The following is a 72,089-nucleotide window of genomic DNA, read 5'->3' as shown; positions in this document are numbered from 1 at the left end:
GTCGGTTTGGGACTTAAGTTGAGGACCGTGGAGTGTGGTTCGTTTGATTAAGTGACAAGGATCACGAGGACGTGATCGATTCTAAGTGGGGGAGAGTTGTAACACCCGAATATTTTTATACGCGAAAAATGGATATATATATATATATATATATATATATATATATATATATATATATATATATATATATATATATATATATATATATATATATATATATATACATATATATATGTATATACATGGGCATGGAGATTAAGTATAGATATATGTATTGGAATCGGGTTACGTGTGAGTTTATATTTATAGTAGAACAAGAAATACGCGGAGTACTTAGTGTACATTGCATGTATGTATAAGTGTATATATGTGTAAAAGGTGATGGGTGCGCATGCATGCAAGGGTTGTTGGTTTAGGTTCATTCTAGGGTTCCTAGAGGGGTTTATCTTGCGTAAACAAGTCGGTAATGGTACGTACGAGTGAGATTATGAGACGAGGATTGTTTAGACGAAAATTTGGAGCAGAACTGGTTAAACGTCACGCCGCGGGGAATTGGGTCGCGCCGCGACCATGCAAACAGAAAACTGGACAGAAAGCAGGAAAATCGAGGTACCAGCTGCCGTTATTTGTCGCGCCGCGGAGGGGCAGGTCGCGCCGCGACCTGTCTGGGTTCAGACTCGATTTTCAGCTTTTAAAGGGGTGTGTTCAAGGGCAAATTCGTCTTTTCACGTTTGGATCAGTTTGTGAGGATAAATCTTAGCCACTTATCACTTTTATTTCATTTCCTTTTTCCATTTTCTTTCCATTTATCCTCTCAAACATAAAACCCTCAAAGATTAAAGTGGAGATTTGGAGCTCAAGAGTTGTGATTCGATCTTTGGCGTAGTTGGAAAGTGTGTTCTCCTCGTTCTTGGCTACGTGGTGATACTAGTGGTAAGCTCTAACTCCGAAATTCGTTTTCGTGTTCATCATTCAATTTTAGGGCTTTTGATTGTATGATTCTTGATGAAACCCATTTAGTTGTTAATTGGAGATTAACACCAATACTCGGGTTTATTGTGATTATTTATCGGGTTTTGGGTTTGGTGTGCAAGTTTGAGTTTGAATGACTTGTTAATAGTGATTAATCACTAGTGTTAGTGATTATTGAGGTTTTGGTAATAATTAGGGTTCTTGGAGTTGACTAAATTTGACTAGAGTCGAATTTAGGGTTTGGTGATGATTTTGACCCGATTATGGATTAAACGAGGTTTGTAAACTTAAAATGGATTAAGTTGAAGCATTAAACCGATTTAAATTGTGTTTTAGTGTTAGACTAGTAAATGGCGAGATTTTGACTTAATGGGTCAAAACTAGGGTTTTGGTGTCAAAATGGGTGAGACGCGTGTTTAACACTTATGTTCGAGTTTAATTGGCGAGTTAGGACCGTTATCACTTGTGTTCGTGATTAATTGGTTAAGTTTGGGTGCGGTTTGTACTTGGAAGTGCATTTGGGTCGAGTTTGCACTGAGTGTCGAATTGGGTTGGTTTGTAAATCCAATCTAATTGTGTTGTGGTATTTATGTTAATAGAATAGGTACTTTCCATTGGCGCATTGCGGATTACTTGGAAGCTTTTCTCAAGACTTCAAGGTGAGTGTTAATATCCTATGTACATATGTATGTATAGGATGGGTGCGGGTCGGGTGAAGTGATTCTCGGTTATAGAGCTCACTTCACATATAGGTGGATTTGATGGACTTGTGTATAGGTCCAAATGGCACGGTTGTGCGTTTTGGTTGGCCACCTTTGGCGAGGTACACGTTTGTGTGCATGTTGTCACATGTGATTGTGATGTGGATGTTATAACCCAATGGCGAAGGGTTGATGTGGTTGTGATGAGTATGGCCCCGACGTGGTGGATTTCATAATCCCGTGATCGTGGGTTTTGGTATTGAGGAGTGAATCTCGGGTAGTGCGGATTCATGATGACTCGGGTTGTTCGGTCATCTTATGGTTGTGAAGTGAATTTCATTTTGTGCGAATTCACTAAGGCTCGGGTTGTCCGGCCAATGTGCGTATGATTGAGGTTAAGGGGTTAACCTTGTGTTATTATTATTGTGTTATTATTGTATTATTTTAATGTGTTGTTGTGTTGTAGCTAACCCTCCGGGTGTAGCTATTTGGCGTGGTTCACTTCGTTGTGGTGAACTTGTATATCGTTGTTGTATCTTAGCTTGTGCTTAGTGTTGTATGGTACGCCTAGTCTAGCTTGCTTTATTGCTTGGATGTACGGTATGCGGTATTTGTTATTTGTTGACGTGTCCATTTTATACATATATATGTATGTAGTATGTTAGCACTCACTAAGCGTTAGCTTACCCTCTCGTTGTTGACTCTTTTTACAGATTGCATGCTTGGCGGTTCGGGTGAGCTTGGGATTAGAGATCCTTGCTAGGTTGCTTAGAAGACCTTGCTTTTGTACTTGATTAGGATTTGGGTAGCGTTGTCCCAAATCACCATGCTCGGTTTATGACTTCATTAACGTATCGTTGTTCTGAAGAGTTTAAAATATTAATGTTGTTTTAAGTTATTAAACTTATTATTGTGTTAAAGACGTTTTGGAATTATTAATGGGACCTAAAGTATGAATTATAACGTATTAAAAGGAAAAAAATTTATGGGGCGGAACTTAATACGGGTTGGGTTGTTACAAGACTCCTACTCTAACCCATCTTTTAACAATATTAACATTGTTGTTCTTTTTAATAAGTGTTTTAGTTTCGACCTTATTTCTTCCAAAGTTTTGATTAATCATTCTTCTTGAAGGATTTTTTCACAAGTGACTTGATTTCTTTTCTACTTGTTTTAACTTGATTAGTTATGGAAGCCTTTGGTTTTGGTGTTTCCACTACTTTGGGTTTAACAAACACTATCGGCTTATGTTTGGATGATTTTACCTCAAGAGTATTTTCCTTGTATCATAGCCCTTGTTTGTTATTTGTTGGTTTTTGAACACTCAAAATATTTTCTAACACTTTACTACTTCCATCATATTTTGAAAACTTAATTTTATTTTCAAGTAGTTTGTTAGTTTTGTTCAAAGCAAGATTTTCATGATTTAAGTCATCACATGTAAGACATTCTTGTGAGTTAGATAATCTTTCTTTAAGTTGTAAGATTTCTAACCTAAGCAAGTTATTTTCTTCCTTTAGACTTACGTTTTTGTTACTTACTTTACTACTTAAGACACACAATTTAGCAAAGTTGTCAATACTAAACTGAAAAGAATTTGAAAGTACCTCATTGTCGGTTTATCTTACTTGCGATGCCTTGTCGTCATCACTTGGAATATCAATGGCCATAAGACATGTTTCCTTTCCTTCTTCTTGTGTGTCGTTTTCTTCATCATCACATGCACCTCCAAGAAAAGCCTTTTCATTCGTTCTCTTAGGACATTCACTTATCAAGTGGTTTGGGTCACCGCACCCGACACATTTTCGTACAAACTTTTTCTTGGAATCGAATGGCGTTTTCTTTTGTTCCATTGGAGGACGAACATGGTTTTCCGGCCTTTGATAAAATTTCTTAAATGAGCGAACAATAAATGCAAGTTGTTCATCATCATTTAGAATATCATCATCGTCATCATCGATGTCATATTCATCATGAATCTTGGCCTTTAGAGCGATTGACTTGTTCTTTTCTCTCTTGGACTTTTCTACTTCATCATCTTTATCTAGTATGACCTCATGTACTTTGAGATTTCCAATGTGTTCATCTAGAGTTAACTTCTCTACATTCTTTGATTTGTCAATTGCCGTCACATTTGGTCTCCATCTTAATGGTAGAGCCCTTAAGAATTTTCGAACATATTGCTTATCCGTGTAGATTGTACCTAGAGCTTTCAAACTTGAACATATATTGTTAAATCTAGTGTAGGCACTATCTATTTTTTCATAATCTTCAATGGCAATTTGTTCATATTTAGTTATAAGCAATTCTACTTTATTTTCTATGACTTGTGGGTTTCCATGATGGGTAACCATGATACTATCCCAAATTTCTTTAGCACTACCCATCATAAAAACTCTCTCATATTCTTTCCTAGGCAAAGCATTAAAAATGGTCATTTTAGCTTCATAGTTTTTACCTACTTCTACTTTGTGTTCCTTAGTCCATTCTTCCTCGGGTATGTATATTTTAGTTTTCTTATCATCACCAAACTTAAATGGAACATAATCACCTTTAGTAATAATGTTCCAATAGTCTATATCTTTGGAGCGGACATACTTTCAAATCGATGCTTCCAATAGTAAAATCCTTCACTTTCAAGAAGTGGAGGCCTTTGCATGAAGCATCCTTCACTATAGTTCAAGTCCTCAAATTTTTGGTCAATGATCTTAAACTCTAAGATTTGAAAAAATTAGTCTTAATTTCAAATTAGTAATTTTTGAAAAAACGTTTAAAGCAACCGCTCTGATACCAATTGTAAGTAACTAGAGGGGGGTGAATAGTTACTTAGTAGATTTTTAAAATTTTCTTTGCGTTTTCTTGAACTTGAACTTGATATAGTGTGACTTGAAATGTTTGTTCTCAACTAATACTAACAAGATATATGTATGTAAAGATGTAATCAAAAAGATAAGGGAAGAGAGAACAAACACAACGATTTATAGTGGCTCAGGAATATGTTAACTAATCTTCCTTAATCCACTCCTCAATTCTACGAATTGAGATTTTTCTTCACTATGATACTCCAAACTCGGTGGAGTGTCCGGAGACAACACTAGTACTTCGATATACCGCAACTTGTGAACCCTTATGTCCCTTTGAAGACTTCACAAACACCTATAGCTCTTACCATAAGATCCTAATAAACTATCCTAGTGAAAACACAACTACCTTCTAGATCCCTTTAAGAAGATAGTTTACAAGTAAACTTACAACTTAAGCTTACAAGTACTCTTGCTAGAATCACCCTAAAAATATTACAATTTAATTATAAGAATGATATAAGTAAGTATGAGAAAATATGAGTGCAAGAGGTGAGTCTTCAAATGCTTCAAGGCTTGGATTTTATAGGAAAGAGAAATCTGCCTGGAAGCTACACGGCTCGCTGCACGGTCGACCGTGGTTCGACCGTGTACCTCTGACATCTGATTCTTATGGCCATTTTTGACCTTTGAAAATTGTCATTTTCCTTTGTTGAATAGCTGCAACTAAAGACCAAGTATCTCTGAAATCATCCCTATTACCCCTTTTGTTTTGGACATAAGTATGGAGATTGACATGTCCATAAAAGAAGAAAGCCTTCAAGCTTTGACCATTTGTCATTGATTACTTAATGAGGTAATTGCAGAATTTTGTCTCTTGACAAACCATTATCTTCCAAAAACTTCATCAACCTTTCTTAATTACTTGTCATTTTGCTAATGGAGGTATATTGCCCTTTGGAACATTGTTACAACTCAAATGAACTAGTTTGAGTATAGTTTGAACATAATGATCCTTGTTACAATTTTGACTAGCTTGAACTAATCACATTTTCATACATGCAATGGTATATAGAATTAATGGGAGAGCAACTCTTTAATTGGGACTTCAATGACCATTATTAGTATGTTTAAATGACATTATGAGGTAGGATAAAAAGATATAATACTTGTGTATTTAATCTAAATTTGGCTTAAAATGTCATTAAGATGTCATTAGGTGTGATTAGTAAAAATTAACATCTTTTGGTTCAAAACTCCTTTGAGATCAAAGAGGGCAACTATCATAAGTATGCTTAAAAAGGTTTTATAAATTATAGATGCCTCAAAGTGGTCTAACTTAAAGTGGATGAATTTGGTAACAGAGAAAACTACAGTCGAGCTGCGATCGACCGTGAGGTTAGCCGTAGATTGACAGTTTTAGAAAAACTTGAATTCGTTGGTACAGGACACACACGGTCAGTTACACGGTTGACTATGGTGCAGTCACGTACCATTTTTACCAAGATGATTACTTATGCATTGGTCTTTTGCTAGAGATAGTTTAGGCTTATGAACTCATGTCGTCTTACATATGATTAACCACTTATCTCTTTTGTGCCATCATCAAAACAAAGTGATTAACTTTTGAATATTATGATTGAAATCTTAACCAACATGGGATATATGCAATGTTATTCAGTTATTCTTTAATATGCAATTTCTATTTATATTGACATTTTGATACATCCAACACTTACTAAGTGAAATTTTCAAGTATGTCAAGCTCGTAACTTAGGTTTATCAAGTGCTTACCTGTTGAAATCATTGCCATCGCTGCTAAACCAATTCATCATAATTAACCAATCAAATTAGGTCTGTAATTTTTTAGAAAAATGAATTCCAATTTTCAAGTTTATAGCATCTAATTGGTGTGTTTTCTTTGAAACTATACTATTTTCGAAAAGGTAATATCATCGAATATTAATCAATCTTAATGAAATATTCTCATATGAACAGATCATCTTTAATTAACTCGGAAAATTTACGGTACAAATAGAAGCTCACCTCGACTGATATCAAGATAAAGATATACAAAGGTAACAAATGAAATGCCTATTAGTTGTGCACGTATCCACAATGATTGACCTCAAGCACTTTAAATCTTTCACTACCGCCACCGGTGTTGAATAGCAGCTGCAAAAGAATTTTAATCACTCGCACTGCCAACAAATATCGCCTCTATCATTTTAATTTAATTATATACCTTTGTGGAGTCACATAGGTCTAACATTTGTGGTTGACCTTAAGTTAATGGCACAAATTTGAATTAGAATAAAGCAACTAATTAGTCAAATGAGAACTTAAAGTAAAGAAGAACAAAATGTTTGCTTCTAGTTGTAATCTATTTATAGTATTCTTCTAAGTTTGGTTATTATTCCAGTATAAGTAGAACACATGCATTCCATGTCTTTTAAAATTTATTTGTAGTATTAATTTTGTTATAACAAACATGCATATCTTTTATTTTGGTTTAACAGTAGATAGCATTAGGAAACAGAATATGGTGAAACATCTAACTTGCAAATAAGATGCATTAGGAAACAGAATATGTTGAAACATGTAACTTGCAAATAAGATGTTTAATTCATGTCTAGAGTAGCTATTTAGTATTTTTAGATGAGAGGTGTTTAGATAGAAGTAGTTTGGTTTGGGTCATTTATCAATGGCCTATTTCTCCCAATCAAATTTTGAGGGTAACATGTTGTTTCTTAAAGAAATGGGGAGTCAATTTTTAGATCTCGAAATGAACTCAGTTCCGTAGACAAACACTGAGACAATGGTAGATAACATAAAAGTGAAAATTAACTTACATTTAAAGGTTGCAATGTAAGTATTTGATTTGAAACAATTTGTAGCGTACTTTTTTGGACAAAACTTGTTTCGTTAAACGCAACCCGTCTGTTATGACCCTTGATAAAAAGATTTACCTGTTAAGATCCGAAATTTTTTTGACATCCCAAACTCAAACAGTGCACGGGGAGCTACCAATATTTACAAAGAAATTCCTACTTTAAGAATGTTATAAACCAATATGTATTAGAGCATAAAATTGGCCAATTTCAATGTACATACTTTTAGATTCTTGTTGGGTAACATCTGATTAATTAATAGGAACACCATAGTTAAAAAGAAGATGAAGTAAGGTCTGCTGCAATAAAAACAATACTTATAGTAAGTAATTTATTGTGGTTATAATATTATTAAAAAAGCATATCAAATAATCTGAAAAGATCTATATAACACAATAATTTCTAACCACTTCGATTCATTGAATTGTGATATGATAAATTAGCATTGTAGTTGGACAAACCAGGCGTTTGAAAAATAATTGAAGCCAGAAAATTTGAACAACCAAGAGTTAGATACTCAAAGTGACTAACCCATCTCGTGCCATAGTAATAGTCATCGTTGTTGTTGTTGTTGCTTCCATTACATAAGACAATGGCGTCCACATATGGCTCAAACTTGACTGACGACCTTTTCATTCATTCTTCACCTCTACAGGAAGGTTACCCAACCTTAACCAACCAATTTTTTTAATTCCAATTCTAATGATCCAAATAACTACTTTTAATCTGCATATCAGCACGAATTTAAGCACAAAATCTCAATATATGTCATAACGCCTTTTCTCCCATAAGTTAAGCAATACAGCATTAGCTTTACTAACATTATCAACATGAGAATCGAAAGATGTTATTTATTTTAGTCAATTATTATCATTTCAACAAAAAAAATTACATCAAGTCGTTGAAACATGTGTAAACAAAATTTAGTTTTACACATCATCAGTAACCATCATTATTATCAATTTATCATCATTACTACACATCAATATACAGTAGAAACTCGATAAATTAATACTCGATTATTTAATAAACTCTCTAAGATAATATTTTTTGCCGGTTCTAACTCGGGGATAGGGTGCTAAATTAATAATTCGCTAAAATTATAAGATAATAAAATTTTGATAATTTCTTTAGACCCCATATAAAATATAAATTAATAATTCCTTATACAGTATATAGCATATTACATGAATGATTTATGAAGGTTTCTTGAAAAATGACTCAATTGTCTTTTGTTTTTTGTTGAAATCAATTTCCCCTTGAATCTCGTCTCTAATTTTCCTGAGCATGGTAAGAACTTCTGGTGTTATTTTCTCATAGCTCAACAAGAAATTTTTCAATGTGATTGCCGCTTTAATAACTTCATTTCTCGAAGGGGGCTCCATTGTAGAACTTTCATCATCTTCTTTATCGATATCATCTTTATTAATTCCAATAACGCTTTCAATAATTCATTCATCAGTCAACAACTGTGCAACTACATTTTCTTCTGGGTGAGTCAGAACATCTTCGACATCAACTGCATTACGATAACCCAACTCTTTGATCAAATTCTGGAGTTCTTGAGTGCTTTCACCACCTTCATCTGAGTTCTCAAAAGTCATGTTATCTGTTGATCGAAGTTTACAATGACAAAAGCAGTTCGCAATTGTATTTGCACGAACATCCATAGTCCATGCTGAAATTGCAAGATTTATTGCATCTAATACATTTATTTTTGCTGGATTTGGAACCCCTAATTTATAGCCCTCCAAAAGGCTTCTATAAAATTGACGTAATGCATCTTAAGAGCTCGTATGATCCCCGCGTCACAAGGATGAATTTTTGATGTTGTGTTTGGTGGCAAAAAAAATAATTCAACATTTTGTAATCCTTCAATAATTTTTGGATGAGCAGGGCAATTATCCACAATCAAGAGAATTATTCTTCCAACCATTTTTTTTGTATCAAGTTGGCGAACATATTCTTCAAATAACACACCAGTCATCCAAGCTCATTTTTTAGCACGGTACTCATAGTTCAGACTGTTCAAGTTTACATTCTTGAAGAACCTTGGTTTAGCATATTTCCCAATAATCCATAAAGGAAGTTTTTCAGAGCCGTCCTCATTACATCAAATAGCAACAATTAGTTTTTCCTTGTCTTGTTTTTTCCCTTCAAGCTGCATTGTTGCAAGGGAAAGATCCGACCGAAGTCTAAAAAACAAACCTGTTTAAGATTAAAACATGTAAATAATTACATCACTAAAGTACAAATTATAAAATAAAATAATAAAAAATAAACCTGTTTCATCCATATTAAAGATGTCTTTCATTTCAAACTGATCAACTTTGTCTCTTATGGATTTTAATTTGTCCTTCATGCCCTCCATTTCAACAGATCCACTCTGTCCAAAACGCCAGAAATTTTTAATTCCATATCTTGCTTTGAACTTTCCAAGCCAACTAATAGAAAAAGTAAAGTCTGGAGTATCCACTGGATACATAGAGAGATTTTTCATAGAGATTTTTCATAGAGTAAAGTCTGGAGTTCACCTGTCATATTCACATGTTCTTGATATTGAAGAATCCATTCATAGAGAGATTATTCTAGGTCAGGAATTTTTGCCGGTTTGTGTCGCTTAACATCGTCTCTTTCGGGAGCAAGTGAAAGATACTCTAAAGACCGCTTAACTGTATTCGATATTGTCGCTTGACTCACCTGCAAACCATAGTTACTATGAACCCATTCTTGCAATTACTTTTGAGTGAGTCTTGGATTATCCTTGTTGTGCTTGCATAATGCTCTTCGAATCTCGTCTGTCATTGTTGTTTTTTTCACAACTTTAAGATGGGAAGCCATGTTGTGTGTATGATTTGTTTGTGTTAACCTATTTTGATCTTGTATTTATATAGAAATTTTTTTTAATGTCCATAAAGTGATACATTGAACACAAGAAGCATAATAAGGTGGGAGATTGAAGGTTTCTTTCAAATTGAGCCATTCATTTGATATACATGCATTGTATACAATAATTAAGTGAAAGGTTGAAAGGTGTTTGTAAACTAAGTATTCTACTATAAATTAATAAAATATTATTTAGTATATAAATTAATAATTATTAATTTATCGATTAATTAATAACTCTTTTAATTAATAAATTTGGTGGTCCCAAGTGTGACGACCCGTCCTTATCCTCCTGGACGAAGTCATCAACATTTGATCCCATTGCAATAATCGACTCCAAGTAATGTCCTTAAAATGAGCAATTGCACAGCGGAAGACTTAATTTTAACCTGAGAATAAACATGCTTGAAAGTGTCAACCAAAAGGTTGGTGAGTTCATAGGTTTATCATAATAATCATTTCAATATTTTAATAGACCACAAGATTTCATAATCATAAACATAATACACTCGCAAGTGTATGTAAAGCATTCTAAGTGGTTGAGCACTTGGTAACAATACTTAACATTTAATCAACGTCGCATATTCCCTTTATTATGAAATCTCACTACACCGTACCAAGTGTAGTCACCAAAACGAAGTACTGTGCAACCGTTGAATACTGGTCGTCCAGTCCGGTTGGGGTTGTCAGGCCCGATAGATCTATCAACAGGATTCGCGTTTACAATACCCATGTAAATAGTAGTTACCAAGCTATAGGGAAATATGCCAGTGGTACAACTCAACGTAGAATATATTTTTAAGTACTTGTGTCTATTTTGTAAACATTTATAAAAGCAGCGCATGTATTCTCAGCCCAAAAATATATATTGCAAAAGCAATTAAAAAGGGAGCAAATGAAACTCACCATAATGTATTTTGTAGTAAAAATACATATGACGACATTGAACAAGTATAGGCTTGAACTCGGAACTCACGAACCTAAATCATTTATATATATATTAACACACATAATTGTAATCAAACGAATTTATATAGTATTTGTTATTTTAGTAGATTATATGTTTCATTAATAAATTAATTAACTATTTTTATTCTATATACTTTAGATACATAATTGGTACTTATTATAAAAATATTAATATAGTTATGTCATATGTATTTAAATATATTTTTATATAACAAATATTTATTTGGTAAAATAATATTAATAATAATATATAAAAGGTGTATTTGATTAATAATAATAATACTAATCATGATAATAATAATAATAATAATAATAATAATAATAATAATAATAATAATAATAATAATAATAATAATAATAATAATAATAATAATAATAATAATAATATTTCATTTGAATCTTAATTATAATTTTAATTATTTTCATAATAATATATGTATTTATATTCCTTAATCTAAATTTAAGCTTTATATGTTATCATAATCTTAATTATCTCATCTTAACTATAATATATGATCCTTAAATTACAAGATCATAATCATAAGCATTATATTAAGTAAAAGCTTGGATCGAAAATTATACCCTCGATGTAGACGATCAAGAGAACAATAGAGACGAGCAATAGAATTGTAAATCGAATAACAACTAGATGGCGTGTGGTGGTGTTTGTCAACCCGAGACAGAAACAGGAGACGCGTAAATAGAAGCAATCTTGTTCGATTAAAACAAGGATAGCAGCACTAGTGACCCGAGTTGCAAGAAATGGCCCGACTACTTGGTTAGCTCGATAACCAATTTCAACAACTTAGTAATCGTTGTTGAGTTAATACCCATCAATTAGAAACCCACGATTTCTTTAGTTCACCAAAGACCTCATCTAATACATCATCATAACTCAATCGTGAATCACAATCATCATTCGTTATTATTATCAAGTCCTCCTCATCATCAATTCATTTATCATCATCATCATTAATTCATAACACCTTACATCATAATCCTTATCATTATCTAAATTTTGTAACAAGTGCTCGTGATGGTTTCGGTCCAATAGCACAAGCCATACATGGCCCAACGAAAATGGCAGTCCATCCGACACTCTTGTTTCACGGCCCAACAAACAAGAATTGGCCAACTAAAATTAATTGATTTCGGCCCAATCTAATTACGGGTCAGTATCATAATTTAATTAGGGTGAGTAGGTCTTCGGTTTTCAAACGAAATAGACAGGTATTAGGAAAACAAAAAAAAATATCGTGACTAAATAAAACAGCTGGAGAGTCACCATTCTTTGTGGGGTTTAACTTTTTAACAATTTGTCTGCCATAATAGGGGAAAGAAAACACGCACAGGAGTCTTGATTTGATAATATCATTCATCATTCAATTCGTGATTACATCATACGATCATCAACATCTCTGTTTTCCTTCATCACGTTTATGATTATTTCGATTATTATCAACGTCATTAATTTTATCGTGTATCATCATTTATCGTTGCTATTCAGGAACCGAAACAGAAGAAAACGGGAAAAATAGTTACAGTAGCAGTAGCGAAAAGGATTTGATGGTGATAAAAGTGGTGGGTTTAATGTTGATGGTTATGGGTGGCATGGTGGGTTTGTGGGTGACGGTTTAGGGTAACCAACAGCAATAGCATTTTAGTTTGACAGTAGCGTAGTAGTCGAGCTTATTAGCAGCAAAATAGGTGTGTCTGACTTCGGTTTAGTAACAGAAATAAAAACAAAAATCGTAGCAGCAGCCCTGTAGGTTGTTTTAAGCAATATGGGTTGGGTTTATATCGAGCAAAAAAGGGTAGCTGGGTTGATTTTGATTGCCAACTGCTTAGAAACAGAAGCAAGTACTAGTAGTAGTAGCAGTCATGATCTAAGGTGTTGTAAGATGGTTGAGTGGTGTGTGACGGTGTAAATAAAAAAAATGAGAGAGAAAGGAAAGTGAGAGAGAGAAACGTGAGATAGGGAGGTGGTGGATATTCTTGGTGATAGGGTGGTGTGTGATTGTTTATGATGATTCTATGGTGATTTAAGAAGTGATTCGTGGTGGTTATCATCGGTTGCAGAAACGACTAGATGGCGGATGGTGATGAGATTATAATCAAAGGTAATGGTAGCTTTGTTGTGGTGGTGGTTAAATGAATGGTCGTTTGAATGGGTCTTGAAGGATTAATTAGTAGGAGCAAGTTTTAGTCAGAAACAGAAAATGGTAACCGGTTAGTAGTGGTGGTGATTGATAGTTCACGGTGGTTCTTGATTGTTTAAGAAGGTGAGGTGGTGGTTGATCATTCAAATGGAGAATGAATTCCTATCTCTCTATCTATGGTGCAGATGGATGTATATATACATAATTCTAAACTTAAGATTAATATTAATAATAATATAATAATAATAATAATATATATTAACAATCCTAATATAAATCAACTTGAAAAGTTGAAAGGAACGTACAGCCTATCACACAGTAATATTAATAATATCACATGAATTATAGTGTCATGAATCCACAAATATCAAGAACAGGGTACAACCGGGTATTTGGCATTTTATTAAATTACGGAGTATTATATCGCGGTCCGTTGTTTACACAGTGGCGAACAAAAGTATTCAGAAAAATCCCCAGTTTTTATTTTAGTTATTTTTATTTATTCTAATCATTTAATATTTATTTTTAATATTCTTTATAGAGATATATTTTAAATAATAATTATTATAATATCCTATATTTATTTTATTTTACATAATTAATTTTAATAGCAACAACATATAATATTTCAAATTATATTTTCAATTATATATATATATATATATATATATATATATACACACACACACACACATATCTATTTATAATTAATTGTTCGTGAATCGTTGGAAGAAATTGAAAGTCAATTGAATATATGAAACAGTTCAAAAATTTTGAGATCCTACTTAACAGACATTTCTTATCGTGTCAAAAATATTACATCGTATCGAGAGTTTGGTTTAAAATTAGTCGAAATTTTCCGGGTCGTGACAGTACCTACCCGTTAAAGAAATTTCATCCCGAAATTTGAGTGAGGTCGTCATGGCTAACAATAAAAATATTTTCATGACGATGATGAGTTGATAAATAGAGTTCTATCATTTTTTTTTAATATAGATAAAACGATTCTATTACTCGAAGCGTACGAATGAAGCTATCACAAAAGATTGAGAAGTTTCGTCTTAACTTTTGACGTAGTCATGGTGGATTTCCGGAATTCAAGGAATTTAAAGAAAATCTTCTAAACATAAAGGGAACGTAATAGCATGATTAAATTAGCAAATTTCTAGAATCAAGAAAAGATAGGAATATCAAAAAAAATATTTCATTAATACGTTTAGAGATTATGTAGAATGAAAGAGTTATGTAACATAGCACATGATGAGGGCATGATATGTTAACCATCATCACGTTCCATTAGAAACTCAGCATGACTTACTGTAATATAATCACGTTGGCCAAGAGTCATTATATTATACTAACTCATGCTTCAATTCCCAACACTTCTCCACAAATCATTCATAATTCATACTTAGATTTTACAGAAGTTTCCAATATAATGGAATACTTAAAACACGAAGAGGTTGATAATTTCGGACAAGAATATTTATGAAAATATCCTCAGAAATATCGAAGATATTTTATGATGATATTTTGGAATTTCTAAGTTCAAAGGTTGGTAAAGAAAAATTTTCCGCAAGATTTTAACATGACTTTGGAGCAAGATATTCTCTAAAGATTTCATCGGATCCAGAATTACCTGGATTCTTTGAATATAGGGTTTAGTCCTTGTATTTATCCTTGGTCTCCTTCATGGTGTGCTCAATCCGATTTTTAGTACCAATTTTCTATCGAGCGTTTCTAACACTTCCTTCTTTATCATCAACTTTCGGCCATTAAGACCATCTACAACATGTGCTTCGTCAGCATTTTCAAAGTTAACGGATCTGGGTCATCGATTATCAAACCGAGGTGGTTTCAGGAGAATTGTATTTTTAGATGATTAAACGCTTATGGTAATATGGTGGAATATAAAAGATTCTCAAGTGACAATAAAGAGTACGCATATATATCGAGGTTATAATAAGGTTATTTCGAATGAAAAGTCGGAGTTGACTTGCTGGAGCTGTGACAAAATTTGCTACTTTGAAAGGGATTACCAAATCATTTTGGGTAATAATAACACTAAAGGAATTAGTACAGCTATGTTAAACGTTTACTCAGTTTCCGAGGGTTTTTCAGGTGTATAACTATATGCATCAATCTTTTCTTCCGTAGATGAAGTGCGGCTGGTTCATCCTCTCAATCGAGGTGTTTTCAAGAATCGTGAAAGGTTTGAACGCAGATTGTAATTGTCAAGATACGAATGAGGTTTAAGATGAAATCAAGTGGCAAACTTGAAGAAATGTTTAGTTTCATATGTTATAATCAATATTTTAGTTCATTTTAATTGTCCAATATTATTAGTCCACAGTCGATAGTCCACAGTTAACAGTCCAATAATTCATATATAGCTTAATATATAATGTTCGAATTAATTAATACATATCGTGACCCGTGTACCGGTCTCAGTATTGATCACAACTCAAACTATATATATATTTTGGAATCAACCTCAACCCTGTATAGCTAACTCCGTCATTTGCATATAGAGTGTCTATGGTTGTTCCAAGATAAATATATAGATGGGTCAATATGATATGTCGAAACCTTGTATACGTGTCCCGTTATTTAAAGTGCGTAAAATAAATACAGAAATTAAATGACGATAAATAAAATTGCGAGAATGTAAATTGCGATAATTAAATTGCGATGAATAAAATGTAACCAGTTAGCTAGGAACAGTTAGCTAGGAACAGTTAGCGTGGATTCTTAACAATATTTCAATTAGTTAATTCGTTTGTTTCTAACAAATTTTACTTTGCCCGATGTTTTCTTCATTATGCCACTTGTTTGATTTTGATAGATCAAAATCCAAATATGAAATTGAACGAAAATGGATTCTGTGGTGAACGGATACGTATATCTATGGATACAAGTAGGATAGTGACTGACTGTTTAATCAGAGTCGAAGAATGTACCGTGTAACTGATTAATGTGAAATCTAAATATTCCTCGGGTATTACCTACCCGTTAAAATATTTTCACCATTAATAGTTTGTACAAAAGAATTTTAATTACAATCTTTATGAAAATATACTTGCATATATATTTTCTTCAGATGTAATCGTGGATTTAATGAGTCAATAAGATATTAAACTCATTTGATTTATCGTTAATACTAGATTACATAATCTCTAAAACTTTTAGAAATTATATAGCCATATCGAGCGGAAATAATCGATATAGAACGATATGCAGAACGTAGATTAATGATATAGAGCGATATGTAGAACGATGGTTATGCTCGAGATACAGATTGTGATGTCAAGGTTGGTGATGCGGATGTTATTGTTAGTGGTACTGGTGCTGCTGGTACTGTTGCTGAAGCTGGTAGGTTTTGCACCATATTCTCCAAAGCCACTACTCGAGCGCAAAGCTTGTTGACTTATTACTCCGGGATGATTGTCGGTAGGAACGAGCGAATGAACAAGGTTTAGAATTAAAGATAGAAGATAATCGTGACGAGTTACCCTGGAGGTGAGGCTAAAAAGGGTGTTTCAGATAGGTTCAACGGTAAGTGCTTCAGGTGCTTCGCCGAGGATGCAGGTTGGTGGGTGAAAAGGATCGCCTTCTTCTTGACTCCATTGGTTAAGTCGACTACGTACCCATTAGATGAATTGGGGATGGCTGATTGTTTGACTCATTCTGGTGACACTGCTTTCGGAGCTTAGGTGAAACTCCATATCGGAATAGCTGTCGGACTCTGAGGAACTTGAACTAGTTACGAGTTTCATCTTGCACGGTTAGATAAAGAATTTTCGATATGAAATGATTTTCAGATGTCGAATGATATTCTAATTACATAGAATACCTATCTATAGTACAGAAGATCCTGTAGATTATGGAGAAAAATAAGGAAACGTGTCAGGCAAAGTTTACAGTAACTGATATGCTAGGATATGAATTTATCTATATACTATCTATCAAATAAGTGCAGGAAGTCGTGTCTAGACTTAGGAATGATAAACAGGCAATTTTCCACTAGGAATGATAAACAATACTTATAATATGCAGCTAAGGTCGAAGTCCGGACTTGCTAATGCATCCTAACAACTATCAGTTAGACACACTAATGCAAGACCTGATTCGCTAGGACCAATGCTCTGATACCACCTGTGACGACCCGTCCTTATCCTCCTGGATGAAGTCATCAACATTTGGTCCCATTGCAATAATCGACTCCAAGTAATGTCCTTAAAATGAGCAATTGCACAGCGGAATACTTAATTCGTACCTGAGAATAAACACGCTTGAAAGTGTCAACCAAAAGGTTGGTGAGTTCATAGGTTTATCATAATAATCATTTCAATATTTTAATAGACCACAAGATTTCATAATCATAAACATAATACACTCGCAAGTGTATGTAAAGCATTCTAAGTGGTTGAGCACTTGGTAACAATACTTAACATTTAATCAACGTCGCATATTCCCTTTATTATGAAATCTCACTACACCGTACCAAGTGTAGTCACCAAAACGAAGTACTGTGCAACCATTGAATACTGGTCGTCCAGTCCGGTTGGGGTTGTCAGGCCCGATAGATCTATCAACAGGATTCGCGTTTACAATACCCATGTAAATAGTAGTTACCAAGCTATAGGGAAATATGCCAGTGGTACAACTCAACGTAGAATATATTTTTAAGTACTTGTGTCTATTTTGTAAACATTTATAAAAGCAGCGCATGTATTCTCAGCCCAAAAATATATATTGCAAAAGCAATTAAAAAGGGAGCAAATGAAACTCACCATAATGTATTTTGTAGTAAAAATACATATGACGACATTGAACAAGTATAGGCTTGAACTCGAAACTCACGAACCTAAATCATTTATATATATATTAACACACATAATTGTAATCAAACGAATTTATATAGTATTTGTTATTTTAGTAGATTATATGTTTCATTAATAAATTAATTAACTATTTTTATTCTATATACTTTAGATACATAATTGGTACTTATTATAAAAATATTAATATAGTTATGTCATATGTATTTAAATATATTTTTATATAACAAATATTTATTTGGTAAAATAATATTAATAATAATATATAAAAGGTGTATTTGATTAATAATAATAATACTAATCATGATAATAATAATAATAATAATAATAATAATAATAATAATAATAATAATAATAATAATAATAATAATAATAATAATAATAATATTTCATTTGAATCTTAATTATAATTTTAATTATTTTCATAATAATATATGTATTTATATTCCTTAATCTAAATTTAAGCTTTATATGTTATCATAATCTTAATTATCTCATCTTAACTATAATATATGATCCTTAAATTACAAGATCATAATCATAAGCATTATATTAAGTAAAAGCTTAGATCAAAAATTATACCCTCGATGTAGACGATCAAGAGAACAATAGAGACGAGCAATAGAATTGTAAATCGAATAACAACTAGATGGCGTGTGGTGGTGTGTGTCAACCCGAGACAGAAACAGGAGACGCGTAAATAGAAGCAATCTTGTTCGATTAAAACAAGGATAGCAGCACTAGTGACCCGAGTTGCAAGAAATGGCCCGACTACTTGGTTAGCTCGATAACCAATTTCAACAACTTAGTAATCGTTGTTGAGTTAAGACCCATCAATTAGAAACCCACAATTTCTTTAGTTCACCAAAGACCTCATCTAATACATCATCATAACTCAATCGTGAATCACAATCATCATTCGTTATTATTATCAAGTCCTCCTCATCATCAATTCATTTATCATCATCATCATTAATTCACAACACCTTACATCATAATCCTTATCATTATCTAAATTTTGTAACAAGTGCTCGTGATGGTTTCGGTCCAATAGCACAAGCCATACATGGCCCAACGAAAACGGCAGTCCATCCGACACTCTTGTTTCACGGCCCAACAAACAAGAATTGGCCAACTAAAATTAATTAATTTCGGCCCAATCTAATTACGGGTCAGTATCATAATTTAATTAGGGTAAGTAGGTCTTCGGTTTTCAAACGAAATAGACAGGTATTAGGAAAACAAAAAAAATATCGTGACTAAATAAAACAGCTGGAGAGTCACCATTCTTTGTGGGGTTTAACTTTTTAACAATTTGTCTGCCATAATAGGGGAAAGAAAACACGCACAGGAGTCTTGATTTGATAATATCATTCATCATTCAATTCGTGATTACATCATACGATCATCAACATCTCCGTTTTCCTTCATCACGTTTATGATTATTTCGATTATTATCAACATCATTAATTTTATCGTGTATCATCATTTATCGTTGCTGTTCAGGAACCGAAACAGAAGAAAACAGGAAAAATAGTTACAGTAGCAGTAGCGAAAAGGATTTGATGGTGATAAAAGTGGTGGGTTTAATGTTGATGGTTATGGGTGGCATGGTGGGTTTGTGGGTGACGGTTTAGGGTAACCAACAGCAATAGCATTTTAGTTTGACAGTAGCATAGTAGTCGAGCTTATTAGCAGCAAAATAGGTGTGTCTGACTTCGGTTTAGTAACAGAAATAAAAACAAAAATCATAGCAGCAGCCCTGTAGGTTGTTTCAAGCAATATGGGTTGGGTTTATATCGAGCAAAAAGGGGTAGCTGGGTTGATTTTGATTGCCAACTACTTAGAAACAGAAGCAAGTACTAGTAGTAGTAGCAGTCATGATCTAAGGTGTTATAAGATGGTTGAGTGGTGTGTGACGGTGTAAATAAAAAAAATGAGAGAGAAAGGGAAGTGAGAGAGAGAAACGTGAGATAGGGAGGTGGTGGATATTCTTGGTGATAGGGTGGTGTGTGATTGTTTATGATGATTCTATGGTGATTTAAGAAGTGATTCGTGGTGGTTATCATCGGTTGCAGAAACGACTAGATGGCGGATGGTGATGAGATTATAATCAAAGGTAATGGTAGCTTTGTTGTGGTGGTGGTTAAATGAATGGTCGTTTGAATGGGTCTTGAAGGATTAATTAGTAGGAGCAAGTTTTAGTCAGAAACAGAAAATGGTAACCGGTTAGTAGTGGTGGTGATTGATAGTTCACGGTGGTTCTTGATTGTTTAAGAAGGTGAGGTGGTGGTTGATCATTCAAATGGAGAATGAATTCCTATCTCTCTATCTATGGTGCAGATGGATGTATATATACATAATTCTAAACTTAAGATTAATATTAATAATAATATAATAATAATAATATATATTAACAATCCTAATATAAATCAACTTGAAAAGTTGAAAGGAACGTACAGCCTATCACACAGTAATATTAATAATATCACATGAATTATAGTGTCATGAATCCACAAATATCAAGAACAGGGTACAACCGGGTATTTGGCATTTTATTAAATTACGGAGTATTATATCGCGGTCCGTTGTTTACACAGTGGCGAACAAAAGTATTCAGAAAAATCCCCAGTTTTTATTTTAGTTATTTTTATTTATTCTAATCATTTAATATTTATTTTTAATATTCTTTATAGAGATATATTTTAAATAATAATTATTATAATATCCTATATTTATTTTATTTTACATAATTAATTTTAATAGCAACAACATATAATATTTCAAATTATATTTTCAATTATTATATATATATATATATATATATATATATATATATATATATACACACACACACACACACACATATCTATTTATAATTAATTGTTCGTGAATCGTTGGAAGAAATTGAAAGTCAATTGAATATATGAAACAGTTCAAAATTTTTGAGATCCTACTTAACAGACATTTCTTATCGTGTCGAAAATATTACATCGTATCGAGAGTTTGGTTTAAAATTAGTCGAAATTTTCCGGGTCGTGACACCAAGTGTATTATTTTATAGAGTTTCTACTGTACCTGGAACATAAAAACCTAAAAAAGCACCATCTTTTGTTGCAAATTAAACCCTAGTATCATACAAAATCTCATTAAACAAAAATTTCAAATCATTCTTTTGTTATCATCCGTAGATTAGAAATCCTAAATTTGATAGATTTGTAACAAAACAAAGATTTACTAGTAGATGAAATTGAAAATCATTGAAAATACATAACGGTGAAGACGATTACATTAATGGTGACGATTGTGACGGGATAGTGCAAGAAGCGGCGGTGACGGCGGAATTTGCGGGACATCAAGAGCGGCAATGATCAATTTTAGCGGTGGTGTGAGATGTGTGTTTAGTGAATAAATGTTGCTGCAGAGGCATTTGGAAAAAGGAATTTGAAGATACCAGGAGAGATCAGGGGTTCTTGAAAAGGGATTGGAAACCCTAGTTTGAGGCGAGCGTGCGTAGAAGAAGAGAGGAGGAAGAATAATTCAAAAGTATTGGATTGAGTGTGGTTAAATAGGGGAGTGAGATGTCGTTTTTGTGGTTTTTTTTAAAGGGAACGACCAAACACTAGGTGACATTTAGTATATATAGAAATAATAATAATAATAATAATAATAATAATAATAATAATAATAATAATAATAATAATAATAATAATAATAATAATAATAATAATAATAATAACCTTTATCTCTATCATATATAAATCGTGGGATTAAATCAATACGTGGTATCCATTTAGTGGGTCCAAAAATTTCGGCACACGTGTCAGTTAAAAAAATAACCTCCATTTTTTTAGCCTAAGTTTTAATGACGTCTTCTGCTTATGCCACTTGTCCACGGTTCAAACAAATAACTTCAAGAAATCGTTCCTTCATCCAGATCTCCACGGTTAATTCAATTGACCACAAAATCAGTAGCCATACCATCTCTACTCTGTAAACAAATTGAAACAAGGTATGCATTCTCCAAGAAGTGGCGGTTTCAGCGGTCGTAGCGGCGGACAAAGCGGTGGCCGCCGTAATGATTTAATATCCTAAAAGTTTCAATCGTCGGAATATCTTTCATAATTGACAAATCGGTGAAGACTCCCTCAAACATACGTAATGGTGTATCCTAGGGGATACACGCATAAACGCATCATTTTTATACAGAAAAATAGATCAAGGAGCACAAAAGATAATAATATTTGGCGGTTTTTAGCATTTGCCGCCTAGCGTACAGCAGGCCGCCCATCGTCATGCGTAAGCCCTGCAGGCAGCTTCAATGCTTAAGCCCTTTTACTAGGCGCGTGAGCAGCATGTAGCCACGTCAGCACATGTCACTGACCTTCTAGATATTTCGCATAACTGAATTAATCAGCGATTGACACGTGTATCCCGAGAATTTCGGACATTCTACGCCTATAAATAGACCCCCTGGGTCACCACATTTCGGGAGATCTGATCTGAACTTCAGTTAGAGAGAAGTACACTTTCTCTCACACACAGTTCTTTCTAAAACATTAACCGCTTAAAAGCAGAACACTAGACGGATCAATTACAGATTGATCCACAGATTGATTGAGGCCACCCCACGGATCTCACATCCGTGTTCCGGGTCTGCAGAGATTATTTTCCGAAGACAAACGTCAATCAACATACTATCATTCTACGCATGCTCGGCGGATATTGTTCTTGTACTGTACCTTACGCCCAACAATATGTAAGTTAAATTTGCAAGGAACGTAATCCAATCGGTGAACATATTTAATACCTTTTTGTAATTGTGTAATTGTATGTTATGATCAAATTTTTGATTTATTCCAATCAAATAACCCTAATCTTTTTCGATTAGGGTTGAGTTTCATTCACAAATCACAACCCTTTTTCAGATTTCATGATAATATGATGTTCTAACGTAATCGAATGAGTTTACATGTTTATGAATTGCTCCTGTTTCAAATTGATATAAAATTCCCTAAATTAACCTCCTGCAACCTGCAAAACAAATGATGTTTCGAACCTGAAATATCAGATATGTTTTTGGAGGATATTAAAACTTCATCCAGCTGGTAAATTTAATTTTTATCTCTGTTCATGAATATACATGTAATTTGATTTTTTTTATTTTTTATTTAGTTAATTTAGGGTTTGAGATTGCGTGAATATACTGGTGGATGAACGGTTGTTACACATCATCGGAATAATAATGATTGTTTGTGTATCAACTGTTCTATCAGGTTTTTTAATCGAATTGTTTTTAGTATCTTTGAAGAAACAAGTGTTTTTGTTTTTGGTTTTTTTTTTTTTTTTTATTAATTATATGTTAGGGTACATTGTGAGTTACTTGAATAAGTTCCAGGAATTTTTATGAGGAATTATGATGCTGGTGGTTCTAGAATTCAATCAGGTTTCTAGACTTATTGTGCATCAATTATCTTCATGACATTGCTTTATTTATATAAAGAATTTTACTGACAAGTTCAAATATTTTCTTTCATTTTCAGCTTAGGATGATCTGGTCATGGTTTATATGATGAAAATGGATCCTATTGTTAAGATTATCATCAATCACAATAATGTCTCATTCGATTTCGATCATTTCAAACAACTATTATTCCTCTTACATTTTCCCTTTTGATAATACTGCGTTGTTGTTGTTGTTGTTGTTGTTGTTGTTGTTGTTGTTGTTGTTGTTGTTGTTGTTGTTGTTGTTGTTGTTGTTGTTGTTGTTGTTGTTGTTGTTGTTGTTGTTGTTGTTGTTGTTGTTGTTGTTGTTGTTGTTGTTGTTGTTGTTGTTGTTGTTGTTGTTGTTGTTGTTGTTGTTGTTGTTGTTGTTGTTGTTGTTGTTGTTGTTGTTGTTGTTGTTGTTGTTGTTGTTGTTGTTGTTGTTGTTGTTGTTGTTGTTGTTGTTGTTGTTGTTGTTGTTGTTGTTGTTGTTGTTGTTGTTGTTGTTGTTGTTGTTGTTGTTGTTGTTGTTGTTGTTGTTGTTGTTGTTGTTGTTGTTGTTGTTGTTGTTGTTGTTGTTGTTGTTGTTGTTGTTGTTGTTGTTGTTGTTGTTGTTGTTGTTGTTGTTGTTGTTGTTGTTGTTGTTGTTGTTGTTGTTGTTGTTGTTGTTGTTGTTGTTGTTGTTGTTGTTGTTGTTGTTGTTGTTGTTGTTGTTGTTGTTGTTGTTGTTGTTGTTGTTGTTGTTGTTGTTGTTGTTGTTGTTGTTGTTGTTGTTGTTGTTGTTGTTGTTGTTGTTGTTGTTGTTGTTGTTGTTGTTGTTGTTGTTGTTGTTGTTGTTGTTGTTGTTGTTGTTGTTGTTGTTGTTGTTGTTGTTGTTGTTGTTGTTGTTGTTGTTGTTGTTGTTGTTGTTGTTGTTGTTGTTGTTGTTGTTGTTGTTGTTGTTGTTGTTGTTGTTGTTGTTGTTGTTGTTGTTGTTGTTGTTGTTGTTGTTGTTGTTGTTGTTGTTGTTGTTGTTGTAGTATCCTGCTAGGCTTCAGTTTAATGACATATTCTTAACCGATTACCGTCTTGAAGTTACATTCAATAGGATGGTGATCTTTATCATTCTAAATTTTGTGGTCAAGTTATTTTGGTGTTAGATCATGTCTATTAAAGTTCCTTAAACGCTTAGTTCACTTATTGTGATTTGTTGGAGGACGTACTTTTGCTAAAGTGTTTTATGATTCGATTCATAATGTTGTGGTGTTTTTCAATTTTTATCATGAATTATGATAATACTACGTAACTGTTACTTTTCTGTCATGAAGGCTTTAGTTTACTAGAAATTAAATGAATCAGAGTTGACATTACAAGGTTATAGTGATTGTATTTTAGTACTATAGGAGACGTGTTATAATGAAATGCACAAAGTTCATTATGGCTAAAGTTTATGTTTTCTTGCATCTACTTTATGGGTTTAACTTAATATTTAAAATTTGATCAAATGGGTTGATCAAGTAGAAAGTAGTTGTTGAGATATTTCTTAAGTGATGCCTGTAGTTTATAAAGTATGACCATAGTGAAGTACAATGAATACTGATAGCTGTTTCCAATACATTTCATTTTCATTTTTGCCATTATGGTCTTTTCACATATCATTCCTCGGTGCATAATCTTCTTTTGTTTTTAATGTGATGAGAACTAACTAAGAGTCTGATTACTGATTTCATTGTTTATGTTTTATCTTCAAATTGATTTACTAAGCAATGTGATTATGGTTCTTCCTGTATTGCAATGTTAGCATGACGTTTGTATGTAATACTATTATTGGATATTTTATTTGCAGTTCAATATATTGTTTCCACCTACCAAGTGTGCAGTCCTCTATTCCCCATTGGTTAGTTGGTCCGTCTGAGGTACTAATCCATTCTCTGGTCTCAAATTTATATTACTTTTGCAGTAAACATCGATATTTATAGCGACACAATATATCGTTTATTGATTATGTTGTACTAAAGAAAGCAAAGTGTGGTTCATATCAAGAACTCAGGTACTTTTTAGTTTGTTGTTTTATTGGATTTATTATATAGGTATGTTCTTACCCTTATTGAAGTTTGCAAATCCATGATTTTGATTTGTGTTGAAGATAATGGTGTTAAACAATTACACGGGAACAACTATTTTTCTTTTTCTATGTTCATGATTTACTGCTTAGTCCTTGCACTAAGTTATATTCTATATATCTAAATTCAATTTATACTAACAGTGTAAGCTTTCACTTCTTCCTTTTTTATCTTTGTTCCTATAAAGTCTTAGATTAATCAGTCATATAAATTAAAGAGTTCTAAAATGCTTCGAAAAATTGGCTGGGCACTTTAAGATGGATCAAGTTGGTTGGGGCAAATGGGAACACTTCATACTCGATACTCTTCATTAGGTTACCTGCAAGATTATGTCTTAGCTGAAAAGCAACATCAAAATGTACAGTCACGAAATGAATATGGTGGTGGTTAAGCCGCTTCTTTAATTTCTTTTTGCATTTTGTGTCTTTGCTAATTTTATCGATTAGTAATTGAGAAGTGACCTGCTCCAACATAATTTTTTCAGCCATCTATCTTATTTGTGCTTTTTTCAGTGAGTTAACACTGAAATCCGAAGGAAATAGACTTTCTGAAAAGTCAAATTGCAATGTCAACAAGGTGAAAGTCAAAGTTCCAGGTAGACTAGAGGTAGACTAGACTGGTCAATAATCTTTTTGCACAAAGTTGTTGTATATTGGAAATGGGCGGCAATATGCGCATGAGATGGACTGAACATAAATTACAAGATGTTAAGTTAAAGTGATGATAAGGTATTGAACTATGATATTATTTGATAGCTTATATATAAATACAAATAAACGATATCTTTAATGTTATTATAAAAAACAAATTTAACATCATACTTTCAAAAAGAAAGGTATGTATCTGTCAATGAAAGAAAGGTAGCATCTAAATTTATGCTTTGTTCGTTATATGTATTTGTCTTCTGCTTATGTTATTACTTTTTCATTCTCTATTACATGTAAATTGATATAGGGACGGGCTGAGACTGTCATGAAAGGTGGCAACATTCAACTTCTTTTTGACCTTGCAAGATCGTGGAAGGAAGGGCTTTAATCAGAAGCAACTAAGGTTGAATCATTAGTGTTTTTTTGGTTCATTGACCAATAAAGTATAAAGGAATATATTGTATATTGTAATCTAATGATAATGATAATATGATTGTTATTGTAGGCTATTGCAAATCTTTCGGTGAATCTCACCTTTGCCAAATCGGTTGCCAGATGGCTTTGGAATCTTTCTGTAAGGGAAGCGTTTAAGGTTGTTCGTTTTCATTTTGTTTGTCAAACATGGTTACGTTTGGCTTTTAATTTTAATGTTGATCATATGAATAATAATCTTTACGATTGACTCAACTCTGCTAAGTAGACGACAATGGTAACGTGGCTATGGCTCCCGATGATTTAGACGGGACTTTTCCCATATTTTTTGGATAATCGCATTGCTGGTCAACACGTAAGAGAATGTACAATTTCTTAAATAATTAAATCTTGATGTATGTTTTAACAGAGAAAAGAAATTACTTGATAGATACTACTTTAACGGGGAGTTCATATTGTAGAAATTCTTGTGATGCATCTGTTGACAATTTCCGATTGAACGCAGCAAACATCATGCTTTTATTTGTATGGTTTGGAGAGTGACTAAAACTTTTTAAGTATTCACTTTTCTATTTAATATGTTATATTATATTATATTATATTAAAAGCTGAAATCACGTATGACATTTTAGGTTCATTGTAATTGTATCATATACCCAGTGTTGTAAATCTCCCGAGGTGTCCCCCGAGATCTCGTTTTTAGAAGGCAACCGAGACGAGATGTTCATCTCCCGAGATTTCTCGGTCAACGGGGTCAAACCTAGTCTAAGCCACGATTTCTCGAATTTTCCTGCTAATTTGTAAGATTTTCTTGTAAATTTCTTAATTTCTAAGATTTTCTCGCTCATTTCTCGGATATTTTTTGTAAAATCTCGTAAAAAAGTATATAAATATACATATATTTAGGTTTTTATGTATATTTTTATTAAAAAAAACTATAAAGTCAACGTAAGTCAACGTCCGAGATCTCCCCGAGATTATTCCGAGATGCCGAGATCCCCCTAAAAAAGTCCAAACGAGATCTCTCCGAGATCCGAATTCTCCAACCTTGCATATACCTAATCGGTACCAATACAAACTTTTTCAAATACTATTTTATATTTTATAGAGCTGTCGTCTAGCGCACAGGCTCTTAATAAATCTATATCTTAATAAGAAAACAAAAACATGCTTACTTATAAATTATAATAAAAACATCATCACTCATCGTAATGATCAATTCAATATGATTCAGTATCTTGAAACATATATCCTAACACCATATAAATGTCATCTCATTCTGATTATATATAGTGGTAAGTTTGGTAAATTTGTTCTTTACTTTTAATTTTTTTTGCTTTTAATCTATTCATAAATTTTGCTTGGTGGCGATTATAGGCTCCACTTCCTCAACTCAAAACATCCTAAGAAAGTGATGGCGATATCAATTTTTCGGATCACAAACGGATGACAACTCAGGTGATACTGCATTTCTATCCTTTATCTCCAACTTACGCTGGATCTACTTTTTGCCTTTGGGGTTCTACAGTTGTTTGAGTTTCTATTAACGATTGTTGGTGGTAAAAATATCGTTAAGCTGAGTTCTAAAGTGCTACCTATGATTCTAATACTTCCTTATGAGCAGCTCACCTGAATATTATTTTATTCTTCAGGCTGCCATGGGAAATAATTGTGCCGTTGGTCCTTCATTTCACCCCAAAAAGCTAACAGCGTCCCTCAAGTTTTTTTTTTTTTGGCTTTCAGCGTCCCTCTATTATCCCATTTAAGCATACCGAGTCCCTCCGTCAACCTTCCGTTTAAATTGGACGTTAAGTGCCATCACGTGCTTGAAACGTGATGGGTAAAATCGTCTTTTTATCCTCACCTTCATCCCATATTGAGAATCTGTAAACTTATCACAAACAAATATCATCAGATCTACAAAATTTTACAATCAATCTTCATCATCAATCATTATTCCATCTTCATCAAACAACATCATAATCACATCATCTCTTAATCATATCAACAAAAACAACATCGCACAACTTATTCAGATCTAAACAGCAATAGAAAACAACCCATCTTCATATTTATCAACGTGTTCTTCAATTTGGGTGTTTTCTATTCTATGATTTTACAACAAATCGAGCCTAGATCCTTGTTCCTTATCATAAACCGAATCATCAAACCTGATTTTCAGATTCGAAATCATCAAAAACAGATCGTGTTCTTCGTAGCCCGAAAAGACGAATGGCGTAGGTCCATGGAATAATCCAGAATGTTTTTGAGAAAATTAAATTTTTTGAGTTGTTCACAATATGATTGTGAACGTTTCTGCAAATTTTTAGATTATAATTCGTTCATTTGATCATTAATTCGTTGAGTCAAAGCTGGAATCTAAAAAGTCAAAGTTTATTTCTAAAACTTGAAATCTTCAAATTATATCAAATCAAGAGGTTTTACATACTGAATTTAAGTGTCGAGAAGGCAAAGGAAGGATTTTGAATCTGTTGTGGCTTCAACGATATCTTTGGAACAAGAATTTAGATTTCGAGTTTTTTGCGGCAGTAAATTTTTTTGGATTAAATATTGAGCTCTCATCATCTTTTCATCAAGAAAGTTTCATCTTCAATGAGCTTCACGACTTCTTTCGGGTAACTAAATCTTCCAATTGCAAGATTTTTATTTGGCGTTATTTGATTAATTTTTGGGATTTTTAGATAGTGTTAAGAGTTGATTTTCACCCTCATGTATCCTTTATATATATCTGTGTATTTCGGATTCAAATATAGGTTTTGTATTGTATTGATTGTTGTCTACAATAATTGAGTTTGTGAAAATATTGAAATTGTGGTCTATGTAATGCTACTGATATATTTTATAAAAGAAGTTAGGGTTTTAATTTTGGGAGAAAAACATCTCACATTCAGATGAAAAAGAAGAGAAAGAGGTTTGAAAGTTTGTTGAGTATTAAAGTTAAGGTTTTAATTTGGGGATGAAGATGAAGGTAAGATGATGAAGATAAAAGAAAAGAAAGATCAATTAAAATAAATGAAAAAGAAAAGAAAAGGACAAATAGATTAAAAGGACGAAAATACCCATCACGTTTCATGCACGTGATGGGACTTAACGTCCAAGATTAACGTCTGACTGACGGAGGGACGCGTAATCAAAAAAAGTGAATATAGAGGGACGCTGAAAGCCAAAAAAAAAAAACTTGAGGGACGCTGTTAGCTTTTTGGGGTAAAATGGAGGGACCAACAGCACAATTATTTCCTGCCATGGTCAAGGTTATCCACACTATTTGGATAATAACAGGGTTCTGTTTGGTTTCTGGAACCCTAAGTGTCCAGGGTTAGAGTCTTATGTCAGTGTCTTGGTACTGTTACAGGCTTAATATATGTTGTTGGTATGAGATTGTTTGTGCTACTAGATGTTATCTCAAGGGGTATAAAGATGGTAGGTTAAATTGTTGTAGTCAACCAAAGTCAAAGGTATATGGTCATGTTAGCTGCTACCTTAGTTTTGATTATGAGATGGCTTCTAATAATTTTCATTGGCTAAATAAATGTTAAGCCTACTACTACTGTATTTCTATATTCACTACTACTCTATTTCTATATTCACTGTTACAAGGGATAATGTTGATGGTGGTCTGATCTTAATTATTATGTGCACTCCAAAAAATCAACGAGTTAGAGTTTTGAAGATTAACAATGGTACTCTTGTCATAAGTTGTTGGAGCTGCTTTCATATCTAAAATAGGGTTTGGGTTATCTCAATAATGTGGTTTACCATCATGCTAATGGTTCGATGCAAATGGTTATGGTGTTACTATCTATCTATAGTTAATATTAAAATACTATAATGATGATGTCATTATTAAGCTAATTCCTTTATTAAGAAAAAATAAAAATAAAAAAAAATTAAGCATGGTGAATGATGTCATAATTCTAAATAAATTTGAATTAAAATTAAATCTTACTGTATTAATTAATTATTATTATTATTAAATCTTATTAATAATAATTTTAATCATTAAAATTAAATTATTTTGATATATTTTAATTAATTATTTTGAATTGAGTACGAAAAAGTATATAAAAGTTAGGCAGAAGAAAATCAATTCTAAATATATATTTTAATTTACACTTTTAAAATAAAATGACAACCAATATTATCTCTTATGATTGGATGTGGATTGTTTAATATGCATTTTAGGTGTTTGATGAAATGTTCAGCTGACGAGTTTCTTAGTCGGACTCTGTGGTTCCACGGATCATTAAACTAAATAACTTAAGTATTTACGTTTACTTAATACCTACAACATATCATTAAACTGTTTCGTTTAAACAAACTCGTAATTCCACGGATCATTTTACTAGTTATGTTTATTTTGCTTTGTTGAAATTGCTCAGTAACCTCAATATTGTGAATTGGGTGATACTTGGACTCCTAAAAGTCAAAGGGTAAACGATTTGGTCAATTAAAATTTGTTAGTCATTATTGTGTCATTTGTAAGTGTTATGGCTTTCACTATGAACACCCCTTGGGCTCTACTATTCGGTAACTTATTGATTTTTTTCAATTTTTGATTATAATTTTATCATGCGGCATGCTGTTACTTTCGCTGTGAACAATGTCAATGTCAAATTATCTAAATCGCTCTTCATTCGCTTATTATGCGATTATATTGATCCATTTCCATGTTTGGTCACTTGATCCTAACAAATATGTTGTTGATGAAGATGAAAATACTTATAGCTGTCGTGTTTCTGGTATATATGTATATCAGATTAACCGTTAGTAACTTTTCCTATAATATCGTTATTGCATATATAAGTTTAAAAACCAATAATATTTGCGGATGAGTCCTTGTGCAACGCACGGGACTCATAAATCTAGTATAATAATAATAATAATAATAATAATAATAATAATAATAATAATAATAATAATAATAATTAATGATAATAAATATGCTAACGTAAGATAAAATAAACCTAAACGAATTTATCATTTTATTAGTAAATTGAAGTTGATTTACCGTTGAGCAATAAGACTGATACTAACCCGGCGTGAAATCAAACTCGTCAGATGATGTGTCGCCATTTAACGGAAAGTGACGCCCCTAACCGGGCGTCAAAAACTGACGGAGTAGGGCGTCAGTCGGAGATTTGACCTGCACATCATGTGGCGTGAGATGAAGGGGGACCAATCAAATAATTTACTTTCTGTTTTTATTTTGTTTTTTGTTATTTATTTATTTTTCCCACCCAATTTTCAATCAGATTTTACCACCTCACCCTTCAAATATTTGACACAAAAATTTGACATTTTGGGTTAACGGGGGTCAAATACAGTCACAGTTAAAAATCCACTTTTTCACCAAAAAGTGCACAATCCGACTCTGACATCACAGTCAGGGTTAGAAATAGTCTACTCGGAATGTGAAACATATATAGTTTTGAAAACATGACTGTAAATCCCAAGATTTAATGCAAAATTTGCGTTACATATCTTCATCTCATAAAACTCAATTTATACGTGTTCGTAATTCGTAACTCATTCACAAATTCACTAAAATAAATTATTCTCCCCGGACTCTTACAAAGTATTTGGAGGGATAGTAAAACAGATACGTGCTAGAAGATATCGACGGAAACCAAGAATATTTTTAGATCACGCTTCAGTAAAAAACTCATTTTCATTTCAAAGGTAAAATTCATCCGAACTTTAATTTTAATCAGTTATCCATTTTTATAATTTTGATGAAACGAACTGACAAATCAACAATTCAGTGATGATATGGGAAAGTTTTTGAGTTTGGGTAGATGGCTCACTAACGAATCGTATTCTGGAAATAATACACTTGGTGTACTATAATAGGATGATATATCTAAAAGTTATTTGACCGATGATCAATTTAACGAAACTGAAACGTATTCTATATTGAATTCAATGGAAATTTAAAATGAAAAATAAAATAAAATGGTTTATATATTACGCGAAGATCTCTTGATCATATGGTTATTTTTCAAATGTTGCAGTTAAAAATCTTAGCTAATGAGCGATTGAAACTTAGAGATACAACATGCAAGTATAAATAAATTGTTTATAATGAACAAACTTATAAAGGCGATTTGATATATTTAGAGAACGTTACAATATATATTGGTATTAAGAATTTAGGTAGCAAAAAAGTTTAAACTCCACGCAATTGGACTAAATTATTTTTATGTAGGCATTGTGGAGACTTGTGAGGTATCTTTTCAGGATTTGAGAGCTTTAAGCCCAAGTATTAATGTTCATATACTTTTTTTTTTTTTTTTTTTTAGTGTTATCTCGATTTTGATTATTTTGTTAGTTTGACGTCATTGCTTGTGTGTTCTGATTCTTTCTATATCTGCTAAAGTAAAAATTACGAAGCTTTATAATTTGTAATAACTTTTGAGAAAAACGTTTGGTGGAAAATGATTTTGAATACTTTGCGATGATTATTATCGAAATTTTGACAAAATCTTTGTGAATTATGATTTTCGAAAATGTTATTATTTCGAGCGTTTTTAATTCGTTTGATTACGTTCTATATCCACTGTGGACACAATATGATGTGTGGTTGGTTTACAGGTTCATTGTGCTACCATTGAACTCCAACCATAGAACTCCATATTTGTAGACAAAAATAGGTTTACCGAGTCAATTACTTGTGTCAACTTTTGTAAAGGTACCTTCGAGAAATAATTCATTACTTATAATAAAAAAGTTGATGATGAATTTTTTTTTACCGATGAATTTTATTTACCGATGAATTGATGATGTATATAGTGTAATGATAAATTGATAATGGATTCATAATGTAGAATAGTTTTGGGGTTTTGTAGTCAGTCCAATGTATAATAATAAATGCCTATAAGAAACCGTTATGAGATTGGAATTTAGTAAATCAGAATTTATTTATTTTAATTCTTTTCGTACATGATAAATAGACCAGGATTCGAAACTAGGAGTCGAATCATGTTGACAATCTTTAAATTCAGCAATTAACGATTATCATCAATTTATCTTTTTGCAGCTTGTTGTGTTTAAAATAATCCATATTGTTTGATTAAGATACAATGGATCTGTTAGAGGCATATCCGGAATTACTTGATATTGTTGCTCTGAAACATATGGAAAATATGGATTATTTTGAAGATTATTTCAATTTCTCTGGGGTATGTAAGTCCTGGCATTCGATTGCCGTTCAAGCTGTAAAGAAAATTGAAGTCTCATACTCTAATGGACTTCCTTCACGGTTTCCATCTCTTTTGCTTGGAGAGAAAAAAGAAGATGTTGAATTTCGTGAATTGTTTTTCCTTTCGAACAATAGCATCCGTAAGATACGACTTCCAGAAGCATATGGTAAATTTTATGTCTCTTCATCTGGGTGGCTAGTAACAGAAGATGTTAGAAGTGATTATACTACTAAACTTATCAATCTGTTTTCACGTGAAATCATCGATTTGCCGAATATGTTTGAATATTTAGATTATGATGACAGAATCCGAAAACTACTCTTCTCTAGACAATTGCCAGTGTTGGTGGTGTTATGGGGATGCACTAAATTATGTTTTTGTCGTATTGGAGATGTCAATTGGACATCTTGTGAAACAAGTTCGTGTGGGGCTATACACGATATAACATATTATGACGGGCGAGTCTATCTCCTCGATGATTGCTATTGTTTAAAGTCATGTGATGCTCGTGGAAATGGCCTGGTCATTGTTGATGTTTCACAACTACCTAAATGTTTCCATAGCAAAGAACTGGAACTAGTTTATATTATAGGATTATATGATGGAACGAAGAAGTTGTTGGTTGTCATTAGACAACTATTGACCATATTAACGCAAGATGAGATAGATGGTCATGGAGTCCATCATATGACTTACAAGACAAAGAATTTTCGAGTTTTTGAGTATGATTTAGAAGATGGAAAATGGTCAAAAGTGAATGATCTTGTTAAAAAAACTTTGTTTTTGGGATTTGGTTCATCTTTTTGTGTAGAAGATACTTCAGGGGTGATCAAGGGTAATTGCATATATTATACCGAGCATAGCCCATTATGCTTTCAGAGGTGCTTTACAGATGAACATGATAAGTTGTACCGTAACAAAAACAGTTACAATAGCAAAACTGGAGCGGAATGGGATATGGGGATTTTTCATATGTGTGACGGAACTATCGAGCCTCATTTCATCGAAGAATCATGTAGCGAAGTCGACCCGCCAATTTGGCTTCAATCAATGTAGTTTTTATACACATTGCTGTTCTTATTTTTGTTTAAATCAATTCATAATTATGTTTACGACACGAAGATAAAATTTTCTTGCTTTTTGTTAATTTTATGACATTTTTTCTTTGTTTTTGTTATCCTCGGTCTTTTAGTTCTGTACATGGCTGCAAAAGTTAGGTTGTCGACGTTATTCTCATTTTTCCTTCATTTTGATGGGATTATGCTCTGTAACAGAAGTTTTAGATGTTAGTTTGTCTTGAATTGGTTTGTTTTTTACTAATATGATGTGCTTACAGGGTTGGAATAGTGCTCGTTTAACTGAAGCGTGGGGACTGTCTTTTTCAGAATCTTAGGTTGTGATCTGCTGCTTTGTTTGTGGTGTGGAATCTGCATTTTTTTTTTTTTTTTAGTTTGTGCTATGTAAATTTATGCGTAAATGTGTAGCTGTTTTCATACCTGGGTTAGTTGGTTTTACAGTTTATTGAGCTAACTACCCGGATGATGATAGACAACATTAACCTCTTTCACCTAAATAAATCTGAAAATAAATACTAATTATATTATATTGGATGAAATCTATATATAATGATTACTAAAATTTCTAGCCTCTTATAATGGAGTTTGTAAGCGTTTTCCAATAACAAATTAATTTAAAAGTGCATCTGATTCTTGTATGGTTGTTGGTGATATGTTGATTGAAGATCTATGAAATCCAAAGTCTTAAACCGAGTAACTTCGAACCACGAATAAAGGTCGAAAGCATCCTTTATATTGTTAAAATAATAACTTTAATGCATAACTGAGAAAAATAATTCAATTGATCATCATCAAATATCAACAAACAGACGTCTTGCATAATAACGTACACTCCAAAAAAGTTCATGTTATTAGAACTATGCAATGGAGTGTACGTTATTATGATGTGTACATTATTATGAAAAGTAAATTCTTTGTATGCCAATTCTATCTAGACCAGGATAAGCTAAATTTTTTATTCGATTAACTAAAATATAAAACATGAACATAAAAAATACGTGCATATACATATTCTATTTACCAAATTCAAATTAGAACCTTGATCAAGTAATTGTACACGCATAACGTCACTTGTTAATTTCATTCAATAAAATTTGAAGTACTCAAACAAATAAATTTGCTGAAATTCTTATATACAAAGCAATTATCTACATTAATTTACACTCAACAATCTACATATACATTAACATTTCACATAAACCCAACTCCAAACTAAAAACTGTTAACATCTTCAAGCGAAACTAAAAATTCAAATGAAAACCAACTTAGTAATTCCATTTCACCCAAATCATTGTGGGTCATGTTGGGAAATTACGGCCTCACTAATTTCCACCACCCAGCCCAACAATAATAGTAAAGAAATAAGAACAATACACAACACAAGATTTAACGTGGAAACTCCAAAACAGGAGAAAAACCACCGGCCCCCAAAGAGAGAAATACACTATATCACAAATTGTTACAATGATATAGACGACTCTCTTAAGCCAACTACACTCTCCAAAATATTTAACTAATACAACTCTCAAACAAGGGTAAGAAAGAAAGAAATAATCAAATACTTAAAGTGTATTGATTGGTGCAATTTGGAATGAAGACTTAGCCCCTCTTATATAACCAAGTCACTCACCCCTCACATCTTCCTCCCACCAGTGTGGGATAAACATATCTTCTACTAGCCAAAATAAACTAACAAATCTCCACCTTTTGGATAGAAGAAGATAACCATGCTTCCACATTGCAAGGATAACCGATGTAGAAGCTTCCTCGACGACAACTTCAAGATCCTCATCTTCATGCCGTTGACATTATCTCCCAAGAGACAAAACTTGCATCTTCATCGAACATTGTCTAAACCGACAATCATTGTCATCACAGACAATCATAACTCTTAACAAGAATTATCATACTCCACCATTAAGAGTATAGCACTTAGAATATCACATTCCAAGCATTTCACCTCGGCACATGTTGTTGAACAACCAGCTGAAACTTTATGGTGCAACTTCCTTGTTTGGCTTTCCCGAAAGTCCCATCAGCTACAACATCAGTTTCCACCACACAGCCTGCATCAACGCCAAACCAATGCCCATGTGTAATTGTAGAACCGCTAACGAACATCCCTTTCCACGGTGGCGCGGACACACCATGAGGATGACGTGACTTCAGAGGAATTCGTCACTCTCCGTAACAACGGAGACAATGTTAGCGTCTTTGGAGCCATTTGCCGGATTAGCTCCACCGGGACAATTAACCCTTACATGTCCAGTCTTCCCGCACTTCCAGCATGTCAGATTCTTTCTAGAGTTTCTCTTCTGCCTATCCGAACACAACACTATCGTATCTCCTGATGACGAGACCCCGTTACCTTCCAGTCTTTTCTCCTCGGATAGGAGCTTGCTAGTAACGTCTTCAAACTTCAGAGTTTTCTTTCCATACATCAAAATAGGTTTCATGTGTTCATAAGACGATGATAAAGATAATATCAACCTCAAAGCTTTATCTTCATCATCCGTTTTAACTCCAATAGCCTCCAGTTCTGAAACAATACCGTTAAGAATACTTAGATGATCTGAAATCTTTGAACCCCCATCCATACGCAGAGTATGAAATTGTTCTTTAAGACACAACCGATTTGAGATGCCCTTGCCCTGGTACAACTGCTCTAGTTTAACCCAAAGCTCCTTTGCCGTTGATAACCCGTGCACATTTGCAAGCACGTTCTTTGCAAGACACAAACGAATCGCACTTGCTGCCCTCAAATCCATATCATCCCATTCTTCTTCATCGAACTTACTGCTAGAATCACTGCCAGGAACAAGGGTGGGTTTACCCTTCAAAGCCTTGTGTAAACCGGACTGAATCAACACATCCTTGACTTGAACCTGCCATAAGCCAAAATTGATCATCCCATCAAATTTCTCTACATCAAACCTCATTGGACTGAACTTCGACATCGTATCCGTATCCTATAGACAACAACTTTCTCTGATTTTGCTCACGTTTCGAATAGCCAAAAGATGTAGCAGGTAGCCAGGACCCTTTAAATCGGAAATCCACAACTAGGCCACTAACAAATCCAACTATTACTACGAATCAGAAAAAATATTGTCTAACCAGACACCCTATACGATCAATAGAACTCGTTTCTGATGTGGACGATCCACTCACGTGGCAACCACAGAGCATACTCCGACTCCTATAACCGAGACCCCCGTCAAACCTGACGCTCTGATACCAGTTGTTGGGAAATTACGGCCTCACTAATTTCCACCACCCAGCCCAACAATAATAGTAAAGAAATAAGAACAATACACAACACAAGATTTAACGTGGAAACTCCAAAACAGGAGAAAACCCACCGGCCCCCAAAGAGAGAAATACACTATATCACAAATTGTTACAATGATATAGACGACTCTCTTAAGCCAACTACACTCTCCAAAATATTTAACTAATACAACTCTCAAACAAGGGTAAGAAAGAAAGAAATAATCAAATACTTAAAGTGTATTGATTGGTGCAATTTGGAATGAAGACTTAGCCCCTCTTATATAACCAAGTCACTCACCCCTCACATCTTCCTCCCACCAGTGTGGGATAAACATATCTTCTACTAGCCAAAATAAACTAACAGGTCAGTCAGTTTCGTGGCTGAAATCGTTTATTGCACACTTCTATCTCCTTATTATACACTAAAGTAGACACTCGATCTAACCATTACAATTCCACGTGCTCTAACATCTCGAGAATAAATATAGATAAAATATTAAGGGTGCGTTTGATAAACCTGAATGATTTAGCGCTGAATAGTTCATAATTTATATGACTCAAATGTTCTAAATGAAGTTGCTTCTGAATAAAAATATCCTGTTTGATTTGAATGAATAATGCGAATGATGTAAAAATTACCTTATTTACGTTGACGTTAATATAGTTATTTAATAAGGGTCCATGATGTAATTTAAAGAACATAGTACATAAAATTTAGATGTTTAATGGTTAAGAGATGGTTCTAGCTCTGAATGATGAACCATTCAACACCATCTGTCATTCAAAGGTAAGAAACAAACGCGTTAAATGTTGCATGATTCAACATTCAGTACTGAACCATTCGACTAAGAGGTAAACAAACGCATCGTAAGATTGAAGGCGACGCTGGTAGCTTAAATCTTAATTTAAGAGAGGATGACCCATAAAGTGTTGACTAATGTTTGTGAAGAAGGAAATTTAAAAGGGCAACCAAAGGTGGAGTATAGTTGATAATTAATCTATCTAATTTAAATACTCCTAACTATTTTCATTTATATTACCATTTCTTTCCTAACTAGTTCATAACCTGCGGGTTTGCGGGTTTTTAAAATTAGTGATTATGAAAGTTCGTTTGAAAAGTAAGCATAAATGTTATGCAACGAATAATCATTGCCAAATGGAAAAAAGAGAGAAATACGGTGGAATATAATCCATAACGTTAATAAAGGACATGTAAATTAAATTAAAACAGTTAAGTAAGACGAAGAATGCAAAAGTTTAATCAATCAATATCAAAGAGGCATATATTTGAATAGTATAGAGAATAAACGGTCATTTCATATTTATGGACGTGTTTGCAAGCATAGTTTATTGCTCATATTCTCTTGAAGTACGCGTTAATGGACAATAATGATTCTGCAAATTGTTTAGTTGCAAACATCTGTTGAAGTTTACTCAAAGTGTTTATACGCAACTGATCAGCCTGCAATGTATGAAAAGATGGTAATTGTTGAAAACTATAGAAGCAATATTGATGTTTACTTTAACTAATATTAAAAAAATAATAAAAGATAATAATTAAGTTCGATAATGTGAACAACCTTTAAATAACATTAGAAAAGATAATAATTATAACTTGATGTAAATAAGTTTTCATAGAATTGAAATTTCCCATGAACTTTGAAGAAATAATTGTGCCGTTGGTCCCTCCATTTTACCCCAAAAAGCTAACAGCATTCCTCAAGTTTTTTTTTTTGACTTTCAGCGTCCCTCTATTATCACCTTTTTTGATTAAGCGTCCCTCCGTCAACTTTCTGTTAAAAAAGTCCGTTAAGTCATAGCATGTGACTTGCATGTGAGGGTAAATCAATCTTTTTACTCTTTTCTTCACTAAACACTAAGGACTAGTGACCCAAAAAATTCTTATACATATTATTCCCCTTCATCTTCATCTTCCCTATTCATCTTCATCTTCCCTATTCATCTTCAGCATTTAAAATCATAAACCCTAATACATATTATTCACATAAATTCATTCCCTAGAGTATTTGGTAATACATATTCGTTGACCCAAAACAAATGTAATAAAACAAATTTGATCTAAAACTCAAAATGATTTGTAAACAGATGGTTTCATCGAATATATACAGTAATATCAAATGTAATAAAACAAATTTAAGTCACTTTCGTCTTTCTTTATCATGTACTGTAAAACAAGTAATATAATAATTTAATTTAATTTCATCCAAATATTGAAAAGTAGTCCTACAGAACATAAATTGAACTTCAACATTTAAATCTCGATTGAATGTTTATTTGATGATGAATCCCTTACAAAAAAATATTATAAATCCTTCACATAACCTTTGCCAACCATAAACATCAAGGATTGCTCGAATTGGATTCATGAACATGTGGTTGACTTTTAACTCCAAAGTTTGACCTTCAAATTCAATCTCAAATCATGATGATATGATCTGAAGTTTTGCAGAAACGTTCACATAATGATTGTAAATGACTTTGTAATTTTAGTTTTTGCAAAATTATTCCGAATTTTTCCGTGCACCTACGATTTACGTTGTTTCGGTTAGTGATTAACACAATCTGGAAATCGATGAATTCGTAACTGTTAATTGTAACTGAAGATCATCGAGTGTTCGTTTTTGGTTCTAGATCGTGAATCCGAGCTCCGTTTGAATTTATAACCTCCAAATTAAAAACGCCTAATTCGGTTTAAGCTTTGCGGTTAAGGAGATGAAATTCATCAACGAATTTGAATCTGAACGAACTTCGATTTGTTTTTGTTGACCTATGAATCTAACTTGCGGATGATGATGTGGTGATAAATTGATAATGATCAGTTGATCAGATGAAGGTGAACAACAATCTAATATTATGATGAAGATTGATTTGTTTTTAATAATAGAGAGATACAATATGATTGATGATAAAGAGATATACAGATCTAGTCATCATTAATAAAAAGACTGATTTACCCTCACGTGCAAGGCACATGCTATGATTTAACGAACTTTTTTAACAGAAAGTTGATGGAGGGACACGTAATCTGTAACACCGGCCATTTTTTTTTTTTTTACAAACACAGCGGAAGACTTTATTAACAAATACAATATAAGTCACGTCATTACATTAAACCGTGTAATTACATTTAAGTTTACACAACGGTGTTACGTTATTACAAAACATTATTTATACAAAAGTCCACATCAGAGTTGGGTTGTCAAACATGTCTTCTGGAACAGCACCCATCCCGACTAGCAGTACCTAAACCTGCAAGGGGAGAATATGTGGGGGATTAGCGCACCGCTAAGTGAATGGAATCTATCTAACAAATATAGCTTAAGCCACACACAAGCTATATACTAACAACATCACTTGCTAACTACCAACTAGCATACAATAAGACAATACGAGGATCGGCGGCTTGTACGAGCACACGACTCTCAGCTGATCGGGCCTGAGTCTACCGATAGTCCCTGCTACTCAATTCACAGTATAGTTATCCTGATGCAGGGGGTGCATCGTTCACACTATACTCCACAATTAGTAGCCTATGGACCCAACCTCCCCTAGGCACGGTTAACCTCATACGGACTCTAACCTCTCCTAGGCACGGTCTCGAGTCCCCAGTCTCCCTAGGCCCGACTGGTGCCATTCACACAGTGTACACATAATTCACATACAACATTAGGCCTACTATATTATTCTAACATGGAAATTTCTACACTATTCATGGTAAAGGAGTCAATTACAGTAGCATGATATGCTACTTAAACTTTATCCGAAGATAGACCCACTCACCGATTACCAGCTATAGTTCAATTATCTTACTTCTGAGCTTCTTTCTTGTTCTTATTACAACAAGCCCAGGTTTCAGTCTGTTACAAATCCACCCCCTTAAATAGATTCCGTCCTCGGAATCTGGTCTTGGTCAAACAAACGAGGGTAGCGGTGAAATGTCCCGTTCATATTGATTATAAACGTTCCATATTAATTGATTTCATTGCGAGGTTTTGACCTCTATATGAGACGTTTTTCAAAGACTGCATTCATTTTTAAAACAACCATAACCTTTATTTTATCAATAAAGGTTTCAAAAGCATTACGTAGATTATCAAATAATGATAATCTAAAATATACTGTTTACACACGACCATTACATAATGGTTTACAATAGAAATATATTACATCGACATATGTTTCTTGAATGCAGTTTTTACATAATATCATACAAACATGGACTCCAAATCTTGTCCTTATTTTAGTATGCAACAGCGGAAGCTCTTAATATTCACCTGAGAATAAACATGCTTTAAACGTCAACAAAAATGTTGGTGAGTTATAGGTTTAACCTATATATATCAAATCGTAACAATAGACCACGAGATTTCATATTTCAATATACATCCCATACATAGAGATAAAAATCATTCATATGGTGAACACCTGGTAACCGACATTAACAAGATACATATATAAGAATATCCCCATCATTCCAGGACACCCTTCGGATATGATATAAATTTCGAAGTACTAAAGCATCCGGTACTTTGGATGGGGTTTGTTAGGCCCAATAGATCTATCTTTAGGATTCGCGTCAATTAGAGTGTCTGTTCCCTAATTCTTAGATTACCAGACTTAATAAAAAGGGGCATATTCGATTTCGATAATTCAACTATAGAATGTAGTTTCACGTACTTGTGTCTATTTTGTAAATCATTTATAAAACCTGCATGTATTCTCATCCCAAAAATATTAGATTTTAAAAGTGGGACTATAACTCACTTTCACAGATTTTTACTTCGTCGGGAAGTAAGACTTGGCCACTGGTCGATTCACGAACCTATAACAAATATGTACATATATATCAAAGTATGTTCAAAATATATTTACAACACTTTTAATACATTTTGATGTTTTAAGTTCATTAAGTCAGCTGTCCTCGTTAGTAACCTACAACTAGTTGTCCAACGTTAGATGTACAGAAAAAAAATTGATATATATTATCTTGAATCAATCCATGACCCAGTGTATACACGTCTCAGGCTAGATCACAACTCAAAGTATATATATTTTTGGAATCAACCTCAACCCTGTATAGCTAACTCCCACATTACTGCATATAGAGTGTCTATGGTTGTTCCAAATAATATATACACATGGGTCGATATGATATGTCAAAACATTTGCATACGTGTCTATGGTATCCCAAGATTACATAATATATTAGAATACATGTATAATACAATATAAGTTAGCTAGGATCTGATTAATATAGATTTGTTATCAATTTTCACGTTGCTACAACAAGAAAAATTATCCAATCTTGTTTTACCCATAACTTCTTCATTTTAAATCCATTTTGAGTGAATCAAATTGCTATGGTTTCATATTGAACTCTATTTTGTGAATCTAAACAGAAAAAGTATAGGTTTATAGTCGGAAATATAAGTTACAAGTCGTTTTAGTATAGGTAGTCATTTCAGTCGAAAGAACGACGTCTAGATGACCATTTTAGAAAACATACTTCCACTTTGAGTTTAACCATGAATTTTTGGATATAGTTTCATGTTCATAAGAAAAATCATTTTCCCAGAAGAACAACTTTTAAATCAAAGTTTATCATAGTTTTTAATTATCAAACCCAAAACAGCCCGCGGTGTTACTACAACGGCGTATATCCGGTTTTACGGTGTTTTTTGTGTTTTCTGGTTTTAAATCATTAAGTTAGCATATCATATAGATATAGAACATGTGTTTAGTTGATTTTAAAAGTCAAGTTAGAAGGATTAACTTTTGTTTGCGAACAAGTTTAGAATTAACTAAACTATGTTCTAGTGATTACAAGTTTAAACCTTCGAATAAGATAGGTTTGTATGTATGAATCGAATGATGTTATGAAAATCATTACTACCTCAAGTTTTCTGGATAAAGCTACTGGAAATGAGAAAAATGGATCTAGCTTTAAAGGATCCTTGGATGGCTTGAAAGTTCTTGAAGCAGAATCATGACGCGAAAACAAGTTCAAGTAAGATTTTCACTCGAAATAAGATTGTTATAGTTATAGAAATTGAATCAAAGTTTGAATATGAGTATTACCTTGTATTAGAAAGATATCTTACTGTAAATAATAAAGATTTCTTGAGGTTGGATGATCACTCTACAAGATTGGAAGTAATCTTTCAAACTTGGAAGTATTCTTGATTTTATGAAACTAGAACTTGTAGAATTTATGAAGAACACTTAGAACTTGAATATGGAACTTGAGAGAGATCAATTAGATGAAGAAAATTGAAGAATGAAAGTGTTTTTAGGTGTTTTTGGTCGTTGGTGTATGGATTAGATATAAAGGATATGTAATTTTGTTTTCATGTAAATAAGTCATGAATGATTACTCATATTTTTGTAATTTTATGAGATATTTCATGCTAGTTGCCAAATGATGGTTCCTACATGTGTTAGGTGACTCACATGGGCTGATAAGAGCTGATCATTGAAGTGTATATACTAATAGTACATACATCTAAAAGCTGTGTATTGTACGAGTACGAATACGGGTGCATACGAGTAGAATTGTTGATGAAACTGAACGAGGATGTAATTGTAATCATTTTTGTTAAGTAGAAGTATTTTGATAAGTGTCTTGAAGTCTTTCAAAAGTGTATGAATACATATTAAAACACTACATGTATATACATTTTAACTGAGTCGTTAAGTCATCGTTAGTCGTTACATGTAAGTGTTGTTTTGAAACCTTTAGGTTAACGATCTTGTTAAATATTGTTAACCCAATGTTTATAATATCAAATGAGATTTTAAATTATTATATTATCATGATATTATGATGTACGAATATCTCTTAATATGATATATATACATTAAATGTCGTTACAACGATAATCGTTACATATATGTCTCGTTTCAAAATCATTAAGTTAGTAGTATTATTTTTACATATGTAGTTCATTATTAATATACTTAATGATATGTTTACTTATCATAATATCATGTTAACTATATATATAACCATATATATGTCATCATATAGTTTTTACAAGTTTTAACGTTCGTGAATCACCGGTCAACTTGGGTGGTCAATTGTCTATATGAAACATATTTCAATTAATCAAGTCCTAACAAGTTTGACTGCTTAACATGTTGGAAACACTTAATCATGTAAATAACAATTTCATTTAATATATATATAAACATAGAAAAGTTCGGGTCACTACAGTACCTACCAGTTAAATAAATTTCGTCCCGAAATTTTAAGCAGTTGGAGGTGTTAACGTATCTTCTGGAAATAGATGCGGGTATTTCTTCTTCATCTGATCTTCACGCTCCCAGGTTAACTCGGGTCCTCTACGAGCATTCCATCGAACCTTAACAATCGGTATCTTGTTTTGTTTAAGTCTCTTAACCTCACGATCCATTATTTCGACGGGTTCTTCAATGAATTGAAGTTTTTCATTGATTTGGATTTCGTCCAACGGAATAGTGAGATCTTCTTTAGCAAAACATTTCTTCAAATTCGAGACGTGGAAAGTGTTATGTACATTCGCAAGTTGTTGAGGTAACTCAAGTCGGTAAGCTACTGGTCCGACACGATCAATAATCTTGAATGGTCCAATATACCTTGGATTTAATTTCCCCCGTTTACCAAATCGAACAACACCTTTCCAAGGTGCAACCTTAAGCATGACCATTTCTCCAATTTCAAATTCTATGTCTTTTCTTTTAATGTCGGCGTAGCTCTTTTGTCGACTTTGGGCGGTTTTCAACCGTTGTTGAATTTGGATGATCTTCTCGGTAGTTTCTTGTATTATCTTCGGACCCGTAATCTGTCTATCCCCCACTTCACTCCAACAAATCAGAGACCTGCACTTTCTACCATAAAGTGCTTCAAACGGCGCCATCTCAATGCTTGAATGATAGCTGTTGTTGTAGGAAAATTCTGCTAACGGTAGATGTCGATCCCAACTGTTTCCGAAATCAATAACACATGCTCGTAGCATGTCTTCAAGCGTTTGTATCGTCCTTTCGCTCTGCCCATCAGTTTGTAGATGATAGGCAGTACTCATGTCTAGACGAGTTCCTAATGCTTGCTGTAATGTCTGCCAGAATCTTGAAATAAATCTGTCATCCCTATCAGAGATAATAGAGATTGGTATTCCATGTCTGGAGACGACTTCCTTCAAATACAGTCGTGTTAACTTCTCCATCTTGTCATCTTCTCTTATTGGCAGAAAGTGTGCTGACTTGGTGAGATGATCAACTATTACCCAAATAGTATCATAACCACTTGCAGTCCTTGGCAATTTAGTAATGAAATCCATGGTAATGTTTTCCCATTTCCATTCCGGGATTTCAGGTTGTAGTAGTAGACCTGATGGTTTCTGATGTTCAGCTTTGACCTTAGAACACGTCAAACATTCTCCTACATATTTAGCAATATCGGCTTTCATACCTGGCCACCAAAAATGTTTCTTAAGATCCTTGTACATCTTCCCCTTTCCAGGATGTATTGAGTATCTGGTTTTATGAGCTTCTCTAAGTATCATTTCTCTCATATCTCCAAATTTTGGTACCCAAATTCTTTCAGCCCTATACCGGGTTCCATCTTCCCGAATATTAAGATGCTTCTCCGATCCTTTGGGTATTTCATCTTTTAAGTTTCCCTCTTTTAAAACTCCTTGTTGCGCCTCCTTTATTTGAGTAGTAAGATTAGTATGAATCATTATATTCATAGATTTTACATGAATGGGTTCTCTGTCCTTTCTGCTCAAGGCGTCGGCTACCACATTTGCCTTCCCTAGGTGGTAACGAATCTCAAAGTCGTAATCATTCAACAATTCAATCCACCTGCGCTGCCTCATGTTCAGTTGTTTCTGATTAAATATGTGTTGAAGATTTTTGTGGTCGGTATATATAATACTTTTGACCCCATATAAGTAGTGCCTCCAAGTCTTTAATACAAAAACTACCGCGCCTAATTCCAAATCATGCGTCGTATAATTCTGTTCGTGAATCTTCAATTGTCTAGACGCATAAGCAATTACTTTCGTTCGTTGCATTAATACACAACCGAGACCTTGCTTTAAGGCGTCACAATATATCACAAAATCATCATTCCCTTCAGGTAATGACAATATAGGTGCCGTAGTTAACTTTTTCTTTAACAATTGAAACGCTTTCTCTTGTTCATTTTTCCATTCAAATTTCTTCCCTTTATGCGTTAATGCAGTTAAGGGTTTTGCTATTCTGGAAAAGTCTTGGATGAACCTTCTGTAGTAACCAGCTAGTCCTAAAAACTGGCGTATGTGTTTCGGAGTTTTCGGGGTTTCCCACTTTTCAACAGTTTCTATCTTTGCCGGATCCACCTTAATACCTTCTTTGTTCACTATGTGACCGAGGAATTAAACTTCTTCCAACCAAAATGCACACTTTGAAAACTTAGCGTACAATTCTTCCTTCCTCAATACTTCTAACACCTTTCTCAAATGTTCACCGTGTTCTTGGTCATTCTTTGAGTAAATAAGTATGTCATCAATGAAAACAATGACAAACTTGTCAAGGTATGGTCCACACACTCGGTTCATAAGGTCCATGAACACAGTTGGTGCATTAGTTAAACCAAACGGCATGACCATAAACTCGTAATGACCGTAACGTGTTCTGAAAGCAGTCTTTGGAATATCATCTTCTTTCACCCGCATTTGATGATACCCGGAACGTAAGTCAATCTTTGAATAAACAGACGAGCCTTGTAGTTGATCAAATAAGTCGTCGATTCTCGGTAGTGGGTATCGGTTCTTGATGGTAAGTTTGTTCAACTCTCGGTAGTCGATACACAACCTGAATGTACCATCTTTCTTCTTGACAAACAAAACAGGAGCTCCCCACGGTGATGTGCTTGGTCAAATGAAACCACGCTCTAAAAGTTCTTGTAATTGGCTTTGCAGTTCTTTCATCTCGCTGGGTGCGAGTCTCTAAGGAGCACGAGCTATTGGTGCAGCTCCTGGTACAAGATCTATTTGAAATTCAACGGATCGATGTGGGGGTAATCCCGGTAATTCTTTCGGAAATACATCGGGAAATTCTTTTGCGACGGGAACATCATTGATGCTCTTTTCTTCAGTTTGTACTTTCTCGACGTGTGCTAGAACAGCATAGCAACCTTTTCTTATTAGTTTTTGTGCCTTCAAATTACTAATAAGATGTAGCTTCGTGTTGCCCTTCTCTCCGTACACCATTAAGGGTTTTCCTTTTTCTCGTATAATGCGAATTGCATTTTTGTAACAAACGATCTCTGCTTTCACTTCTTTCAACCAGTCCATACCGATTATCACATCAAAACTCCCTAACTCTACTGGTATCAAGTCAATCATTAATGTTTCGCTAACCAGTTTAATTTCTCGATTCCGACATATATTTTCTGCTGAAATTAATTTACCATTTGCTAATTCGAGTAAAAATTTATTATCCAAAGGCGTCAATGGACAACTTAATTTAGCACAAAAATCTCTACTCATATAGCTTCTATCCGTACCCGAATCAAATAAAACGTAGGCAGATTTATTGTCAATAAGAAACGTACCCGTAACAAGCTCCGGGTCTTCCTGTGCCTCTGCCGCATTAATATTGAAAACTCTTCCGCGACTGATATCGCGTATTTTATACACATTTTCATTAGCGATATCGGTCACATTTTGGTCCATTCGGATACGATTTGGCGGTTATATTGATCATATTGAGATTTGTTCGAGTTTAAAAAGCTAAGTGTTGAAACGTGGTGTTTTATGGAGTTTATAAGGCGTTTTGTTAGTTTGTTATTGCTAAAGGCGCACCGAGGATGAAAACGTTAAGTATTTATCGGGTATATTGGGTTTTGAGTGAAGAAAGAGTGTAAAAAGTCGAAGGAACCAGACGCAGTGTATCGTCGCGGCGCGGAAAGGGGCCTCGCGGCGCGACATAGTACTAGTTTCCAGATCAGAAAGTGAGTTAAGAAGGTAATTATTTTATGAGTATCTCCGCGGCGCGACCAATAACGTCGCGGCGCGACACCTCTGGCGGTTCAGCTATTTTGGCAAGTATAAAAGGCCCGAATTTAACCTTAAATAATTCATTATCGTATCCAGACGAATTCCAGCCACTTTTTGACGAACTTTGGTGATTTTTGGGGATCTTCAAGGTCATTCTAAGGTACCAATCATTCCGGGAACAAGTCTCGATTCGTTTATCTTTCAGGATTCAATCTTTGATTAGGTTTATTCTTTTGTTATCAACAATGAATTTCTCTATTTCTTTGATTGTTATTTTGGTTTTAGCCATGATTGTAGGCTAAGCTTTTAATGTTTGTCTAGACTGAATATTTGCAAGTGTTTGGATGAAACCTTGATGTTTTATTAATTGATGCATGATAATTATGAGTTTTGATTAAGAACCATTCTTGTGGGTATTGATTATTGTTACTAGGTTGATTAGTGAATCTTGTTTGAACAAAGGGAACCCTGTTTCAATTTAGTGATCTAATTTCTAATTGATTTGTCTTAACCGATTGGGTGCTTACTGGACCAAGGGGGTAAACCGGGTAACGTAATTGAACAAAATAGGGGTGAATTGTGTGGAGCGAACGCGTAACCAATTGAATCTTAATCTTATAATTAGCTAGTTACTAAGTCACAAACGAAAGATGGTATTTGGTGAAAGGGAACCCTAAGCCAATTAATCCTAGTTTGACGTGTTTGCTAAAAGAGAACTCTGGGTAAACCGACTCTGTAATTGCGTGCATTGATTAATAGAACTAGTGCTTAATAACAAATCATCCAACACTGCGAATAGGATATCTAGGCGAACATTCTTTTATCCATTGAATTCAAATATCTTTACTTTTCCGTTGAGTCTGCATTTCTTTTACTTAAACTTAAAAACACAAAAATATTGTCTTTTACTTTTTAAAGCTATCTTGATTTGGCTAATCGTTAAATAGCCGCAAAACAAACTATCTCGTATTTTCAATTTTCATAGTTTAACTTAGTTTACTTTTATTTGCAAACTTAATTCTCACGTTAATACTGTCCTTGGAACGATACTTGGAATTACCATTTTTATACTATTGCACGATCGGGTACACTGCCCGTAAGTGTGTAGTAATCTTTAACCAGGCATATTTCCAAAGATAATTTATATACTAGATTTCACACATCAGCGACCTTGTCCATTCGTGTTCTCCTGGTTCGGGAAATTTCTAATAATGTGGCCCGGTTTTCCACATTTATAACAAACTACATTGGCATAACTTGCTTCGACACTACTTGCTCTGCCATTACTCGTTCCGACACCATTTGTTCCTTTCGTTCTGTTAACCCCTGGTCCGTAGACCTCACACTTCGCCGTGCTATGACCATTTCTTTTACACTTGTTGCAAAATTTGGTGCAGAACCCCGAGTGATACTTTTCACACCTTTGGCATAGCTGCTTCTGATTGTTGTTGTTGTTGCGGTTATTATTGTTATTGGGATGATTGTTGTAGTTGCTGTTGTTGTTGTTGTTGTTGTTGTTGTTGTTGTTGTTGTTGTTGTTGTTGTTGTTGTTGTTGTTGTTGTTGTTGGGCCGTTTGTTGTAGTTGCGATTGATGTTGCGATTGTTGGGATAGTTGTTGCGATTATTGTTGTAATTGCTGTTGTTGTTGTATTGGTGATTCTTATCACCGTTTTCCTCCCACTTTCTTTTGACTTGCTTCACATTGGCCTTTTCAGCAGTCTGTTCTTTAATTCTTTCTTCAATCTGGTTCACTAGTTTGTAAGCCATTCTACATGCCTGTTGTATGGAGGCGGGCTCGTGTGAACTTATATCTTCTTGGATTCTTTCCGGTAATCCTTTCACAAACGCGTCGATCTTCTCTTCCTCATCTTCGAACGCTCCCGGACACAATAGGCATAATTCTGTGAATCGTCTTTCGTACGTGGTAATATCAAATCCTTGGGTTCGTAACCCTCTAAGTTCTGTCTTGAGCTTATTGACCTCGGTTCTGGGACGGTACTTCTCGTTCATCAAGTGCTTGAATGCTGACCACGGTAGTGCGTAAGCATCATCTTGTCCCACTTGCTCTAGATAGGTATTCCACCATGTTAACGCAGAACCTGTGAAGGTATGCGTAGCGTACTTCACTTTGTCCTTTTCAGTACACTTACTTATGGCAAACAACGATTCGACCTTCTCGGTCCACCGTTTCAATCCGATCGGTCCTTCGGTTCCATCAAATTCCAAAGGTTTGCAGGCAGTGAATTCTTTATAGCTGCATCCTACACGATTTTCTGTACTGCTAGATCCAAGGTTATTGTTGGTATGTAGTGCAGCCTGTACTGCGGCTATGTTTGAAGCAAGAAAGACACGAAATTCCTCTTCGCTCATATTCAAGGTGTGTCGAGTTGTCGGTGTCATTTCCTTCAAAATAGTCAAATGAAAGAGTTAATCATATAGAATATCAAGAGTAGTCAATAGTATTTCGTAGCGTAATATGAACTTATTTATAAAAGCTCTTTCTTCATATTAGCATTTTATACTCTTTAATTCGGGTAGTACCTACCCGTTAAGTTCATACTTAGTAGCTAACATACCATTTCAACTACTACAATTCTATATGAAAAACTAATCACAAAAAAAAAAAAAAAAAATATCATATTCAAACCTTTATACAATAACTTGCAAACTTACAATACCGCTTTTTTTTACATATATCATGAAATATAGTACATAAAACTTTGATACAAAGTAGTTGCGAAGATAATTCTAGTTAATAAATAAGGCTTTCAGCAAAGGCAATAAAGACACGTAATTCATACGTCCAGAAACAAGTCATGCATTCTGGTTTTACTAATACCACTTCCCATCCTTGGTTTTGTGGAACATAACCGTTGTGACCGATAGTAAGACAATGTGTTGTAACATCGTCAAAAGGATGAAGGTTACGTAATGACCAACAGTCTCGTAATAACCTAAAAACCTCATTTCTTACCCCAATTACCGACTCCGTCACTTGTGGGAACGTTTTGTTTAATAGTTGTAGCCCGATGTTCTTGTTCTCACTTTGGTGAGAAGCGAACATTACTAACCCGTAAGCATAACATGCTTCTTTATGTTGCATGTTAGCCACTTTTTCTAAATCACGAAGTCCTATATTCGGATATATTGAGTCAAAATAATTTCTTAACCCGTTGCGTAAAATAGCATTTGGGTTCCCCGCAATATATGCGTCAAAGTAAAAACATCGTAACTTATGGATTTCCCAATGTGATATCCCCCATCTTTCGAGCGAAAGCCTTTTATAAATCAAGGCATTCTTGGAACGTTCTTCGAATGTCTTACAAACTGATCTCGCCTTAAATAGTTGTGCCGAGGAATTCTGACCGACTCTAGACAAGATTTCATCAATCATGTCTCCGGGTAGGTCTCTTAAAATATTGGGTTATCTATCCATTTTGTGTTTTTATACTGTAAAATAGACAAGAGTTAGATTCATAAAAAAATACTTATTAATACAAGCAATTTTTACATATATCATAAAGCATAAGCACACTATATTACATATATTACAACACACGAATACAACTATCTTATTCCGACTCGCTCGTTTCTTCTTCTTCGATTTTGGTTCGTTTTGCCAAGTTTCTAGGGATATATGATGTTCCCCTAATACGAGCCGTCGTTTTCCACATTGGTTTAGAAAAACCTGGTGGTTTAGAGGTTCCCGGGTTATTGTCACAACTTAAGAAATACTGGTGTTGACGATACATATAAAGTTCATCGGGTTTGAAATCAAATTTCTCTATTTTTATGCCCTTTCCCTTATTGTTCTCTTTTGCCTTATTAAATTGTGTTGGGGTAATTTCTATAACATCATCGGAATCCTTGTCGGGATCCGATTCATCGGAGAATTGGTAATCCTCCCAATACTTTGCTTCCTTGGCGGAAACACCATTGACCATAATTAACTTTGGTCGGTTGGTTGAGGATTTTCTTCTACTTAACCGTTTTATTATTTCCCCCACTGGTTCTATTTCTTCTTCCGGTTCCGATTCTTCTTCCGGTTCCGATTCTTCTTCCGGTTATGACTCTTCTTCCGGTTCCTCTTCGGGAACATGTGAATCAGTCCACGAATCATTCCAATTTACATTTGACTCTTCATTATTATTAGGTGAGTCAATGGGACTTGTTCTAGAGGTAGACATCTATCACATAATATCAAACGCGTTAAGAGATTAATATATCACATAATATTCACATGTTAAAATATATAGTTTCCAACAAAATTTGTTAAGCAATCATTTTTCAAGTAAACACGGTCGAAGTTCAGACTCACTAATGCATCATAACAAACTCGATAAGACACATTAATGCAAAATTCTGGATCTCTAAGACCAACACTCGGATACCAACTGAAATGTCCCGTTCATATTGATTATAAACGTTCCATATTAATTGATTTCGTTGCGAGGTTTTGACCTCTATATGAGACGTTTTTCAAAGACTGCATTCATTTTTAAAATAACCATAACCTTTATTTTATCAATAAAGGTTTCAAAAGCATTACGTAGATTATCAAATAATGATAATCTAAAATATACTGTTTACACACGACCATTACATAATGGTTTACAATAGAAATATATTACATCGACATATGTTTCTTGAATGCAGTTTTTACATAATATCATACAAACATGGACTCCAAATCTTGTCCTTATTTTAGTATGCAACAGCGGAAGCTCTTAATATTCACCTGAGAATAAACATGCTTTAAACGTCAACAAAAATGTTGGTGAGTTATAGGTTTAACCTATATATATCAAATCGTAACAATAGACCACAAGATTTCATATTTCAATATACATCCCATACATAGAGATAAAAATCATTCATATGGTGAACACTTGGTAACCGACATTAACAAGATGCATATATAAGAATATCCCCATCATTCCGGGATACCCTTCGGATATGATATAAATTTCGAAGTACTAAAGTATTCGGTACTTTGGATGGGGTTTGTTAGGCCCAATAGATCTATCTTTAGGATTCGCGTCAATTAGGGTGTCTGTTCCCTAATTCTTAGATTACCAGACTTAATAAAAAGGGGCATATTCGATTTCGATAATTCAACCATAGAATGTAGTTTCACGTACTTGTGTCTATTTTGTAAATCATTTATAAAGCCTACATGTATTCTCATCCCAAAAATATTAGATTTTAAAAGTGGGACTATAACTCACTTTCACAGATTTTTACTTCGTCGGGAAGTAAGACTTGGCCACTGGTCGATTCACGAACCTATAACAAATATGTACATATATATCAAAGTATGTTCAAAATATGTTTACAACACTTTTAATACATTTTGATGTTTTAAGTTCATTAAGTCAGCTGTCCTCGTTAGTAACCTACAACTAGTTGTCCAACGTTAGATGTACAGAAAAAAATTGATATATATTATCTTGAATCAATCCACGACCCAGTGTATATACGTCTCAGGCTATATCACAACTCAAAGTATATATATTTTTGGAATCAACCTCAACCCTGTATAGCTAACTCCCACATTACTGCATATAGAGTGTCTATGGTTGTTCCAAATAATATATACACATGGGTCGATATGATATGTCAAAATATTTGCATACGTGTCTATGGTATCCCAAGATTACATAATATATTAGAATACATGTATAATACAATATAAGTTAGCTAGGATATGATTAATATAGATTTGTTATCAATTTTCACGTTGCTACAACAAGAAAAATTATCCAATCTTGTTTTACCCATAACTTCTTCATTTTAAATCCATTTTGAGTGAATCAAATTGCTATGGTTTCATATTGAACTCTATTTTATGAATTTAAACAGAAAAAGTATAGGTTTATAGTCAGAAATATAAGTTACAAGTCGTTTTTGTAAAGGTAGTCATTTCAGTTGAAAGAACGACGTCTAGATGACCATTTTAGAAAACATACTTCCACTTTGAGTTTAACCATGAATTTTTGGATATAGTTTCATGTTCATAAGAAAAATCATTTTCCCAGAAGAACAACTTTTAAATCAAAGTTTATCATAGTTTTTAATTATCAAACCAAAAACAGCCCGCGGTGTTACTACAAACGGCGTATATCCAGTTTTACGGTGTTTTTTGTGTTTTCCGGTTTTAAATAATTAAGTTAGCATATCATATAGATATAGAACATGTGTTTAGTTAATTTTAAAATTCAAGTTAGAAGGATTAACTTTTGTTTGCGAACAAGTTTAGAATTAACTAAACTATGTTCTAGTGATTACAAGTTTAAACATTCGAATAAGATAGCTTTATATGTATGAATCGAATGATGTTATGAACATCATTACTACCTCAAGTTTTCTGGATAAAGCTACTGGAAATGAGAAAAATGGATCTAGCTTCAAAGGATCCTTGGATGGCTTGAAAGTTCTTGAAGCAGAATCATGACGCGAAAACAAGTTCAAGTAAGATTTCCACTCGAAATAAGATTGTTATAGTTATAGAAATTGAATCAAAGTTTGAATATGAGTATTACCTTATATTAGAAAGATATATTACTGTAAATAATAAAGATTTCTTGAGGTTGGATGACCACTCTACAAGATTGGAAGTAATCTAGCAAACTTGGAAGTATTCTTGATTTTATGAAACTAGAACTTGTAGAATTTATGAAGAACACTTAGAACTTGAATATGGAACTTGAGAGAGATCAATTAGATGAAGAAAATTGAAGAATGAAAGTGTTTGTAGGTGTTTTTGGTCGTTGGTGTATGGATTAGATATAAAGGATATGTAATTTTGTTTTCATGTAAATAAGTCATGAATGATTACTCATATTTTTGTAATTTTATGAGATATTTCATGCTAGTTGCCAAATGATGGTTCCCACATGTGTTAGGTGACTCACATGGGCTGCTAAGAGCTGATCATTGAAGTGTATATACCAATAGTACATACATCTAAAAGCTGTGTATTGTACGAGTACGAATACGGGTGCATACGAGTAGAATTGTTGATGAAACTGAACGAGGATGTAATTGTAAGCATTTTTGTTAAGTAGAAGTATTTTGATAAGTGTCTTAAAGTCTTTAAAAAGTGTATGAATACATATTAAAACACTACATGTATATACATTTTAACTGAGTCGTTAAGTCATCGTTAGTCGTTACATGTAAGTGTTGTTTTGAAACATTTAGGTTAACGATCTTGTTAAATGTTGTTAACCCAATTTTTATAATATCAAATGAGATTTTAAATTATTATATTATCATGATATTATGATGTACGAATATCTCTTAATATGATATATATACATTAAATGTCGTTACAACGATAATCGTTACATATATGTCTCGTTTCAAAATCATTAAGTTAGTAGTCTTGTTTTTACATATGTAGTTCATTATTAATATACTTAATGATATGTTTACTTATCATAATATCATGTTAACTATATATATAACCATATATATGTCATCATATAGTTTTTACAAGTTTTAACGTTCGTGAATCACCGGTCAACTTGGGTGGTCAATTGTCTATATGAAACCTATTTCAATTAATCAAGTCTTAACAAGTTTGACTGCTTAACATGTTGGAAACACTTAATCATGTAAATAATAATTTCATTTAATATATATATAAACATGGAAAAGTTCGGGTCACTACAAGCGGGTTCTCATCAACTCTTCCGTTTCCCACGTAAGATTAGAACCCAAACTGTGTTTCCACTCGATCAACACCATCGGTAACTCTTTATTTCTCAACTTAGTCTCCTTTCGGTCAACTACACGGACCGGCTCTTCCACCAATTTCTTATTCAAATCGACCCTTAAATCTTCTAAAGGAAGGAGTTGTGTTTCATCATCGACTTTACACTTACGAAGATAACACACGTTAAATGTATTATGAATACCGCCTAACTCTGGCGGAAGATCTAACACCACAGTCTGATCATTCAACACTTCACTGATAGGAAATGGACCAATAAATCTTGGTGCTAACTTACCACGTTTACCGAATCTAATAACCCCTTTCCACGGCGAAACTTTTAAATACACTCGTTCACCCACACTAAAGGTTACCTGACGTCTACGCGGATCAGCATAAATTTTCTGCCTATCTCTAGCGGCTTTCAACTTTTCTCGCGTGATTGCAACTTTTTCGGCTGTCATTTGAACAATTTCGGGACCTGCAAACTGTTTCTCCCCGGCTTCTAACCAACAAGTCGGAGTTCTGCAACGACGATCGTACAACATTTCATAGGGCGGCATCCCTATAGTCGAATGATATGAATTATTGTACGCAAATTCTACCAATGGTAAATGTGTATCCCACGAACCACCGTATTCTAACACACAAGCCCTTAACATATCCTCCAAAGTCTGCATCGTTCTTTCACTCTGACCGTCTGTCTGAGGATGATAAGATGTACTTAAATTCACACGTGTACCCAGATTCTGTTGAAGACTATTCCAAAAGTTTGACACAAATCTGGAATTTCTGTCTGAAACGATCGATAACGGCACACCATGTCGACTAACTATTTCTTTCACATACAAATCGGCTAACTCACTTAACGAAGCTGTCTCACGAGTAGCAAGAAAATGAGCACTTTTAGTTAGACGATCCACTATTACCCAAATCATATCGTGTCGTTTCTGAGTTCGAGGTAATTTGGTCACAAAATCCATCGTTATATGTTCCCATTTCCACTCTGGAATCTGTAACTGACGTAACGAACCATAAGGTTTCTGATGTTCTACCTTCACTTGAGTACAAATATGACACTTTTCGACATATCGAGCGATATCTGTTTTCATTGTCGGCCACCAATACACTATTTTCAAATCATGATACATTTTATTACTACCCGAATGTACTGTCAACCTGGATTTGTGAGCTTCTGTCAAGATTAATTCCCTCAAGCCTCCAAGCATAGGCACCCAAATACGATCATGAAAGGTTTTAAGTCCACGTGAGTCATCGGCTAGGTCAAATTTTCGTTTAGTCATAAGTTCAAATTTAACATGTTCATCTTCCAAAGCAATGGCTTGAACAGTTTTCAATTGGTCAATCAAATCTGAAGTTATACTCAAACGCAAGAATTTAACATTCTCACTAGACTTTTTGCAACTTAAAGCATCTGCAACTACATTTGCCTTACCCGGATGGTATTTAATTTCACAATCATAATCTTTGATCAACTCTTGCCATCGTCTCTGACGCATATTCAATTCTTTCTTTGAGAAGATATACTGCAAACTCTTATTATCTGTACATATAACACAATGAGTTCCATACAAATAGTGTCTCCACAGTTTCAAAGCAAACACTACTGCAGCCATTTCAAGATCATGCACTGGATAGTTCTTCTCATGAACTTTCAATTGTCGCGAGGCGTAAGCGATTACTTTATCTCTTTGCATTAATACACAACCCAACCCAGCATATGACGCATCACAGTATACCACGAAGTCGCCTGAACCTTCTGGTAAAGCTAGCACTGGTGCCTGACATAGTAGCTGTTTCAAAATCTGAAAAGCCTTTTCCTGTTCATCCGTCCATCTAAAGGCCACATCTTTACGAGTCAACTTAGTCAACAGACCCGCTATTTTAGAAAAATCTTTGATAAACCTGCGATAATAACCAGCCAATCCCAGAAAACTCTTAATCTCAGTCGGAGTCTTCGGAGAATTCCAAATCATTACCGCTTCTATCTTTGTCGGATCAACTTTTATACCTTCAGCACAAATCACATGACCCAAAAACTGCACTTCACGTAACCAAAATTCACACTTTGAAAATTTTGCAAATAGTTGCTCACGTTTCAACAAGTTCAAAACCTGTCTCAGGTGTTCAGCATGTTCACTCTCTGTCTTTGAATACACTAGTATATCATCTATGAACACAATCACAAACTTATCTAAGAATGAACGACACACTCTATTCATTAAATCCATGAAGACTACTGGCGCATTCGTCAACCAAAAAGGCATGACAAGAAATTCATAATGACCATACCTAGTTCTGAACGCTGTTTTCGGTATATCTGATTCAGCAACACGAACCTGATGATACCCGAATCGTAAATCTATCTTGGAAAAGAATGAAGCACCCTGTAACTGATCGAACAAATCATCTATTCGAGGTAATGGATACTTATTTTTCACTGTTCTTTTGTTCAATTCACGATAATCAATACACATACGTATTGACCCATCTTTCTTTTTAACAAACAATACCGGAGCACCCCACGGTGAAGAACTCGGTCGGATAAACCCACGATCTAATAACTCCTGAATCTGTGACATCATTTCACAGATTTCAGATGGCGCTAATCGGTATGGAGCTTTTACAACTGGAGTTGTTCCAGGAACCAACTCAATCTTATATTAGACTTCCCTTACCGGCGGCAGACCTGGTAACTCATCTGGGAACACTTCGGGAAATTCTGATACTAACGGAATATCAGCCACAGTTTTCTTTTCTTTCTTCGCATCAATTACATATGCAAGAAATGATTCACAGCCCTTTGCCATCGACTTTTTCGCTTTCATCATGGTTATCAATGGAAAATTATACCCACCCCGCTCCCCTCGGGCCACAACACGGGTTCCATCGGTCGAACGAAAGGTAATCATTTTCCTATCACACTTAATATTAGCCCTAAGCGAGCTTAACCAATCCATTCCTAATACTACATCAAAGCTAGGAATAGGTAACACTAAACAAGTCACCGGGAAAGACTTCCCTTCAATCTCTATACAAACCCCAGACACATATGTTGTGACGGGTGTGATCTTACCATCGGCTACTTCTGCACTAACCGGCTTGGGTAACACAGTAACTGGTAATTTCAACTTAGCACAGAAATCTAGGGACATAAAACATCTATTGGCACCACAATCAAACAATACGCGAGCAGGTATTGAGTTGATTAGAAACATACCGGTGATCACTTCGTCGGTTGCCCCGGAATTCTCAACCGACATCTGAAAAGCTCTAGCCTCTGCTGTTGGAGGGTTCTTCCTCTTTTGCCCACTCGAGGCAGTTGACCCTCCGGCTGATGCCGAACGCGCCCATGACCCTGCCCCGGAACTACCACTCTTTGACGGACAACTAACCGCACGATGCCCTGGTTTGTGACAACTCCAACACACACTATTTAGATACGGACATGCTGAAGACTCATGCCCAACAACACCACACTTTAAACATCTTCTTGTAGCCTCAGAACACTGACCACTATGAGAAGATCGACACGTGTGACACCAATTCCCTTTACCTGATCCATACCCAGAACTACTCTGACCACTTTTACCCTTCGATTTAAACCCACTAGACTTCTTGGATTTAGATCCTGATTGACCAGATACTTGCCCACCTTGTTGTAGCACATTACCAAACATTCTGTTTCTAGCGGCCTGAACATCACTTTCTACCATCTTAGCCATCACAACCGCTTGAGACAACGACGTAGCCATTCTAACAAAAGTTCGGTACTCTGGAAAAATGATATTAACAAAATGCTGTATACGAGACGCTTCGTCTGGCACCCACTGTTGTATAAACCTCAGTTTATCCATATACTTCTCTACTGCCTCGTCGATCGTCATTTGAGGTGTCATCTTTATTTCAAGAAACTCGGTCTTGATTCGGTTCATATCAAATAGATTACAATATTGTTCACACACCTTCCCATGAAACTGCTCCCATGTGATCATACTCACTTGCTCTTTTGGTATACTGGAAATCAAAGAATCCCACCAAATCATAGCCCTACCTTTCAACAATCGACTAGCATATGTCACTTTCAGCTCGGGTTCACACTGGCACGCTTCAAATACCCTTTCAATTTCTCGCAACCAATTGAGAGTTACAGTCGAATCAGTACTTCCAGAAAACTCGGAGGGTTTGCAATCACGGAAGTTCTTATAAGTACATCTTTTGGGTGGTTGCATGTAAGGTTGTTGGAACATTTGCATTTGGTATGGGTTCATCATCATGGGATTTTGATAAGTAAAAGTGTTTTGCGGTGGCATATAGTATTGGTTAGGTATTTGATTCTGAAACTGGTTCTGGTGCACATTAGGTATCGTTTGGGATTGCGCGGTTGAGAATCCAGGTGGCGTATCATCATTTCCAGAATGCCTCGCCAATTCAAGCTCATTAATTTTGTCTTCAGCCTTTTTTAGCTTACTTTCTAACTGAAGGATGTAACTATTCTGATCATCATCTGACTCAACACCCTCTTCTGGTGCTCTGAATGTTCCGGGGTTGGATGGGCCAGTTGCGTTTCTATCAGCCATACCTGTGCTACAAAACAGCTCACACAAAAGCTTAGTGGATAACAGTTAGTTCAATCACAACTAACACACGTATATCCTATTTTCACTTAGCCCCCACTCCCACATACATGTTTGACTTGCCTCAGGGTTTGGGAACAAAGTACGCGCACGTATTTGCTGCCAAACCTTGCTCTGATACCAACTTGTAACACCGGCCATTTTTTTTTTTTTTTTTACAAACACAGCGGAAGACTTTATTAACAAATACAATATAAGTCACGTCATTACATTAAACCGTGTAATTACGTTTAAGTTTACACAACGGTGTTACGTTATTACAAAACATTATTTATACAAAAGTCCACATCAGAGTTGGGTTGTCAAACATGTCTTCTGGAACAGCACCCATCCCGACTAGCAGTACCTAAACCTGCAAGGGGAGAATATGTGGAGGATTAGCGCACCGCTAAGTGAATGGAATCTATCTAACAGATATAGCTTAAGCCACACACAAGCTATATACTAACAACATCACTTGCTAACTAGCAACTAGCATACAATAAGACAATACGAGGATCGGCGGCTTGTACGAGCACACGACTCTCAGCTGATCGGGCATGAGTCTACCGATAGTCCCTGCTACTCAATTCACAGTATAGTTATCCTGATGCAGGGGGTGCATCGTTCACACTATACTCCACAATTAGTAGCCTATGGACCCAACCTCCCCTAGGCACGGTTGACCTCATACGGACTCTAACCTCTCCTAGGCACGGTCTCGAGTCCCCAGTCTCCCTAGGCCCGACTGGTGCCATTCACACAGTGTACACATAATTCACATACAGCATTAGGCCTACAATATTATTCTAACATGGCAATTTCTACACTATTAATGGTAAAGGAGTCAATTACAGTAGCATGATATGCTACTTAAACTCTATCCGGAGATAGACCCACTCACCGATTACCAGCTACAGCTCAATTATCTTACTTCTGAGCTTCTTCCTTGTTCTTATCACAACTAGCCCAGGTTTCAGTCTGTTACATAATCAAAAAAGGTAATAATAGAGGGACGCTGAAAGCCAAAAAAAAACTTGAGAGACGCTGTTAGCTTTTTGAGGTAAAATGGAGGGACCAACGGCACAATTATTTCAACTTTGAAATCTGAGTCATATTATTCATATAATTGGTTAATGCTAAACCGTCTCCTTACCACTACTGAAATATGCAATATATTAATTACATATGTATTTTGATACGAACAAGCATTAATTTAAAGCACATCTGTTTCACATCTCATTCTAAAATAGATATGAACAACATAAAATTTTCAGTCACCTAACATCACACATGTAAAAGTCTAGTGACTTTTGTTCTACATCATCTTCTATTTTCTTCTTCTTATTTTGAACTGAGTAAATTTGGCCAACAACGTATGTTTCCTCAAAATACACACAATTCATATTTAATACCAACAACAATCTTGTTACCCTATAAATATTTTTAAACAAACACAAAATATTATCATTTATTCTGTTGGTAAAGTATTACAACATATTATGGTTATATGTTCTGATTGCACATGTGTTACAATTACATTTTAGTTGCACAACGAGATTGTACGTATAACAATATAAAAAATATCACAAATCTAATGAGATTGTTTCGGAGTTTCTCACAAATACATGTAGATATTAGTTTAAATGGTGCTCCAAAAAATTAAAAGTACTCATTAAATTGGATATTCTCAGTTTAATGATAAGTTTTTCAAGTTAATGTGTATCAAGTTGATAAGTTGAATGAATCATATGTTTACCTCTTGATCAAGAAAGATCATATCATGAGAAGCAAGATCATATCATGAGAAGCAATCTCCTTTGGATTGTTATAATAGGATTGTGCCCACTTCACAAAAAAAATTGACACGGATTCTTGATCTCCCTGAATGACTGACATCCAATTCGTTTAAAGGAGTAAACAATTGTGCCTGTGATTCCATTTGCTTATTTTTATTTCAGAAGTAGAGAAACTTTGAAATGGTGAGAGTGATTGTGAATGATTTTTTTTTTTTTTTTTTTTGGCAAAGATTGATTTGGTTGTTAGTTATATGGAGATAAGATTTTATCTGCTATATCATTTCCAAAGTTAGATATATATCAAGAGATAACCATGAGGAAAAAATGTTACTTAGTTATAAGAGTTATCAAAATTTCTAAAATATATCAATTTGTAATATTTGCATACATCCACTGATCAACTAGTAGAGGTAGTTAAACTTGTTGGGAAATTACGGTCTCACTAATTCCCACCACCCAGCCCAACAATAATAGTAAAGAAATAAGAACAATACACAACACAAGATTTAACGTGGAAACTCCAAAACAGGAGAAAAACCACCGGCCTCTAAAGAGAGAAATACACTATATCACAAATTGTTACAATGATATAGACGACTCTCTTAAGCCAGCTACACTCTCCAAAATATTTAACTAATACAACTCTCAAACAAGGGTAAGAAAGAAAGAAATAATCAAATACTTAAAGTGTATTGATTGGTGCAATTTGGAATGAAGACTTAGCCCCTCTTATATAACCAAGTCACTCACCCCTCACATCTTCCTCCCACCAATGTGGGATAAACATATCTTCTACTAGCCAAAATAAACCAATAAATCTCCACCTTTTGGATAGAAGAAGATAACCATGCTTTCACATTGCAAGGATAACCGATGTAGACGCTTCCTCGACGACAACTTCAAGATCCTCATCTTCATGCCGTTGACATTATCTCCCAAGAGACAAAACTTGCATCTTCATCGAACATTGTCTAAACCGACAATCATTGTCATCACAGACAATCATAACTCTTAACAAGAATTATCATACTCCACCATTAAGAGTATAGCACTTAGAATATCACATTCCAAGCATTTCACCTCGGCACATGTTGTTGAACAACCAGCTGAAACTTTATGGTGCAACTTCCCTGTTTGGCTTTCCCGAAAGTCCCATCAGCTACAACATCAGTTTCCACCACACAACCTGCATCAACGCCAAACCAATGCCCATGTGTAATTGTGGAATCGCTAACGAACATCCCTTTCCACGGTGGCGCGGACACACCATGAGGATGACGTGACTTCAGAGGAATTCGTCACTTTCCGTAACAACGGAGACAATGTTAGCATCTTTGGAGCCATTTGCCTGATTAGCTCCACCGGGACAATTAACCCTTACATGTCCAGTCTTCCCGCACTTCCAGCATGTCAGATTCTTTCTAGAGTTTCTCTTCTGCCTATCCGAACACAACATTATCGTATCTCCTGATGACGAGACCCCGTTACCTTCCAGTCTTTTCTCCTCGGATAGGAGCTTGCTAGTAACGTCTTCAAACTTCAGAGTTTTCTTCCCATACATCAAAATAGGTTTCATGTGTTCATAAGACGATGATAAAGATAATATCAACCTCAAAGCTTTATCTTCATCATCCGTTTTAACTCCAATAGCCTCTAGTTCTGAAACAATACCGTTAAGAATACTTAGATGATCTGAAATCTTTGAACCCCCATCCATACGCAGAGTATGAAATTGTTCTTTAAGACACAACCGATTTGAGATGCCCTTCCCCTGGTACAACTGCTCTAGTTTAACCCAAAGCTCCTTTGTCGTTGATAACCTGTGCACATTTGCAAGCACGTTCTTTGCAAGACACAAACGAATCGCACTTGCTGCCCTCAAATCCATATCATCCCATTCTTCTTCATCGAACTTACTGCTAGAATCACTGCCAGGAACAAGGGTGGGTTTACCCTTCAAAGCCTTGTGTAAACCGGACTGAATCAACACATCCTTGACTTGAACCTGCCATAAGCCAAAATTGATCATCCCATCAAATTTCTCTACATCAAACCTCATTGGACTGAACTTCGACATCGTATCCGTATCCTATAAACAACACTTTCTCTGATTTTGCTCACGTTTCGAATAGCCAAAAGATGTAGCAGGTAGCCAGGACCCTTTAAATCGGAAATCCACAACTCGCCACTAACAAATCCAACTATTACTACGAATCAGAAAAAATATTGTCTAACCAGATACCCTATACGATCGATAGAACTCGTTTCTGATGTGGACGATCCACTCCCGTGGCAACCACAGAGCATACTCCGACTCCTATAACCGAGACCCCCGTCAAACCTGACGCTCTGATACCAGTTGTTGGGAAATTACGGTCTCACTAATTCCTACCACCCAGCCCAACAATAATAGTAAAGAAATAAGAACAATACACAACACAAGATTTAACGTGGAAACTCCAAAACAGGAGAAAAACCACCGGCCTCTAAAGAGAGAAATACACTATATCACAAATTGTTACAATGATATAGACGACTCTCTTAAGCCAGCTACACTCTCCAAAATATTTAACTAATACAACTCTTAAACAAGGGTAAGAAAGAAAGAAATAATCAAATACTTAAAGTGTATTGATTGGTGCAATTTGAAATGAAGACTTAGCCCCTCTTATATAACCAAGTCACTCACCCCTCACATCTTCCTCCCACCAATGTGGGATAAACATATCTTCTACTAGCCAAAATAAACCAACAAAACTGATATTCAAATCATCTTCAATAAAAGATTAATAAAGCATAATTTGACCTAGGTATTCCTCATTTTGATGGCGTCTTCATTCTCTAGGTAGATCACACGCTCTCATGGTTATCTGGTCCATCTTGTTTACCAACGGATCGTCAGCAAAATTCAATTTTGGAACTCCAATTATTGATGACTAAGGATAGAAGATTGAATGGTAATGGTTTTTTGGTACTTCTTGTTTACCATGGATCGTCAAAAAAAAAAAAAAAAAAAATCAAATTTGAAACTCCAATTATTGATGACCGAAGATTGAAGATTGAATGGTATATTTTATTGAAGATGATTTTCTATAAAATTCAATTTTCTAGCGCAATACCCGTTTCATTTGAGGATTAAATTGAACACAATGGTGTTCTGTACATAATGCTCGATTCAATTTGGACGAGAATGTAAGTGTTGAGGGGCTAGGGTAATAGTCTCACTCGACAATTGAAAATGAAGAGAGAAACAATTGCTGAGTATCAAACAATTCAATGGTTGTTATGAAAAGTTGTTCTCTATTCCAATGATCATCTCTTCTCCATTTTAAATATTTAAAAAATGATTAACTAAAAATGACTTTTTATTATATATAATATAAACAGATAGATTCTTTCTCTTGATATATCATCTCTTTATACATTAAAATAAAGCCTTAATTGAGCAATAATTATAATTAAAATTTTCTTAGTAGTCATTGGATCAAAAAATTACATCAAATACCCATATGATCCAACCATTCATTTTTTTCAAATATCTTTATTGCTCTATGTGTCAAATCATTAGATTATTTTTCCCGATTTATCTTTCTTGCATTATGAACATGGGTGGTTCCAATCCTAAATAATTAATTATGTCGTTATGTTGATATGTATACATGTAATATTGTTTTTTGTATGATTAAATTCGGTTTTGTATCATGTTAATTGCTTATGATTGATCTGAAACCCTAATTTTTAGTCATGATAATGGTATAAATATTCGTTTTTTGATTCTTATTGGAAATGTGGGATCAATTTAACGGTATATAGGTTCTGAACTACACTTTTTGATGATTCGGAAACATGTAGCTGAGAAACTATAGTAATTACAATTCTAATTCTAATTCCAATTCCAATTCCAATAGTGATTAACTGAAAAAGATTATTGAACCAATCGTCATGTATGAGGAGATTTGTTTACATCGTATTAGTTTAGTACAATCAATATTAAAAATTTATTTAGTCTTTCATTAATCTACATTACTATTGTTTGGGTGCATCCCTTTTATATACACATAATTTTACAAAGTTGACATATATCTTTGATCATCAATTTGGGCATAATAGTTTTATATATCTTCTGATATGTAACATAGCCAAAGGCTATTAGTATGGTTGGTGTTAAGTCGTTAAAAAGATGACATACATTGATCCTTGTTAATACTAAGTTTGACTCGACTAAATGATGTGACGGTGGTGGTATGACCGCATAAATACCATCATCACAATGTAATAGTTAGTCATGGTTAATGGTACAAATATTTGTTTCTGATTCTTATTGGAACTTTAGGATCAATTTAATGGTACAGAGGTTCTGAACAATACTTTTTGATGATTCGAAAACATGTAGCTAAGAAACAATTCCAATTCCAATTCCAATTCCAATTCCAATTCCAATTCCAATGGTGATTAACTGAAAAAGATTATTGAACAAATCGTCATGTATGAGGAGATTTGTTTAGTCTTTCATTATAGATATATTACTATTATTTTTTTGGGTAATGGGTTTCACCCGATGAATATTATTTAAAATAATAATAAAAAATACCAGAAGAACAACGACCACAAGAGAAACTCGAGGCCTCACAAATGACCACAAAAACACGCTAGAACCTTTAAACAAAACAGGACTAGCAACACACTAACAAATCAGCTAGACATGGACTAACACCTACAACCAACCCGACTTCATACCAAACGGAGTAGTAGTCCTAGCACTATTTTTCCCTGCCATAAATGCGGCTGTTTCCTCATTATCAGATTCAATATCGCTCGGTTCATCAACAACGTTATATGTATCTTTATTTAAAGCACCGAACGTGTTTTGAGTCTTCACTTGAGGATCCTTACTTGTCCCTACATCCGAACTACTTTTATTTGCATCATGAATAACCTTCGGGCGATAGACCAATTTTTTCATAGGTTTACCAACCACAATACCCCCTTTGTTCTCCTTTTTTTGATCCCAGGCTGCATGACTTTTTCCTTTTTTGTTTATCACGTTTTGAAAACCATCCTTATCCACATGAATTACTTTTTTTCCAGTGACTAACTTAACACCCTCTGTATCAGCTATATAATTCTAGACGATAATGTTCTTAGGGCATTGAGAGTCCTTATGACCAAATACTTTACATCCCGAACATCTTGGCGGCTTCCACTCATACTCAACCATAACAATATCAATAGTTCGATTCTTACCATCAAGGCTTGGAGTAGCAACCGTCAAAGATTCCGGAAGCTCCTTATTAGCATTAACTTCAATCATTGCCCTTGCAAAGTTTGGTCTCCCCCAAGCCACCAAACACATCGTGTTAGTATAGGAATCTAACATCATTGGTTTCCCAACCTTAGAAGCAATAAGACTAAGCCCGTCCTCAGTGAAACCCGCTAGGGGAATATCATGCATATTAACCCAAACAGGAACCTTGGTAAGATCCTCTTTAGTCATCGACACATCTGATGACCATTTATTTAATATAATCGGAATGTTACGGATCATCCACGGGCTATATAATACCCCGCCAAAATACCATCTGACGGCGTGTTAATTCCAGTCCCACAATTAATAGTTACGCCCTCTATATGAGACGTTTAAAGCAATCGCATTTAATTTTATTTAAAATAATAACTTTCAAAAACAAAAGTCAGAGATCCCAAAATAGAAACACTGTTGTAATCGTAACCACAAGCCAACAGTATTTAAACAGTTATAAAAGTTTTAAATGCGAAAGTAAATAATGTTCTTTAAAATCAAATGCTGACTCCACGGCCAGACATGCAGCAAACACAGCGGAAGCATACCTCTTAAGGACCTGAGAATACCAACACGCAAAAACAGGTCAACAAATAATGTTGGTGAATCTACAGGTTTAAAGTAACGTAACAATGTCTGAAAAACAGTTATCAGAAAAATAGTTTAATTTCATTGACCACAAGATTCTATCGCAAGCATAAACCGAGCACCTGAATACTAGCATTAACCCGAGTATAGAAACCACTACACCCGACCTTACCTCGTAAAATGTTATACATTGTTCAGATGTATTAAATGTTCAAAGTAAATGCACCACTGCTTTTATAGTGGGTGAGGTTGTCAACCTAACGGATCCGTCCATCTAAATTGTGCCTACCAAATGGTATTAAAAGTATTCAAGCTAGAGGCTTTTTGAACAAACTCAATATGTATATGTGTAGTACTCATGTCAATATAAAGCATTTGAAAATGTAAATATAACAGCGTGTATTCTCATCCCTGAAAACATGTAAAAAGCGAGACTGTAGACTCACCTTTGAATAAGCTCGGAATGAAAGACAAATGACTTGTACGGTTTAGACCCGAGTAGTGTAACCTAAGTATACGTATGTAGGTTGGTCAATATATGTATCTTATATAAGTGTGGTTTCATAGTGTACGTTGTCTTATTGCTCGACTCGACGCAATTTAAAGTAAAAGTCAACTATATCATGCAAGTCAAACAAAGTCAACCGAAGTCAAACTGAAAGTCAAACTTGGTCAAAGTAGTCAACTAAAGTCAACATCAGTAGGTTCATGTCAAATATTGGTCAATAAGTCAAACCTAAGTCAAACAATACATTTTAGGTCATGAATAATCATTTTCACAATTTCAGTTTATCGTCATGCACAAAATTTATGAACACGTAGCACACTTAGCACAATATCTCATAGTACAAAATTCAAGTAAATATGACAAACTCCATATCATAATTAGACTCAAAATTAATTCCAAAAGTCCGGCCAGGGACTCATACGACAATTAAAGTTCAGGAATCAGAAGGAATACATTTGGGGTTTGCCAGGTCAGTTTCTGTCCGCGCACTGATTTCATTTCGGCTATAACCGGAGTTAGAAACATGAAATTGATACAAGACCAGTGGCCATAGTTCAAGGACAAATCAAAGTAACACATATCAAAAATCTAGCTACTTTTGTTTAGCCAATTTGTAAAGTTTATTCGTGAAAGTTGATCATTCAGTTTTCAGTTCAAATCAGAATTCACATAAAGTATGGCTCTATTGTACCCAATGCATAAGGTTTCAGAGATTGACATAAACTAAAAATAAGTCACATATCATGTTAAGTTTCATTTTCTAGAAGCATACATTCTCAATCAATATAAAAAATTCACAAAGTACAAAACCGTGTTCAATTACAGATTCGATTCCCATTTCGTTAGTCACATTCGCATACGATTATCCGAAGATCTAGATACAATTAGCCTATGATATCTACATGAAAGATGAAGTAATTTTTGTCTATTTTTCAAATATGCAAAGCTTTAATCACAGAAGTTAACACATTTTATCATACAAGGTTATTTTTATGCAAGTGCTGTATAAAACTACATTTACACTAATTCTAGCATATCTCGGGCTATACATAAGCAAAAGACATAATATCCTAGTCTAACTTGAGTGTTTTTAAATTATATTTCCAGTGGTATAAGTCTCACATGCCAATTCGTTTTCTATCAACACCAGATTTCTGATCAAGCAACAATAACACAACGATAATTCAAATCGACATAACTTAATCATACGGAAACGAAATCAAGCGAATCCAAAGCCTAAACTCAATAGTTTTTAGCAAGGAATCTGATTATAACATAATAATTAACATTTGAAAAACTTAATTTTTCTGATCAAACAAATACAAATTCATTTTTAAACCCTAGCGCATCAAACAATCAAAATAACGATTACAATTAACACGTACGCGTATAGACTTGAGTAATTGACAACATAACTATGAAACTTTATAAAAATCAGATTTTTAAGAATTAGGGCTCATGCAATTATACCTTTGATCGCTAAATTAAATACACCAACGCGTAGAGGAGATCGAGAATTGCAACTTTCGTGTTCAAGGTTTTATCAAAAGATCAAAAATTGAAGGTGATGATGATGGTGATGTTGGGAGACGATGGGGAGGAGCCAGGGAGAGATCGACTGCAGTTTTTGTGTAAGGGTTTACTAATTTTAGGTTAATACTTCTATTTATACTAACCCTAGTTTCACAAATTAGCACATAAGCCCCTAAACTTACAAAAATTGAAACATAAGGGGGTGAGGGGGAGGGGTCGGCCGAATGGGGCCCACCATGGGTTTCCAGGTTCTCGTTTTGCAATTCCGTGTATTCGTGGTCCGTTTTAAGTGTCGTTTAGTCATACCGAAGGCCCGGAACGCTAATTCGATCGTTAAACGCAACCAATAGCTTAATTTATTAAAACCCAATAAATTAAATATTTTAAAAAGATAATAATTAATTAAATTAATTATTAAAATAAACCCGAGCGTTTCGCTGCTCAAAAAGCTATTATCAAAATCGTATCGTTTTTATCGTATTTCATTATCCGAAATATTTATTTGAATTAA

At 34.3% G+C, this 72,089-nt stretch overlaps 1 protein-coding gene, 2 long non-coding RNA genes and 1 pseudogene across 3 annotated transcripts; 3 read left to right on the top strand and 1 right to left on the bottom strand.

Moving 5' to 3' along the window:
• Positions 1 to 8,530: 8,530 nt before the first annotated feature.
• LOC139869442 (CENP-B homolog protein 2-like) lies at positions 8,531 to 10,206 on the bottom strand (annotated as a pseudogene).
• Positions 10,207 to 22,917: 12,711 nt separating this feature from the next.
• On the top strand, positions 22,918 to 23,900 carry LOC139865698 (uncharacterized). The gene is made up of 3 exons (XR_011765076.1): positions 22,918 to 22,979; positions 23,587 to 23,666; positions 23,764 to 23,900. It is a non-coding gene; the product is annotated as an uncharacterized lncRNA (long non-coding RNA).
• A 1,231-nt stretch (positions 23,901 to 25,131) lies between these two features.
• Positions 25,132 to 27,421, top strand: LOC139867086 (uncharacterized). The gene is made up of 3 exons (XR_011765749.1): positions 25,132 to 26,534; positions 26,761 to 26,856; positions 26,959 to 27,421. It is a non-coding gene; the product is annotated as an uncharacterized lncRNA (long non-coding RNA).
• Positions 27,422 to 33,985: 6,564 nt separating this feature from the next.
• Positions 33,986 to 35,161, top strand: LOC139868748 (putative F-box protein At5g55150). Its single transcript, XM_071857088.1, has one exon. It carries the CDS (start codon positions 33,986 to 33,988, stop codon positions 35,159 to 35,161), a length of 1,176 nt encoding a protein of 391 aa, XP_071713189.1.
• Positions 35,162 to 72,089: the final 36,928 nt, after the last annotated feature.

The sequence above is a fragment of the Rutidosis leptorrhynchoides genome, chromosome 9 (genome assembly GCF_046630445.1).
Source record: "Rutidosis leptorrhynchoides isolate AG116_Rl617_1_P2 chromosome 9, CSIRO_AGI_Rlap_v1, whole genome shotgun sequence".
NCBI classification, from domain to species: domain Eukaryota; kingdom Viridiplantae; phylum Streptophyta; class Magnoliopsida; order Asterales; family Asteraceae; genus Rutidosis; species Rutidosis leptorrhynchoides.
This window is presented reverse-complemented; position numbering and strand designations above follow the sequence as displayed.

What these genes read in the sequence shown, in the direction of transcription:
- LOC139868748 (XM_071857088.1), top strand. Translation starts at nt 33,986, where the DNA reads ATGGATCTGTTAGAGGCATATCCGGAATTACTTGATATTGTTGCTCTG.